This window comes from Lathyrus oleraceus, chromosome 1 (genome assembly GCF_024323335.1).
Source record: "Lathyrus oleraceus cultivar Zhongwan6 chromosome 1, CAAS_Psat_ZW6_1.0, whole genome shotgun sequence".
In the NCBI taxonomy this organism is placed as follows: Eukaryota; Viridiplantae; Streptophyta; class Magnoliopsida; order Fabales; family Fabaceae; genus Lathyrus; species Lathyrus oleraceus.
In genome coordinates this window covers 360720274-360792362 of record NC_066579.1, presented here as the reverse complement: position 1 = coordinate 360792362, position 72089 = coordinate 360720274, and the positions used below count along the sequence as shown (strand labels likewise).

General features: G+C 41.0%; 2 protein-coding genes across 3 annotated transcripts; one reads left to right on the top strand and one right to left on the bottom strand.

Annotated features, from left to right (window-relative positions):
- Window positions 1-51477: 51477 nt before the first annotated feature.
- Window positions 51478-52390, top strand: LOC127115755 (uncharacterized). Its single transcript, XM_051047220.1, has one exon. It carries the CDS (start codon window positions 51580-51582, stop codon window positions 52183-52185), a length of 606 nt encoding a protein of 201 aa, XP_050903177.1. The 5' UTR covers window positions 51478-51579; the 3' UTR covers window positions 52186-52390.
- A 488-nt stretch (window positions 52391-52878) lies between these two features.
- On the bottom strand, window positions 52879-57503 carry LOC127136527 (translation machinery-associated protein 22). Of its 2 annotated transcripts, none has more exons than XM_051063074.1 (7): window positions 57195-57503; window positions 56961-57050; window positions 55861-55913; window positions 55673-55754; window positions 54738-54805; window positions 54570-54653; window positions 52879-53180 (listed from the first exon to the last, which is right to left on the bottom strand). In XM_051063074.1, exons 1-7 carry the CDS (start codon window positions 57340-57342, stop codon window positions 53124-53126), a joined length of 582 nt encoding a protein of 193 aa, XP_050919031.1. In that variant the 5' UTR covers window positions 57343-57503; the 3' UTR covers window positions 52879-53123. The 2 variants fall into 2 exon arrangements, with proteins under 2 accessions (XP_050919031.1, XP_050919034.1); XM_051063077.1 differs by having other exon boundaries at window positions 55861-55910; window positions 57195-57492.
- Between the last annotated feature and the right edge of the window lie 14586 nt (window positions 57504-72089).

The window sequence follows — 72089 nt, the reverse complement described above, 5'->3', positions numbered from 1 at the left end:
ATTTTGACATCAAAACTTTAAACATGCATAACTTCGCGTATAGTTCACCAATTCACTCGAATTTTACATCAGCATCATCACCACTAAAAGCTCTACACAAATATCACAAAGAAAATGAGAATTAAAGAGGTCGAATTCTGACCTTCTTGATGAACAGCCAGTGGAATCGTGCTCTACAATGCTTAGCAATGCTTCAATTCTCTTCTACAATGCTTGATGATGAATTTGATGAGGAATTAGAAGCTCCAGCATGCACGAACTCAGTTCAATTTCCAAACTCCATGGATGCTTCAAGCTCTGCGTGCAGTTCAATATGGCACCAATTGCTTCGAATTCACGTCCAAACTTTCTCAACAATACCTCATGATCATGAATCTAACAATAGAACATGCTTTTGTGTGAAGAATTTGCAGAAAATTTTGAGAGAAAATTTTTTGGGATTCTTGGATCTAGATCTGAAATTGTAGCTTCTGATGAAAAACAGTTATGATTAAGTATATTCATGCCATGTAATGATATGCTTGGAAAGTACATGTTATGAGGATCAAAATGCAAAAAGAACCACTCATTTTGGAGCTTTGGTTTGAAAGTTATGCTCATTTGAACTTTTGAACACACTTTACCATGATTGAACCATATCTCCTCAACCACACATGAGAAATCCATGATCTTGGACTTTTTGGAAATGGGAGAGAAAGATCTTCAACTTTCATGTTGGACAAAATTTCATTTGAAGCTTTCCTGGTGATGTAATCTTGAGTGGAAGTTGGTCCAAAACCTTTCCATTTTTGGAAAGTTCAAATTACAGGTCACTTTCTATTTTTGGAAAGTCTTGACCTGACTTCAAATTCTTCAATGTTGATGTTTGAAATGTCATATGAGACTTGTTTGAACATGAATGGAGCATCTCTAACCACTTCCCACCTCCAAATCCACAGTTGACTTTTATGGTTGACAGCTGACTTGAACATACACTGATGATTCTGAGCCTCAACCACTTGATGAAATGGCACCAAATGAAACCCTAGCTTATACAAGCTCAATAAAATCATATGATGATCTCCATCTCATTAAAGACCTCATCTCCTTGAAAAACTCTGACTGGTAGAATGCAACTGATTAGGGTTGACCAGAGGTCAAAACCCTAATCCCAAGGAATCTGATCAGGAATAATGAACCATGATGATGATGATGTACCATTTCAACCAAGATAATACTCAACCTCCTTGAGGAACCAAGAAACCCTAATTGAAGCACAAACCTCAGATGATTAGTGATCAATTCATGAGGCCCTCAAGCTTGCATCTCTTAACCTCTCCATCTTCTAAGAAAGACCTAGAAGGATGACTTGTCTATTTTCTCATGATATGCAACATGCAAATGCCTAATGTCCTAAACAATGAAATGCAATATGATAAGCTAGTCCCAAGAGAGGAGGGCAAATTTTGACAGATTCACGGTGGATTGAATCTGTCGACATGAACAGCCTCGGCTTTCAGATGATCAGGGTGAAGAGTGATTGAATACTAAGAACAGACGAACAATTTGCGCTCTGATGGGAAATAATTAACAATGCCTGTCAGAATCGGCAAAGAAGCAATCTCAAAAGAAGAATCCGTCTGGTACGGAGAAAGTCGGCCTGAATACCGAACAGAAATTTGACCTGGATACCAAAATAAATGGTAACCCAGGGATAACCATGGCCTGAACGCCGCTCATCAGTCTTAATACTAAGCATCGGAATACGAGAGTATTAATGTCGGTCTGATCACCGAGAGATTGGCCTGAATGCCCGAAAAACTGGCCTGAATGCCATTTTAGTCTGGATGCCACTTCGGTCTGGATACCACTTCGACCGGCCTGAACGCCGCAAGCTGCATCGATCTGAACTTCGGAAGCTTCTTCGATTTGAAAATCGGAAACTGGTCTGAGTGCCACAAGTGCTTCGATCTGAACGCCGGAAACTTCTTCGATCTGAAAATCGGAACTTGGTCTGAATACCCACCTCGGCCTGAACACCGGAAAACTGGCCTGAGTGCCCCAATGGTCTGTATACCCGAAAAACTCTTCATGCCTGTCAGCATCGGCAGAAATAAGGGACAATGATACATGAGGCGGCATGCGTGCCACCGACCCATGCTGGGGATAACAAGCCATGAGTATGCTATCCTCTATTCGACCCTAGCAAACGAACAATTCACGCTCAGCTGGGGATTTTTCTCTTTTCACTTTTTTTTTTGCTTTTCTTGGACCCCAAAAATTCTCTTGATTGATTTTTTTTCATGATTATTTCCATCTCCGCCCGACAGAAACTCCTCCTCCAATACCGCACTACTGAGGGATATTATAGGTCTGACATCATGATGCCAAACTCCTCAGAGTAACCTCTTCGCCCTCTGGCGAAACCACCTCTCAAACAGTAACCACGGCTTGAGACTAGCTTATGCTTGCAATGCTGATGCATGATTTTTTTTAGCGCAATGCTCCATAATTATAGAAATGCTACGCAATTAGCTATGCAATATGCTATGCTTATCTACATGATGAATGCATAAAAAAGTATCCCCCTCAAGGGATTCTTCTGGGGAGCTCGAGGCACTCTGTTGAGGAACTCGACAACACTCCATTCTCCACCCTGCTGGGGAATAACGCTGCTACTGGGGAAAGGACCACCCTTACCAGGGATGACCTCCACTGAACCCGATCCACTTGGGGACTTCGTTGGGGAAGAAACCACCACCGCACTCTGCGGGGAAAATAATAGTCTCTGACTTGCTGAGGGATGAGCCAGCAACGGACACTTCCGCTGGGGAAATAGCAACCTTCAGGTCTGGCTTCTGAGGAAATATCGATCTAAAACCTGTTGGGAAATAGGCGTCCCGACCCTGCTTGGGGAAACAAGGAAAGTCTGGCACAGAACACCCGTCGACTCGTCGAACCCTGGTATTCCACATCTAAACCCAGTACCCGCTTTCCACTTTTGAGAGCTCCCAGACTCGTCTGGACTTTCCTGATTCATCACCTTGTATTCTTGACTTCTCCGTACTCCACATAGATCGCGCTCCCTGGATTCATACAAACTTCCCAGTCCTCAAACTTTGAAGAGTCTTCTTGATTAATATTCAGGATCATCGCACGTCTTTCGCCGTCTTTCCACCATTCCTCGGTCCCTGATTGGACTCCGTGGGGATCCTTTTGTCAAAAAGGCTTCTCATCACACCTGCAAGTGAGTGAAAATATCTAACAGCACCTGCAATAGAGATCGTTAGATAAAAACATGCCCCAGGTATGCCAAAATTTCAACACCTGAGTCATTCAACCTTCCAAATAAGATTTCAAGTTTTCAATCTTATAAACATGCATTGGAAGGGATCTCCCTGTTTCTAAATGCAAAGATTCTTTATCAAAATGAACGGATGTTTTTGCAATCAAATCGGTAATGAAAACAAAAAAACAACATTATTTGACTGAATATGCATTTTATTGATTGAAAAGGTGTGGCTCAAACTGAGCAATACAAAGGAAGCAATTCCTGAAAAGAGGTAATTACGCACAAAAGGAAAAATATATCCTAATGGCAATGTGAATCCGTGATCTCATCGAGTTCCAACTCGATTACACCCCATATGTCCTCAGACTCTCCGTGCTTTCTGCCTTCTGAACAAGACGTTTCCGACTGCTCCCTACCGGGGATTATCCATGTCATATCCAAAGTACAAACGATCATGCTAGACGCAGTTGTTCGTTTCAATCCCTCTTTTGCCTGGACCGCCCTTTCGGGTTTTCAGTCCACCGGGATACCCTTTTTTGCCCAAGCCGCCCTTGTGGGGTTTTCGACTTGCCGGGTGTACAGTTTTTTCTCTTTTCTTTTTATCCCTAATTTTTGCCCGAACCTTTTCCATTTTTTTTCAGTTCGCCGGGATGCCCATTTTTGCCTGGACTATTTTATTCTTTTCGTCCAGCGGGTCTCTTCTACGAAGTATTTTTTAACTGCGTCCGCATTCACAGGGGATGGAAAATCTTCGCCATCCATGGTCGTTAACAACAAGGCTCCGCCAGAGAAAACTTTCTTGACCACGAATGGACCTTCATAATTGGGTGTCCATTTGCCCCTACGATCGCTTTGAGGAGGAAGGATCCTTTTCAGCACCAGATCTTCTACGTGATACACACGAGGTCGCACCTTTCGGTCGAAAGCACGTTTCATCCGCTGCTGGTACAACTGCCCATGACAGATGGCCGCCAGCCTCTTTTCCTCAATCAGGATCAACTCCTCATACCGAGTCCTTACCCATTCAGCCTCTTGCAATTTCACATCCATCAGGACTCTCAACGAAGGAATCTGAACCTCAACCGGTAACACTGCTTCCATCCCATACACGAGTGAGAAAGGCGTTACCCCAGTAGATGTACGCACCGAGGTTCGGTACCCATGCAATGCAAATGGCAACATCTCATGCCAATCTTTATATGTCACGACCATTTTCTGCACAATCTTCTTTATATTCTTATTAGCCGCCTCAACCACCCCATTCATCTTCGGACGATAAGGAGAAGAATTGTGATGCTCAATCTTGAACTCCCGGCACAGTTCTGCCATCATCTTATTGTTCAAATTAGAACCATTATCAGTAATGATTCTCTCGGGAACCCCATATCTGCAAATGATGTCTCTCTTCAGAAATCTGGCAACGACCTGTTTCGTCACATTTGCGTTAGAGGCTGCTTCCACCCACTTGGTGAAGTAATCAATAGCCACTAATATAAACTGATGCCCATTCGAAGCCGTAGGCTCAATCTTCCCAATCATATCGATGCCCCACATAGCAAACGGCCACGGAGATGACATCAAGCTCAACGGATTTGGAGGCACGTGCACCTTGTCAGCATAAATCTGGCATTTATGACACTTTCGCACGAAATTGAAACATTGGGCCTCCATTGTCATCCAATAATAACCTGCCTTCAGCAGCTTCTTCACCATTGCATTTCCACTGGCATGGGTACCGAACGACCCCTCGTGAACCTCTTTCATCAATTGGCTTGCTTCTTTGTCATCAACACATCTGAGCAAGACCCAATCGAAATTACGCTTGTACAAAATCCCATCCTTATTCAAGTAGAACACCATGGCCAACCTCCGCAGAGTCTTTCGGTCCTTCTTGGATGTTCCCTCAGGATACTCTTGGGTTTCCAAATAGCGCTTGATATCGTAATACCACGGCTTCTCATCGTCAGGCGCTTTGTCAACAGCAAACACATAAGCCGGTCTATCCAGACGTCCCACCTCAACACTGGGGAACTGATTCCACCAATGTACCTTAATCAAGGCAGCCAAAGTAGCCAAAGCATCTGCTAAAGGATTCTCTTCTCTAGGCACATGATGCAATACCACCTTGGTGAAAAACGTCAACAATCTCCTCGTATAATCCCGGTATGGAATTAAATGAGATTGATGTGTATACCACTTTCCGTTAACCTGATTCACAACCAAAGCTGAATCTCCATATATGACAAGGTTCTTGATCCTCAAATCAATCGCCTCTTCAATCCCCAAGATACAAGCTTCGTATTCAGCCACATTGTTGGTGCACTCAAATGTTAGCCGGGCAGCAAAAGGAATGTGGGATCCTTTCGGCGTAACCAAAACAGCACCAACTCCGCTACCATTTACGTTAACGGCCCTATCAAACATCAAAATCCATTCGGATTCAGGGTCAGGCCCCACCTCCGGGATTGGTTCCTCACAATCTTTCGATTTGAGAAACATGATGTCCTCATCAGGGAATTCAAACTTCATTGGTTGATAATCCTCAATGGGTTGCTAGGCGAGGTAATCAGACAATACACTCCCCTTGATTGCTTTCTGAGAGGTATACTGGATATCATATTCAGTCAAAATCATTTGCCACCTCGCAACCCGTCCGATCAATGCTGGCTTCTCAAAAACATACTTGATTGGATCCATCTTGGAAATCAACAAAGTGGTATGAACCAGCATATACTGCCTCAGTCGGCGAGCAGCCTAGACCAAAGCACAACAAGTTTTCTCGAGCAGTGAATATCTCATTTCACAGTCGGTAAACTTTTTGCTAAGGTAGTATATGGCATGCTCTTTTCGACCAGACTCGTCATGCTGCCCCAGTACGCACCCCATAGACCCCTCGAGGACTGTCAAGTATAGAATTAACGGTTGTCCCTCCACATGAGGCATCAGAATTGGAGACTCCTGCAAATACTCTTTTATCTTTTCAAATGCCGCTTGGCAATCATTATTCCACCTGACCGTTTGATCTTTTCTCAATAACTTGAATATTGGCTCACACGTGGCTGTTAGATGAGATATGAACCGTGAAATGTAGTTCAATCTACCTAAGAAACCACGAACCTCTTTCTCCGTTCTCGGTTCAGACATTTCTTGTATTGCTTTTACTTTAGCAGGATCAACCTCGATTCCTCTTTCGCTTACTATAAACCCCAGCAATTTACTAGACCGCACTCCGAAAGTGCACTTGTTCGGATTCAACCTCAGTTTGAACTGTTTCAGTCGGTCAAACAACTTGGCCAGATCTACCAAATGCCCCTCCTCTGTCTGGGACTTAGCTATCATGTCATCAACATAGCATTCAATTTCATGATGAATCATATCATGAAACAAAGTCACCATGGCTCTCTGATAAGTAGCACCGGCGTTCTTGAGACCAAATGGCATCACCTTATAGCAGAAAGTGCCCCACGGTGTGATGAACGTTGTTTTCTCCATATCATCTGGCGACATTTTGATCTGATTATAGCCAGAAAAGCCATCCATGAAGGAAAACACCGAGAACTGAGTTGTATTATCTACCAACACATCAATGTGAGGTAGCGGGAAATCATCCTTCGGGCTAACTCTATTCAGATCCCGGTAGTCCACACACATTCTCACCTTCCCATCCTTCTTCGGCACCGGCACAATGTTTGTGACCCAAGGCGGATAATTAGTGACAGCGAGGAACCCAGCATCCAACTGCTTCTGATCCTCCTCTTTAATTTTCATTGCCATCTCAGGTCGAGTTCTGCGCAACTTCTGCTTCACTGGAGGACAATCTGCTCTCAATGGTAGCTTGTGCACCACAATATCAGTATCCAACCCTGGCATATCTTGATAAGACCAGGCAAAGATATCAACATATTCTTTCAATAATGCTACCATTCTGCTCTTGACACTCGCCTCCAAAGCAGCCCCGATTTTCACTTCTTTTCTGACCTCGTCGGTACCCAGATTCACAACCTCAACTTGCTCCTCGTGCGGCTGAATCACCTTCTCCTCTTATTTCAACAACCTGGCTAATTCCTCTGGCAGTTCACAATCTTCTTCACCTTCTTCTTCGGCATGATAGACCGGATTGTCGAAGTCATATGAGGGTGTAACAGGATTGTTATCAATGAGATCCGGCGAATGATCGCATCTGCACGAATGTTGATTCATGCATTGCTTTAGAACCGAAGCGAAACAATTTGAAAAAGAAAATGAAAACATGGCCATTTTTATTTTGTTTTAAACTGCAAAATAAATGAAAAACAGGGAACACCGCTTTTAATTGAAAAACATCCATTTATTTATAATGCAAATTTTGCAAAATGAAACATGAGGTGGCCCTTACGATGAACCATTACGTTTCGGGCAAAACGTAAGGCTTCCATGCAGACAAAATTGAAAAACAGAAAATATTACTCTTCAAGTAGAGTGACAGTGATGATCTTTTCAGCCTTCCAGTTCTGGACTTCCCTCCCTGGTACGCACGGCTTTATCCATTGATCAATCTCACAGTCACTGTCAACTTCTTCACCCACCATACAGATGTGATCTGGATCCAGCATTCCAGCACTGGTGAACGTGAATGACGGGTGACGTCCTCTGCCCTGTCCAGACAAGCCTCGGCCCTTATTTTTCTTTTCTTTTTCTCCTTCCCCACTTCTCAAAGCATTATGGGCAAACAACCTTCCACTGCGAGTGAAACCACTAGGTTCGGCATTATCCACCTTTGAAACGGTGGTTTCACCTGCAGTTTGATCCTCCAACTTCTCCCCATTACAATATACTTCCCCACTATAATGCCACGGAACGGCGTCATCTTTGTCATAAGGAATTGGCCCAGGTACCGTGATAGTAACTAGAGCCGCATCGGCCAGCATTGACAAATCAACCGGGTCAAAATAGATGGTTATAGTGGAGACATCTTCCTTCACCAAATCAACCTTCTCAAATCTGAGGCTTCCCTCATCCATCAGCCTCTGGACAGCCTCCCTCAACAATACACACCCATCAGGAGCAATAATGCACGCAACACAACAGTTATCACAACCCGGAAAGACCCCATTCTTCAACAGTTGTCTTTTGATCTCAGCCAACGGAGTCTTCAACTGATCCACATTCAACAGCCCGATTCTTCTACCATCTTCAGAAATTGCATTCACCCCCATTTGACCATGCGCTGGCATGGGATTAGCATTAACATTTGGAGATGGTGCAAAGTTGATAGCTTTAGAATCCACCAAGTCCTGGACCACATGCTTAAAAGCTTTACAATTTTCCACATTGTGTCCAGGAGCACCTGAGTGGAATTCGCACTTGGCGTTCTCATCAAAACTGGTCGGCCTCTGATCAGGTCTCAACGGTGCCAACGTCCTCAGCTGGACCAACCCCAAGTCTTTCAGCTTCTTCAACAAGAATGAATAGGTCACAGGTGGTCTATCGAATTGATGATCATTCATTCGTCCTCTTACCTGGTACCCGGCCCTCTGCGGTCTCTGTTGAAATGGCTGACGTTGTTGTTGTGGTTGTTGATGTTGTTGTTGTGCAGGCTGATTATCAGCAGGAATGGTTACCGCAGCAGTGTGCTGGTAGTAACGATCCCGGCTCTGCCCCCTCTGAGCATATACAGCGCTGGTGTCACCCTCCTTCTTCCTCTGACCATTACCAAAGGGCTTCTTCGATCCAGACGACGAAGCGTTACCCTGTATCTTCCCCAGCTTCAACCAACTTTCAATTCTTTCTCCGGCCACCACTATATCAGCAAAGTTGGTAACCGGCCATCTAACCATTCTTTCAGCAAAGTTCCCCTGCAGGGTACCCATAAACAGATCTGACATTTCTCGGTCTACTAACAGTGGTTGAACTCTGGCAGCCAGCTCCCTCCACCTCTGTGCATATTCCTTAAACCCCTCATTAGACTTCTGAGACATACCCTACAGCTGGGTACGACTAGGAGCCATATCAGCATTAAATTGGTATTGCTTAAAGAATGCATCACCAAGATCCTGCCAGCTCTTGATGTCAGACGACCTCAGCTTGGTGTACCATTCCAAAGATCCCCCAGACAGACTGTCCTGGAAGAAGTATATCCAAAGCTTTTGGTCCATGGTATAAGCAGAAATATTACGGACGAAGGCCTGGAGATGGGTTTCCGGGCAAGAACTCCCATTGTATTTGTCAAACGCAGGCGCTTTGAACTTTTGCGGGATCACAATCCCCTCAACCAGCCCCATGTTAGACATATTAACAACCCCCGGAGTAGCATGGCTTTCAAGAGCCCTGATTTTCTCCGCCAGCACCTAAATCTCTTTGTTTGGCGGTTGGACACCGTACTGCCCAAACTGTTCATTAAGCACGGAGAATTGATCTTCCTCTCTATCCTCCTCTGCCCCGAAGAAAGGAGGAAACAGGCTATCCTTCAAATGGTTTCCTATCGGGCCCGGTCCACCGCCTGTGGCAACACCAAAACCACCAGCATTATTAGTCACTACACCAACAGTTGCCCTCTTTCCGAGATCTCCTCCATCCCTGGAACCACCAAGGCCATGGTTGAAGACACCCTCCAAGTTGACACCACTGTTAGCCGCTGAAGCCCGCTCGAGCTTCTCCACTTTATCAGCAAGTGCTTTTTGCCCCACGGCAAACCCTTGCATAACATTAATCAATTCATTCATTTTCTCCTTCAGCTCAAGAAAATCTGTGTTGGGTAGATCCATCAGCCTGGGTGTGTTGCGTCTGGTAAAGTATCTGTGTGGACGGGTTGTGTGCAAGGGAATGATTCTACGCACACGAGCAATGATTCCCGAAACAATCAAGCACGTTTAGAAACTGACACCTGCAAAATAGAAGACAAGTTATTATGATTATGCATGAATGCAAGGTCTATCCATATGAGGAACACTCTGTCTTTCGATCCTGGCTTCATCGAGACAGATAATAATCCGGCGGCAACATTCTGACATTCATCGAATGATTTTGACATACAGTGCAGAGGATTATGATTCAGCAAAGGTATCACCCAACCATGTGTGTGTTGTGAGTGTGCACAGAAAAGCAAATAACGCTTGAAGATCAATCACTGAAATGAAAATAACCACTGCATATCAAAAGTGCCCCATATGTGCGAGGGTCATACATCAAGTCTGATACAAATCAAATACAATTCTCCAGAAACAGAAAGAAAATACAAACAAGTGAATTCCGTCAACAGGCCTGACGGTAATCCAACACAAATGATAACAAAAGGCTACACTGAAGAAGGCCCCACAGACGGCTCTGCATCATCAACCATCTTGGTAAACTTCACGGCGAACCTAAGCTCAGTGTTCTCCTGCTGCAATCTCCCTATCTCCTTCCGGTGAATCTTCATCTGTCTGAAGTAATGATCCCTCTTAGCAAGATAGTGATCTCTCTCAGCAATAATCTTCACGTTCTCTTCTTCCTTAATCTTTAGCTTTGCTTCCCACTCGGCGATAAGGACTCTGACTCTGGCATCTCTCTGATCCCTCACAAGGATTTGTCTCCTCTTCTCATCTTCAATGACTCCTAAAGCTCTAGCTAGCTTCTCCTTGGTAAGGTCATGCTCCTTTGTGGATGACTCCAAAGCTTGGCTAACCTTGCCATAATAAGCGGTGTCTATCTCAAAGCGCTTCACCTCCATGGCATGTCTCTTATCCTGGTCTTCCATTCTCCCTTTGATCTCCTGATTAGCTATCTGAATTTTAGCAACACTCATCTCCAACTCAGTCTTCTCTGCTTGCAGCTGATCTCTGGCTTTCTTCATCTCAAGGAACTCTTCCATGCTGACAGAAGAACGTGGCCCCTCAATCAAAGGACACCAAGGATCACCTCCAGGAAATGGTAGATGTGTGAGCTCAATCCTCTTCCTAAGCCAATCATCAAATGGAGGAAAAGACTTGCTGTCAACCTTGCCAAAAGGAACCTTGCCCTTTCTCTGAATGTCACGCCACTCATCAGACACTTGCCTCAACTTTGTCTGATTGCCCTCAATTGGGAAGTATAAAGACTCCTGAATCTCTCGTCCAAGAGGAGGACCCTCCACAGCAAATCCCATCTGTCTCCTAAGAAGTACCGGGTTGTAATTAATGCAACCTTGAACTCCTATAAGAGGTACATTGGGAAAACTCCCACAACTGTAAATGAAATCTCGTCCAGCCATACCATTGTGAGTCCAAGCTATGTCCTTGGCTCGCAAACCCATCAGCCTGACTGACCACTTGACAGTAGGGTCAAGAAAGATAAAAGCTCCTCTGGAAGGCAAATACCCCATGAACCATTTGTACAACAGCTGAGCACAACATCTGATCATTCCCCCACGCCGCTTCTCGTTCCGATTATGGACCGAGTAATAAACATCCCCAACCAAAGTAGGAATGGGATTCCTCTGCATAAACAACCTGATAACATTAATGTCCACAAATTTCTTCTGATTAGGGAACAAGATGATTCCATAGACACCCACAGCAATCAAAGCACAAACGGTCTTCCAATTACCCACAACAGCATGCTCCTTGGCTTTAACCTCTAAGAAACTCAGATGAAAACCGGGCAACTTTCCCTTCTCCTTTAAACCCCCCTTAATCATCTCCGGGCTCAAATAAAGAGCATGAGAGATCTCAACAACATCAGGCTCCCCCTTAGTGGCATAGAATGGAATCTGATCTCTGATCTGAATACCCAGGATGCTGGCATAGTCCTCCATCACGGGTCCCAACAAGTAATCCGGGAAAACGAAGCACCTCAAGCCCGAGTCATAGAACTGGAGAAGAGTATGGATGGCACTCTTATCTGTATCAGTAAGCCTGAAAACCAACTTCAGAATACCCCCATAAGTCTCACGGAATAACCCCACATGGTTAGGTGTAATCAATGCTATCATATCTCTCAGCACACCCATCTTTGGGTCAAAGAAGCTGTAGACGAAGTCATCTTTCAAGCCGGTCCTCATGTCTGGAACAAAGAAGTCTCTCAACCAGGATCTCAATCAAAAATGTCCCCTGCATATGGATAAACATGAGTTAGATGCACATAAATGCAAAATGTGAATGATGTTGATGTATGAATGCAATGCACTGTACCATCCTCCAAGTCATCTGAACATCCACTGCACTGGGCTACGACCTCTGAACTAATCACAACCATCTGAAGGAATACGTAACCACAAATCCCACTCAGGGTTCCGAAGTAAACGGAACTGAAGGATATACCACCATCATCACCAGAGATCCTCTGAACAGATAACTACAAGACCCTCTGAACCAGCCCAGGGAATCCTGAAATAAACGGATCCCCACTGATAAATACCATGGACAGAATTCCAGCGTCTCGGAAATAAATGTCCATAAATCCGACTTATAAATATAACCCCACTGTCACCAATAAAGAGTCACCATCAGAACACGCCCCTGTAAGAGTCAACCCTCCCCTCACAGGTGAATTCTAATCAGGTCATCCTAAGGCGGATAATGGTCTCGACAATCGGGCAAAGATACTCAACGGGTTTGCCCTTTCGGGTGTGCCGTTGCAGCTCTCATAAGATCGTCTAAACCAAAGATCCGGGAATGAACGGTCACCGAAGTCAACAGCTCAGATGAAGTGACTCAACCAAAGTGGATACTCCACAAAGGAAGAGATTCCTCAAAAGAACCTCGTCCGGCTTGTGGTATGTCACGTCGCCAAAAAAATGTTGACCTAACATGAGAGGCAACATGAGACCACGTTAATCCTAGGTGTATACTCAGGCCTGGGTTTTAGCCCCACTCAGAACACCCACCCCAAATCAGAGGAACCACCTGTACAAAAGACAGCACAATGATAGTATGATGAATGCAAACATTTATGCAAATATATACACAACATAATAATCATAAAGGCAATAAATAGAGCAATAAAAGCAACCAAAACTATCCTAAAGAGCGCTAGGAATGACTCGCTTAGGGAAGATGGACCAGTCAGAGGTCAACTTCGTATGTCCCCAGCAGAGTCGCCAGCTGTCGCATCCGCGAAAAAGAATCGGCGGGAAAAACAAAACAAACAGAGCCGCCACCGTACGTTATTTATCCCAAAAGAGGGAAAGGAAACGCTCAAAGTAAACTTGGAAAAGACATGGTCTCGCGACCGGAGAGAGATGGGATCGGGAGTCGGTTATGCGAAGGGAAGGTATTAGCACCCCTACGCATTCGTCGTACTCGACGGGATCCACGCTCAAGAGAATAGGAGAAAGGTTGCTAAACACTACTCAAAAGAATGCACACACACTGGAATAAAACACAGATGGAAGAAAAGGGGAACGGGCTTGCTAGGATATCGCCTCTTATGCCTACGTATCTCATCTGGAATGAGAATCAGAGCTACCGTAGTTCGGCTAACGCACGCCAAACAAAACCCACACAGGAAACCAACTACCAATCGTTGGACTTATGTCAGACTCCAAACCAACAAACCCACACAGGAAACCAACTGCCAATCGCTGGACTTATGTCAGACTCCAAACCAACAAACACACACAGGAAACCAACTGCCAATCGTTGGACTTATGTCAGACTCCAACACACACAAAGGGGTTGAAAAAGAAAAAGGGCGCCCGGAGAGATCAGCTCATCTCCTGCCTACGTACCTCATCTGGTATGAGGATCAGGGCGACGTAGTTCCCCTTAACAGGGAAAGACCCTCTAACCTAACCAGAGACTAGGAAGTGACAAACTAGAAGGGGGTCTGACTCGAGCCTGATAGTTATCATGTAATCCACAATGGTCCTAGGTTGAGGTTTCTATCTAACTTGCACAGGGAGCAAGCTATCCTAAACAGCACAGTCAAGCAAATACAAGCATAATAAAGCAAGCACACACACTATAAGCAAACAATTGGCTCATACAAGGCTAGGCTTTAGTCAAGGGGTCATGTCAACCTCGACAAACAAGCCACTGCAAAAGGGTATGATTAGCTCTTAACCCTAACATTGAGAGTTAGGGTGAAGCAGATGAAATGGGAAGTGAGGGTAAGACCTCACAGCTCTTATCCCTGGCCTGGGAGAGCATGAACCAAATAGAAAGTGTGGGAGTTCAGAATGTAGGAACTCTTCTCCACAGATGACTGACTCAACCTGATCTTGGGTTATTATCCACAATGCATCAACACAATGGTGTGAGCAAGGTGAATGACACAACTGAATAGCAGGGGATGGATTGCACATCCCTTTTATCTGCCAATTGCCTCCTAAAGAGGTCTTTACCTGCTTGGCACAAAAATTAAACATTTACAAGCATTGCCTCTTAAGGAGGGCTTCAGACAGGTGCCTGCCCATATAACAGGACAGGTCTTCCAGACTACATGAAGTCAAGAGATTCTACCTCAGTGGTAAGCAAACCACAAGCTAGCCAAGCAAAGTTCAAAAGAACTCAAAGCAACTTATGTACCTGTAAAAACATCTAAACTAATCAGTTCAACTGTACAGACAAACAATCAACAGGCAATAACAAACAGATAGACAATGTTCACAATGTGCAAGCCACAAGGCAAACTCAAATGAATGAGCCACTCCAATCATGGCAATGTGCCTTTGAACCTGAAATCCACAATCCAAACAGTGAGTCCAAACCACTAGGTCAAAGCCTAGGGTCAAAAAGGGTCAAACATTCAAAACAGAACATGAAATTTAACATGAATCATCTTCATTCAATCAGGAACACATCTCAAAAAGTCCCACATCAAAATCATTAATCATATTCATTTCATGAACAAAACATGGCAAGGTATGCAAATGGTGACCACATTGAGACATCAGAAGAAACAAATGCACATCAAATCAAAAATGACTCAAATAATCTTGGAAAAAATCATGAGTACACAATACATATAACATGGTCATCATACAAAAAATCAGAGGCATTGGACATCATTAGGCATGGCAATCACTTTGATCAATCAAGACAAGCACATGTGTGACACAAATTGTCACACCAAGTTAGCATAAGCATAAAACAGAGATGAATCATGGTAAAAATCTCAAACCAAAGCCAAAACATCACTCAACATGTCTAGAAATCACACACAAAACTTCAAAAGCATTGGATCATTTTTGAGCATTTTATGATGAATGGAATAAGGCAAGGTCAAACATACATACATGCGCAATCACCCTAGGACAAAATATTTTCCAGCCAAGCACAATTTGCATTTTAATGATCATAAATAAGTAGACAGAATGAGGATCATGATGCAAAAAATTGGAGTTCATTTAGCGCATTTTTCAATTTTGAATGATTTTTTGAAGTTGATAGAAAAATTTGAAATCAAAAATGAGCCAAGCATGGAAAATGGGAGGGAAAAGAAATAATAGCATTGCAATTTGAAAAAACACACTCAACCGGATTCAAACCATGCGCGTTTTTGAATTACCCAGCGCGCCACATTCAAAACGACAGTGTTTCAATACAAAACCCTAAGCCTGGCGCGCTCTTTGAATTTCGTAGCTAATTCTAATTTCGTAGCTAAAACCTAGCCAATTCGTAGCAAAACTGGGAACAGCAAGGTTGAAGATGAAGATCAAGAAGATCTTCATCTGGCTTTTCCAGATTTTCACAACATGTCCAGAAATTAACAAGACCAACACCAAACGATTCCTCATCACACATACATTCAAGATCCAACAACATTTCATGCAAAAACTTCATAACAAGTCCAGATCGAAGGAATTAAATTTTGACATCAAAACTTTAAACATGCATAACTTCGCGTATAGTTCACCAATTCACTCGAATTTTACATCAGCATCATCACCACTAAAAGCTCTACACAAATATCACAAAGAAAATGAGAATTAAAGAGGTCAAATTTTGACCTTCTTGATGAACAGCCAGTGGAATCGTGCTCTACAATGCTTAGCAATGCTTCAATTCTCTTCTACAATGCTTGATGATGAATTTGATGAGGAATTAGAAGCTCCAGCATGCACGAACTCAGTTCAATTTCCAAACTCCATGGATGCTTCAAGCTCTGCGTACAGTTCAATATGGCACCAATTACTTCGAATTCACGTCCAAACTTGCTCAACAATACCTCATGATCATGAATCTAACAATAGAACATGCTTTTGTGTGAAGAATTTGCAGAAAATTTTGAGAGAAAATTTTTTGGGATTCTTGGATCTAGATCTGAAATTGTAGCTTCTGATGAAAAACAGTTATGATTAAGTATATATACTTCCTACTAATCATGTTTAAAACCAACTTAAGCCTAATGCAAATGTGATTAGTAAGTTGGAAGGTGTTTATGCAAAAATGATATTTCCACTTCATGCACCCCATGCCACGTGAACAGTACTCTTCCAAGGCCCAAAATCCCTTAAAATGAGTCCATGCACACTTTAGGATAGGTTTTGTATGCATGCAATCATCCAAAATGGTTTTAGCAATCTTTCTTCACAAATCTTCATGAGTGAACCAATGATCATGCAATGAGATTTCATGCCATGTAATGATATTCTTGGAAAGTACATGTTATGAGGATCAAAATTCAAAAAGAACCACTCATTTTGGAGCTTTGGTTTGAAAGTTATGCTCATTTGAACTTTTGAACACACTTTACCATGATTGAACCATATCTCCTCAACCACACATGAGAAATCCATGATCTTTGACTTTTTCGAAATGGGAGAGAAAGATCTTCAACTTTCATGTTGGACAAAATTTCATTTGAAGCTTTCCTGGTGATGTAATCTTGAATAGAAGTTGGTCCAAAACCTTTCCATTTTTGGAAAGTTCAAATTACAAGTCACTTTCTATTTTTGGAAAGTCTTGACCTGACTTCAAATTCTTCAATGTTGATGTTTGAAATGTCATATGAGACTTGTTTGAACATGAATGGAGCATCTCTAACCACTTCCCACCTCCAAATCCACAATTGACTTTGCAGTTGACTTTTATGGTTGACAGATGACTTGAACATACACTGATGATTCTGAGCCTCAACCACTTGATGAAATGGCACCAAATGAAACCCTAGCTTATACAAGCTCAATAAAATCATATGATGATCTCCATCTCATTAAAGACCTCATCTCCTTGAAAAACCCTGACTGGTAGAATGCAACTGATTAGGGTTGACCAGAGGTCAAAACCCTAATCCCAAGGAATCTGATCAGGAATAATGAACCATGATGATGATGATGTACCATTTCAACCAAGATAATACTCAACCTCCTTGAGGAACCAAGAAACCCTAATTGAAGCACAAACCTCAGATGATTAGTGATCAATTCATGAGGCCCTCAAGCTTGCATCTCTTAACCTCTCCATCTTCTGAGAAAGACCTAGGAGGATGACTTGCCTATTTTCTCATGATATGCAACATGCAAATGCCTAATGTCCTAAACAATGAAATGCAATATGCTAAGCTAGTCCCAAGAGAGGAGGGCAAATTTTGAGGTGTTACACATTAATATTGTCGGAATACTTGCGTTGAATGTTGACTACTTTAGAAAAAATGGTTAAGTTTGAAAGTAAATGCTTCAATTATTTTGACTAAGTCGAAATCAGTGACTTAAATAGAAAATGAAAATAAGTAAGCATGGATTAAATGAAAAAGAACTTTATTTGCATAAATAAGAAATTGGTAGGCAATTGTATTTTCTTCAGAGACTCGTTCCTCGCTTGTGTATGGGTACTTTAAATGTACATTGAAGTTTACAATTATTTTTTCCACCCTTGAATCCTAAGACTAGAATCCCTATTTATAACACTATGAAACTAGCTGTCTTCAAACGTTTAACTGCCTTCCGTCCGACACCTCACCTCTGCGTGCTCTGCCAGCCTTTGATTGATCTCATGTGTCTTTGTTGTTTTGGATAAGACCAAAAGACAGTTATTTGGTTTGAATTTTGAATGTGCTTTATTCGAACCTCCTTTGACATGTCAAATTGAGGAATAAACAAATCTTTGAAAATTTTGCTAAGCATCAGACCCCATCTTTCGATGTCGAATGTTGAAGTTTTGCTCAAAAGGTATCTAGTCGAAAGGCATGTTACCTTGCCTTGTGTTTGTGCAGAAAGTCTTAGCTAATTCCTTTTTCGAATTTATATATTAGAATTTTATGGATAACAGTGGCCTACTTTCTTTATGTGTGTGTTGATATTATGGGACTTTGATATCTTTAGTTGTATATGTGCGACATTTGTGACAAAACCCCTTAGCCTTTGTGACGGATCTTTGTTTCTGTCATACCCCAAAATTTGCCCGTTAATCTTTCAAGACATTCTTCAAGGCACTCCAACTCATTGTTCAAGACATTGATCTTAAAGGAACAAAGACCCAGCTCACAGGTGGCCAAATCCAGAAAATGACTCAAACTGGCATGCTCGCTAGGCGAGCAAATTCTTCGCCTAGCGAACTCTTCGCTGCACCACTCGCCTAGCGAAGCTTGCGAATACCAGAAATTTTGGGCTTCATTCTGAGCCCATCAGGTCACAAAAACTATTATAAATACCAAGACCTCATTCAGAAAAAAAGGGGAGGACGAAAAAAACAGAGGAGAAAAGGAGAAACACAAACACGCATAGAGAACAAACCCTGGAGGCTAATCAAAAGAATTCAGAGCAACCCTAAAGGAAACCCTGAAGGAAACTCACCTGCACAACGGTTACCTCCGCCCACTCGATCCGGTACAAACCCTAAGAGTGATCTGCCAATTCACTGGTGCAATTCAATCGCAAACAGGTTTGCACCATCACTACCGTTTTATACTTCCAATTTGTAATCTCTAAATACATGATGCATTATGATTGAATTTTGGATATGTAGTTAGATTTTGCATGTGGATTTAAGTATGCATGAATATCCTGAATGTTTAACCGTGTAATTTCTGTAATGGATGCCATAGGGTTCGGAGTTCCGGAAATCATACTGTTATCAAACTCAAAACCCGCAGCCATTCGCTAGCACCTCGCTCAGCGAACATGTAGCGAGTGTTCGCTAAGCCTTCGCTAGGCGAGGCAGTAGAGAACATGACAGTCGCTGATGTTTCCGTTCTGTTCTGTGCTTATCTGACATGTTTTATTATAACCGTGTATTATTGTCCTGACATTCTTACTACTGTGATTCTTTTATTTCGTACAACTCTCGATTGCACCCCTGTTTTGGTATTCTAACCCGTTTGTTGACTTTTTGTGAGGGTTCACATACTCCCGAAGAAGGTAGCTTGCTAGGTATTCCACTTTATTTGTGGGATACCCTTGTGGAGTTCTATTCTAATTATCTAACTGATTACAAATGTTGCCTTTGAGTACATGTGATCTTGGTCCTCTCTTTGTTGCCTTACGGTGTTACGGTCATGTCCCACGAACGGGGGGATACACTTAGCAAAGACCCTTCGATTAAATCATCACGTCCCTATAAGATAAATCATAGTCCCTCGGATGTTGCCTTCGAATATATGATTTTGTCCCTCGATGGCCCGTCGTTGTAGCCTACGGTTAAATGATGATCGTCCCTTCGAATGCTAAGGTATCCTTACAAATGTTGCCTTCAATGACCAATCGATGACCCTACGATGTCCCTTTACATCCAAAGGATAAGACTACTTACTTCTCAATAGTAAGGACAGTTTTACCCTCATAAGGATAGGAAATGCCCATAAAGACCCTGGGTAGGTATAACTCTTAAATGCTTACTCACAACTTAAAATACCTTTCACACCTTACACTTTGCAAAACATCTATTAGAAAATCACCACTTGGTATACATTTGCACTAGAATCATTGCCAAGTTATATTTTTCTAAACAGCTTTCAACATTAAACGAGATAAAACACTTTGTATGCATTCGTACAAGAATCATTACAAAGTTAAACTCTCTTTTCAAACATTTTCTAAACAGTTCTCAAACACTTTATCAAACAAGAAAAACATAAGTGATTAAGCAATTAAGAGCCCATGGATAACCATGGATACAAAGGGTGCTAACACCTTCCCTTTGTATAATGTACCTCCCGAACCCAAAAATCTAATCAAGGTCTTTCCTGTTCTTTTCCACCTTTCCTTATTGGATAAAAGAAAAGTCGGTGGCGACTCTTGCTATCCGCGACATTTGCTTTCCAAAGCAAAAGCACCCAAAGTCAGTTCACCGTATGACAGAACTGGCGACTCTGCTGGGGACCCTTAAAAAGAGAGGTTACCTTAAAAAACAAGATCACTTATTTGAATTGTCTGATTTACTTTTAAGGGATTGCTTGGGTATTTTATGCTTGAGTGAAAGATCCTACACCCGAATCTAGTGTACCTTAGGTAAGTAGCAAGAGATCATCGCGACTATCCGGCGTATACTGGAATGGTTAAAATGATGGCTACGGTTAATGTGACACTTTGGATGTCCTGATGTTCCTCATGTTTACTTGAGGAAAAATTTGGCGTCCGCATGGTGTCATCAAAGCGTTAACCAGACCTTTAGAACCCTAATTGACTCATCCTAGCCATTAGAAAGTAGTGAGATAACTGACTTCGGTTCCGACTGGGGTTGGTTGAGACTCGATACTACACTCTTTGAGATTGGACTTTAGGGAAGCTTTGGTCAACCACTTGGTGTTGCACTGAAGTGGACTTAAGGAAAGGTCAATGATTTGAGATCCTTCTAGAACCCGGTTACTATTCTAGGACAGGTGGAACCAACCAAACTTCAGTGGGGAGGGTACTTACCTATGGAACTCATGCAAGCCTTAAAACCTAGGAATAATTGTTGTGCGACTTGTTTGTGCTTGTTACTTGTTTAACATCATAACATCATAACATCATAACATCATGGCATTATACTAACCATTTCAAGGACTTAGGGATTTAACTTTGCTCTGTTTTGTAAGGCTATGGCTCCCAGGAAGACCATCCAGATCAATTTTGTAGCAATCTCTCCTCAACTCAAGAATTTAGTGTCAGAACTGCCCGATCATGCTCAGTTCATCAAGAAATATGGTTCTCTCCTCAATTTAGTTACTACCGGTTTCAAAGAAGATATGATGAGAGTTCTATTCCAGTTCTTCGATCCTAAACATCATTGCTTCACCTTCCCAGATTATCAGTTGGTACCCACATTAGAAGAATTCTCCAGGCTGCTTGGGATACCTTTCCTTGATCAAACACCTTTCAGTGGTTTAGAAAAGATTCCGAAGTCTGAAGAAGTTGCCGCGGCTTTACACATGACAAAGTCCGACATTGAAACCAATTGGGTAACAAGAAGTGGAATTAAGGGTCTACTTGCCAAATTTCTGATAAATAAGGCCCGAGAGTTCTTAAAAATTATGAATGTCCATGCTGTCGCAACCTGAAAAATACAGTGTGCGAAAAAACAACCGGCGAAAGAAAAAGACAGAAGAGTCGCCACCGTGCGTTATTCATCCCAAAGGAGGGAAAGGAAACGCTCGAAGTAAACCTGAAAAAGGAAAGGACAAGACGGGGCCTCGCAACCAAATCTTGGGTTCGGGAGTCGGTCATGCGAAGGGAAGGTATTAGCACCCCTACGCATCCGTAGTACTCTACGGGATCCACTTTTGTGGTTCTTGTCTAAAGGGTGTGGGTTTACCTAATGTGTTTATTTACTAAAAAAAAAGGGTTAAATGAAAATGACTCGCACGGATGTCGCATCCACTGCATACGTATGTCATCTGAATATGAGAATCAGAGTCTTCGTAGCTCGGCTGACCTATAGGTTGGGGGGATGTGTGCTCGCTAAGACATCGCGTCTTATGCCTACGTATCTCATCTGGAATGAGAATCAGAGCAAGCCGTAGTTCGGCTAACTACGGGGTTATGGAGTGGGTTTTGGACGAACAATGTTACTACGCAATCTACCGGATGCTCGACCTTTGGAGACTTACTCGCCTGTAGTAGAAGGAGATAACATGTTGCTTTGGGTTTTAGGGTTTGTTCGCGTTGTAGGAACGCGCATGCAAAAAGGAAGTCCTAGGCGAAGGAACAGTGCTACCTTAATTGGCATGCAAACGGGAGATTATCTGAAGCCTCATGTCCCATGGGGAAGCGATCACACCACACAAAACATGTATCTTAAAGTAAAATGCCACCAAGGGGCTCAAACATTGCCTCCTAACGAGGTCTTCCAGCTAAGAAAGCGATACAGTACGAGAAAGGGAAAAAATTACCACACGGATAAAGATCCGAAGTTACAGCAATTAAAGGATTAGCAACCCTGAGATCTCTCCAACTAGACCATCAAAGAAAATCAGTCAATACGAGTAGTAATCAGAATAAACCTCCGCATGGTATCCCTGCAAGAGTATGTGAGTCCTCACAAAAAACTCGACAAAAAGGTTAGACAAACAAGATGAAATCCAGGGAAAACAATGCCATGGCAACACAAGACAGGTTAGAACAAACAGAACAAAGAAACAACGAAAACTGTCGCATTCGCTACTGCATCGCCTAGCGAAAGCTTAGCGAAGCTTCGCTGCGTGCTCGCCTAGCGAAGCGGCTAGCGAGCGCCTGCGGGTTTTGAATTTCCCATCGATAACAATACGATTTTAAGGAGTCCAAACCCTATGGCATTCCTTTCGGAAACGAAATTATTAAACATTCAAGACACTATTCACATATTCATACGCAAGCATAAACCCGTGTGCAAAACCTGGTGTTACTTCATGCATTCATAGTATTCAAATTCAACGCATAGAGTAATAGGAACAAAGGCATACCTGATGAGAGAGGCCGATCGAACGGCGCGGCTGGATTTGCAAAGCTCTGTTAGGGTTTGCGTGAGGCGGAGGCAAAAGAGTGTGTGAATCGGAGTGAACTTCTCAGAGCTGCCTGAAGATTGCTGCAGAGTAGTTCCTAGGTCTCCTTCTCTCAAGGCCTTTCTTCGGTGAAACTCCAAGTGTTTTGTCCTCTACTGCAACTCTTATATTTATAGACTGATTTCGTGGGTAGTGGGCTCAAATGAGGGCAACTCAAGCCCAAAATCTTTCTGATATTTTCTGAAGTGCGCGCCCTTCGCCTAGCGAAGGACCTGCTCGCCTAGCGAGCATGACAGTACTTTTCGCTAGGCGAAGCATCTGCTTGCCTAGCGAGCATAACAGCTCGGCAGCAGATTCTTGCTTCTTCCAGCCTGGCGATTTGCACGGTGAATAGGCCCCATCTGGCCCTGTTGGTAGTACCTCAAGTCTTTTCCTTGTGTTGATTGATCGTCTAAGTAGAACCCACAAAGTGTCCTGGATGATGTCCGAGCTTCTTGGAGCTAGTTCCGATTGACATGATGCAATGTGGTATGAAATGCTAAATGACCTGAAAAGTGAATGCATAAATGAGGAGGGCAAATTTTGGGGTGTTACAGCTGACCCTATTCAATCAACTGGAGACCCGGAAAGAAGATGGCAGCGGCTTTCGTATTTTCGAGGTATCAAGGGATTGAATATAATAAAAGCCCAAAAATTTGCACTGAAGTGAAGCGAAGTAACAATGCCTGTTAGAATCGGCAAAGAGGTGGTCTTGAAAGAAGAATCCGTCTGGTACGGTGAAAGTCCGTCTGAATACCGACAAGGAATGTTAAACTGGATACCAAAATAAATGGTAACACAGAAATAACCATGGCCTGAATGCCACTCATCAGTCTGAATACTGGAAAGGACTTCGATCTGAACATCGGAAAACTGGCCTGAACGCCACTTCGGTCTGGATACCGGAACACTGGCCTGAATGCCACTTCGGTCTGGATACCGGAACACTGGCCTGAATGCCACTTCGGTCTGGATACCAGAAAACTGGCCTGAACGCCACTTCGGTCTCGATACCGGAAAACTGGCCTGAACGCCACTTCGGTCTGGATACCGGAACACTGGTCTGAATGTCACTTCAGTCTGGATACCGGAAAACTGGCCTGAACGCCACTTCGGTCTGGATACCGGAAAACTGGCCTGAACGCCACTTCGGTCTGGATACCGGAAAACTTCATGCCCGTCAGCATCGGCAGAAATAGGGAAGGATAATAGAGGCGGTGCATGGGCCAATGACACTTGCTGGGGATAACCAAGGCGAGTCATGAACAATCTTCAGTCTGAGTACTGGAAACAACTTCTAGCTTATCACTTGGGATACTGAGAATGTTTTATGCTTACATGCGTATGTTTGAATTTTTCAATGGCGTAACGCTCCATGAAAATGGAAATGCTACGCGATTTGGGAGAATGCAATGCAATATGATTCTACATGCAGGGATGCGAAATGCTGGGTAGAATGCCAAGCTGAGGCAAGGGGATCTGCTGGGGAAATGATCACCATCCTCTGGGCTCTAGCAAGGCTGCTGGAGATGCACAGCGCAAAGAAATGTGTGGGGAAATGACCCGCCCCACGGTGTTCTAGCAATGATGAAATGCAGAGATTCTGACTGGGGAGAACGGCACTGACAACCTGCTGTTGGGGAAGCGATGGTGGTTCTGGAAACCATAATCTACGAGAGATGACTCAGCATGGGAAGCAAACACCGATACGGTACCAAGGTTCTACTTCAAGGAAAGAAACCATGGGTCTGGCATTGGGATTATCGACCTAGCCTCGAACTCTAAGGAGCAGCCACTTCTGCTAGGAAGATACAGTCTAGCGCTGTCAACTCCGTTGGGGATATACAATCTGGCACTGTCAACTCTATTGGGGAGTGTATGTCCTGAAACAAACGCTTGGGGAAGTACAGTGGTGAGAACCTGCTGGGGATTAAAGAATCCAACACTCTGATCAGCTCTGCAGGGATAAGATACCTGATTCGTCTGTTGGCGACTTCACTGGGGAAGATATTCACGATCATCTGCAGGGGATTTTAAGGAGATGCCCCGAGGGTATCTGTTCTAAATAGACGATCCAAAGCACTCAAAATTTACAGCAATTTTAAATGTTTATTAAGCATGTACCTGTAAAGCCCTTATGTGTCATGATGCAATGTTTATCAAAAATTCGGACGCCATTTTTGCAAACAAAACAGTAAAATGAAAGTGAAAACAGAGGTATACTGAATAACATGATTTTATTGATTGACTGGCCTCTAAATAGGCATTTACATCAGGAAGCAATCCCTGGAAAGAGGTAATCGCACAAAAGATAAAAACAGAAATTAATCTAATGGCAATGTGAAATGGATTTCTATTGGATTCCAATTCTGCTATGACTTGCCCGTCTTCAAGATCCTCCAGATGATCAGCCTTCTGAAAAGGTGATTGGACTGTTTCCTACCTTTCGAAAATTTCCAGTCATCGACATGAGATGAAATTCAGAACTAACTCAGAACGCAGTCATTCGCTTAACCCCTAATTTTTGCCTGGATCGCCCTTTTCCGGTTTTCAATCCACCGGGATACCCATTTTTGCCTAAGTTGCCTTTCAGGTTTTCAACTTACCGGGTGTACAATCTTTTTTATTTTTTTTAAATCCCTAATTTTTGCCCGAGCCTTTTCATTTTCTTGGTTCGTCGGGATGCCCATTTTTGCCTGGACTATTCTTTTTACTGTCCAGCGGGTCTATTTTATGCGAAGTATTTTTTAACTGCGTCTGAGTTCACATGGGAAGTGAAGTTTTCACCATCCATAGTTGCAAGCATTAAGGCCCCACCATCAAAAACCTTGGTGACAATATACGGTCCCTCATAGTTAGGAGTCCACTTGCCCCTGTGATCTGTCTGAGGAGGAAGGATCATTTTCAACACTAAATCTCCGACTTGGAAACAACGAGGACGCACTTTCTGATCAAAGGCTCTCTTCATACGACTCTGATACAACTGCCCATGACAAATGGCTGCCATTCGCTTCTCTTCGATAAGACTCAACTCATTGAACCTTGTCTGAATCCATTCGGCTTCGTCTAACTTGACATCCAACAGGACTCTTAGAGAAGGAATCTCCACTTCAACAGGTAGGATTGCTTCCATACCATACACCAGGGAGTAATGGGTTGCCCCAATCGACGTACGTACTGAAGTACGGTACCCATGCAAGGCGAAGGGTAGCATCTCATGCCAATCTTTGTACGTAACGACCATCTTCTGCACAATCTTCTTTATGTTCTTATTTGCCGCCTCAACAGCGCCGTTCATCTTAGGGCGGTAAGGGGAAGAATTGTGATGCTGAATGTTGAAGTTCTGACACAACTCCTTCATCATTTTGTTTTTGAGACTAGAACCATTATCAGTAATTATTCTTTCGGGAATCCCATAGCGACAAATGATTTCTTTCTTGATGAAACGGGCAACCACATGTCTGGTGACATTCGCGAACGACGCTGCTTCGACCCACTTGGTGAAATAGTCGATGGCAACAAGGATGAAGCGATGCCCATTGGAAGCAGTCGGCTCAATTTTTCCAATCATGTCAATGCCCCACATAGCAAACGGCCACGGCGAAGTCATCACATTCAGAGGATTTGGCGGCACATGCACCTTATCAGCATAAATCTGGCATTTATGACACTTCCGAGAATATTTGAAGCAATCTGATTCCATGGTCATCCAATAATAACCCGCTCTCAACAATTTCTTAGCCATTGCATGTCCGCCGATATGGGTACCGAAGGAACCTTCATGAACTTCCTGCATTAACATGTCCGCTTTGTGTCTGTCCACGCATCTGAGCAAAACCATGTCGAAGTTCCTCTTATACAGCACATCGTCTTTGTTCAAGAAGAAGCTACCTGCCAATCTTCTCAAAGTCTTTCTGTCGTTGTTGGATGCCTCTGCAGAGTACTCTTGATTCTTCAGAAAGCACTTGATATCGTGATACCAAGGCTTGTCGTCGACTACCAGTTCAGCAGCAAACACATACGCGGCCCTGTCAAGGCGCATCACATCGATCCTGGGAGCATGGTTCCAACGAATTACCTTGATCATGGAGGATAGAGTAGCAAGTGTGTCTGCCATCTGGTTCTCATCACGAGGTATATGATACAATTTTACTGTTGTGAAGAAAGTCAACAGTCTTCTCGTGTAGTCTCTGTAGGGGACCAGAGTGGGCTGGAGAGTATTCCAATCACCATTCACTTGATTGATCACCAGAGCTGAATCTCCGAAGATGTCCAGAATCTTGATTCTCAGATCAATGGCTTGCTCAATACCCAAAATACAGGCCTCGTACTCAGCTTCATTATTTATGCACACAAAAGTCAAACGAGCGGTGAAAGGTATGTGGGCACCTTTCGGAGTTGTAATGACAGCACCAATTCCACTTCCTCTGGTGTTGACAGCCCCATCAAACAACAAAGTCCACTTTTCGTTTGGATCAGGTCCCTCCTCAACAACTGGCTCTTCACAGTCTTTCATCTTGAGGAACATGATGTCTTCATCTGGAAAATCAAACTTTATCGGCTCATAATCATCAATCGGCTGCTGAGCAAGATAGTCTGACAGAATACTCCCTTTGATGGCTTTCTGGGATGTATACTGGATATCGTACTCTGTCAGTACCATTTGCCAACGAGCAACCCTTCCGGTGAGAGCTGGCTTCTCGAATATGTATTTCACTGGATCCATCTTAGAAATCAACAAGGTAGTATGGTTCAACATATACTGCCTTAGTCGGCGAGCAGCCCAGGCCAAAGCACAGCAAGTTTTCTCAAGCTGCGAATATTTGATTTCACAGTCGGTAAACTTTTTGCTAAGGTAGTATATGGCATGCTCTTTTCGACCAGACTCGTCATGCTGTCCCAATACACACCCCATCGAGTTCTCAGTCACTGACAGGTACATTATCAGAGGTCTCCCAGGAACTGGAGGTATAAGGATTGGAGGTTTCTGTAGATACTCTTTTATCTTCTCGAAAGCCCTTTGACAATCTTCATTCCACCTGATAGCCTGATCTTTCCTCAACAATTTGAAAATTGGCTCACACGTGATTGTTAGGTGAGAGATGAACCTTGCAATGTAGTTCAACCTCCCTAAGAAACTACGGACTTGCTTCTCTGTTCTTGGCTCAGGCATTTCCTGTATCGCTTTTACTTTGTCAGGATCCACCTCAATCCCTTTTCCGCTAACAATAAAACCCAGCAATTTTCCCGATCTCACCCCGAAAGTGCACTTGTTCGAATTAAGTCTCAGTTTGAATTTCCTTAACCGTTCAAACAATTTCTGCAGATTCACCAAATGTTCTTCTTCTGTTTGAGATTTGGCAATCATATCGTCCACATAAACCTTGATTTCATGATGAATCATATCATGGAACAGAGTCACCATAGCTCGTTGATATGTTGCTCCGGTATTTTTCAGACCAAACGGCATCACCTTGTAGCAGAAGGTGCCCCATGGGGTTATGAAAGTTGTCTTTTCCATGTCCTCTGGTGCCATCTTGATTTGGTTATAGCCAGAAAAGCCATCCATGAAGGAGAATACCGAGAACTGAGCTGTATTATCCACCAAAACATCGATGTGAGGTAATGGGAAATCATCTTTAGGGCTAGCTCTGTTCAGATCCCGGTAGTCGACACACATCCGTACCTTTCCATCCTTCTTAGGTACTGGGACGATGTTTGCAACCCATGGCGGATAATTGGTGACTGCTAGAAACCTTGCATCCAACTGCTTTTGCACTTCTTCCTTTATCTTGACATCCATCTCTGGTCTTGTTCTTCTGAGCTTCTGCTTGACCGGAGGACAACCTTCTTTGAGAGGTAAGCGGTGTACCACGATGTCTGTGTCCAGCCCGGGCATGTCCTGATAAGACCAAGCGAAAATGTCAACATACTCTTGCAGCAATTCAATCAACCCCTTCTTCACATTGTCTTCCAAAGCAGCCCCTATCTTGATTTCTCTCCTGGCGTCCTCGGTGCCGAGATTAATCACTTCAACAGACTCTTGATGCGGTTGAATGACCCTTTCCTCTTGTTTTAATAACCTGGTAAGTTCTTCAGGGAGTTCACAGTCTTCATCACCCTCTTCTTCAGCTTGAAAGATTGGATTTTCAAAGTTGAAACGAGCCATAGCAGAACCGTTATCAATAGGATCCGGTGATGTGCATCTGCATGAGTGATGGTATGTGCTTAGGAGTGTGAACAAGAAAAAAGTGGAAACTAAACAAAACATTGCCATTTTTTATTTTGAAAAACTGCAAAAATAGAAAGACAGGGAACGAAATATTTGAATGCAAAAATACGTCCTTTATTTATGATAAAAATGCAAGTGTCACATAGATGAGCCCTACAATGAGTCATTACGCCCTGGGCGGAACGTAAGACTTGGATATGCATGAATAAACAAAGAAAATTACTCTTCAAGAAGAGTGACTTGGATAATCTCTTCAGAAGACCAATTGTTGATGACTTCACCCGGGATCCTCGGACGCACCCAGTTGTCAATGTCGCAATCACTATCCCCATCTTCATTGTTGACCGCAGAGACCTCACTGGGAATCACAAAATTAACAGGAACAACATCTGCGAATTCATCAGTAGCATCTTCAAACACTTCTTCCTCAACCCCTTCCACAGACTCTTGGACAGACAAATCTTCAACCTGGAGGATACCTTTGTCGAGCAAGGCCTGGATACCCTGTTGTAGCTTCAAACAACCTCCACTCTGAGTGGCACAATCCAAACAACCCTTCCCACAACCGGGGAAAACATCGGCCTTCAGCAAGCATCCTTTGATATCCAACAATGGAGTCTTCAACTTCGACACATCCTTAATGGACTTGGCTTTTCCCTCTATCATGTTAACGTTCGCACCACCGTGTTGGGGCATGGGATTGTTAACGACATTCGGAGCCGATGCAAGGTCGATGGCCTTTGAATCTATGAGGTCCTGAACTACGTGCTTAAAAGCTTTGCAATTCTCAATATTGTGGCCAGGTGCCCCAGAGTGGAAGCTACACCTAGTGTTGGCGTTGTAACCCACCGGAAGTCTACCAACAGGAGGAGCCAGAGTGCGCAGTTGCACAAGTTGTAGTTGTTGAAGACTAGAAAGCAACTGAGCGTACGACATTGGAAGGGTGTCTAAACGCCGGTCCATCATCCTTTGCCTCTGTTGATAAGCGGGTCTGTTACCCGGTTGCTGCTGCTGTTGATACTGAGCTGGTTGACGTTGTGGTTGTTGTTGTTGTAGTGGTGCTGCAGCTGGAATGGTCACAGCCGCAACATACGGTTGCTGATGATAATTCTGAAAGTTATTCCTCCGGTTATCCCTGTTCTGATAAGAAGATATGGCATTTGCATCCCCTTCTCTCCTCTTCTGTCCCTGAATGAACGGCTTCTTCACCCCTGATGAGGATCCACCTCCACTCTGGCTCTTATAGGTCTTCAGGTAATTCTCCACCCTTTCTCCAGTAGAGACCACATCAGCAAAGTTGGAAGTATTGCAACCTACCAGACGCTCCAAGTAAGGTCCGGGCAGAGTGTTCATGAACATGTTGGCCATTTCCTTTTCCAACATCGGAGGCTGAACACGGGAAGCTGTCTCCCTCCAGCGTTGAGCGTACTCCCTGAAGCACTCATTGCTTTTAAGAGATAGATTCTGAAGTTGAGTTCTGTCCGGAGCCATGTCTGCATTATACTGATACTGCTTTACGAAAGCCTCCGCCAAATCCCTCCAGCAGCGGATATGGGCTCTGTCCAGCCTCATATACCATTCCAAGGATGCCCCAGCTAGGCTATCCTGGAAGAAGTACATAAGTAGCTTCTCGTCATCAGAGTATGCAACCATTTTACGGAAATAGGCTTGCACGTGAGTTTTGGGGCAAGAGCTACCATTGTATTTGTCAAAGACTGGGACTTTGAATTTTGGTGGCACTCTCACACCTAGGACCAGCCCCAAGTCAGCAACATCTACTCCCAGAGGATTCTGTCCTTCCACAGCTTTCAGCCTCTCCTCTAATCTTCTAAACATGGGGTCCATGCCATGGCCCATGCCAAAGTCTTCCTGAAGTAAGGGGAACTGATCATCCTGACCATCCTGAATGGGTTGTTGATCTAGGTTGACATGCGGGATCGGGATGGGCCCCGGTCCATTGGGACCATTAGCCTCTCCAGCAGGAGGATCAGCCAACGTCTCCGGTTGAGTAATAGGGGGATCCCTCTGCACCAACAATCTAAGCTCCTGCTGTCCTTGAGCCACCCCTTGAACCAAATCCATGAATTGATTCATGCAAATCTTCATCTCGGCGAGCTCTGCTTGTAGGCTCTCCATCGCTCTCTGTTGATTCCTTCGGGTACCGTATCGGTGAATGCCTGAGTTAGCTATCCTGCTAGTGGGACACCAAACAATATGAGAACACTGCAGCGGTACCTGTTATGCAAGATATGACAATGAATATGTAAATGCAATGACATGTTTATCAAATCCAAAAGGTATTCTACCCCCTTGATTCCAGTATCACATCAGGAGAATAGTGCAAGAAGACTGAGTCATGGATAAACTTCTGAGATCAAGATGCAACAAAGGGAAACCAACATACAAATGAGTTCCAGGAAAGGGGCCTTAGCCGAAAGTGCATCAAAAGAGGATCCCCACAACAAGCCTGTGGATTATCACTACACAGCAACAAAACAAAAAGTAAAGGGAGGAACATAAACCAGGAATCAGCCTCCTGTATACAACCCATAAGGACTGCTCCTCACTTCATCCAGTAATGCCACCGTATCGGGATGATCTGGAGATTCTGTCAAATGCCGGATAAGCAGATTCCTCTTGTGAATGATCCCATCCAATTCGTTGATGTGCTCTCTGTAGTAATTCCCATCATCTTCTCCGAATACCTCTTCAAGTCTGGATTTCTTCAAACCTGCCACAACCTTGAGTTCTTCAATCTGTCCTCGAGCCTCATTGAGTTGATCTGTGATGTAGCCATTAGTAGAACGGGCGCACAGAAGCTCATTGTTCTTCCCCTTCAGCAAAGTCGTCAATTTCTCTATCTGACCAGTCAGTTCGGCTACTGTCTCCTCCTCCTTTGCCTTCCGAGAAGTTGAAAATGCATCCCATTGCTCCTGCCAAGGTCGGTACTGGATTTCTCAACACGAAGAGGCGTATTGCATCCATGTCCACAAATTTGGCAACATTAGGGAACAAAACAATCCCATACACACAAAGAGCCAACACAGCATTGAAACCCCTCTGGTTACCGTCTTCCAGCTTCTTCTTTGCTTCTCCCAGTAGGAAACTCAGATGAAAACCACTAACTTCTCCCTTCTGACACATATTAGCCTTCCAGACTGATTCCTCCAAATATGTGGTTGAAGCAACCATGCTGAGATCGGGCAGCAACTCAGAACTGTAGAACAGTAACTGTGACCTGATAGGAACTCTGAGAAAACTGGCAATCTCCTCTAGAGTAGGGACCAAAATATAATCCGGGAAAGTGAAACATCTCAGTGGAGGGTCATAGAACTGTAGCAGTGTGAATAGGGCGTCATGTTGATCTTTGGAAAGAACCGTGACGAAACTTAGAATCAGACCGTAATCCTCTCGGAATCCTTCTAGAGAACCAGGATCCATTAACTTCATCAACTGTTGAATGGGCTCCAGACAGACCAACGGAAACTTGTGGGCGACAAGCCTCTTTCTGCCAATATCCATCTTAAGAGAACCAAAAAAACTCTGACTGGAATCAAGAAGAAGATGTAACCCCCTTGAAATGGATAAACATGAATGCAAATGATGTGATGATGTGAATGCAATGCAGTGGCATGTCAATCAGGATTGCTGTATCTGCTTGAACATCTGTCGGATTACACTGTCTGAAGAGAAAACCACTGAGGAATATAATACAAGATCAAAGCTCTGCTCCAGAAAACCGGGTTGGTTGGAGGTTAAGGTTTCCTGAATTTAGCCCGCCCCTCACTGGTAGGTTCTAAGAACAGAAGTTCGTCAACTTCAGCCCTTCAGTCGCGAATAATACGTTTACCACTGAAGGTTTGGCATTATTACGGGATAAAAGACCTCCACTGACTCCCCTCAACAGAACATCCTAAAGCAAGTTCCCAGTCTCGGGGTCCTCAGATTGATCAGCGAGAATGCGCCCACCAGAGCTAACATAATCACGTCTCGGAGGAAAGGCCTCGACTGAGTTCTCGGGAAATGGTCACCAGAGTCGACGATTTCTAAAGGAACATCATATCGTTACGGAACATCCGTAGGACATAATATATCCAAAAGAAACCTCGTCTGGGTGTGGTTCTTCACGAACGACTTAACATAGCAACATGCCACGCAAGCCTCATGATTATCCACTCTAAAACCTGTGTGTACACTCAAGCCTGGGTAATGGGCTTATCTCTCGTAGAACATCCCATCCCAACAAACAAACAACAGCTCCAACAGATACAGCAGATGAATGTAAGCAAGTAAGTAAATAAATGTACAAAAGCATGAACACCCAATGAACAAGAAATCACAAAAGCTAGGAGGGACTCGCTTAGGGAAGATGGACCAGCAAGAGGTCAACTTCTTAGTTCCCCAGTGGAGTCGCCAGCTGTCGCAACCTGAAAAATACAGTGTGCGAAAAAACAACCGGCGAAAGAAAAAGACAGAAGAGTCGCCACCGTGCGTTATTCATCCCAAAGGAGGGAAAGGAAACGCTCGAAGTAAACCTAAAAAAGAAAAGGACAAGACGGGGCCTCGCAACCAAATCTTGGGTTCGGGAGTCGGTCATGCGAAGGGAAGGTATTAGCACCCTTACGCATCCGTAGTACTCTACGGGATCCACTTTTGTGGTTCTTGTCTAAAGGGTGTGGGTTTACCTAATGTGTTTATTTACTAAAAAAAAGGGTTAAATGAAAATGACTCGCGCGGATGTCGCATCCACTGCATACGTATCTCATCTGAATATGAGAATCAGAGTCTTCGTAGCTCGGCTGACCTATAGGTTGGGGGGATGTGTGCTCGCTAAGACATCGCGTCTTATGCCTACGTATCTCATCTGGAATGAGAATCAGAGCAAGCCGTAGTTCGGCTAACTACGGGGTTATGGAGTGGGTTTTGGACGAACAATGTTACTACGCAATCTACCGGATGCTCGACCTTTGGAGACTTACTCGCCTGTAGTAGAAGGAGATAACATGTTGCTTTGGGTTTTAGGGTTTGCTCGCGTTGTAGGAACGCGCATGCAAAAAGGAAGTCCTAGGAGAAGGAACAGTGCTACCTTAATTGGCATGCAAACGGGAGATTATCTGAAGCCTCGTGTTCCATGGGGAAGCGATCACACCACACAAAACATGTATCTTAAAGTAAAATGCCACCAAGGGGCTCAAACATTGCCTCCTAACGAGGTCTTCCAGCTAAGAAAGCGATACAGTACGAGAAAGGGAAAAAATTACCACACGGACAAAGATCCGAAGTTACAGCAATTAAAGGATTAGCAACCCTGAGATCTCTCCAACTAGACCATCAAAGAAAATCAGTCAATACGAGTAGTAATCAGAATAAACCTCCGCATGGTATCCCTGCAAGAGTATGTGAGTTCTCACAAAAAACTCGACAAAAAGGTTAGACAAACAAGATGAAATCCAGGGAAAACAATGCCATGGCAACACAAGACAAGTTAGAACAAACAGAACAAAGAAACAACGAAAACTGTCGCATTCGCTACTGCATCGCCTAGCGAAAGCTTAGCGAAGCTTCGCTGCGTGCTCGCCTAGCGAAGCGGCTAGCGAGCGCCTGCGGGTTTTGAATTTCCCATCGATAACAGTATGATTTTAAGGAGTCCAAACCCTATGGCATTCCTTTCGGAAACGAAATTATTAAACATTCAAGACACTATTCACATATTCATACGCAAGCATAAACCCGTGTGCAAAACCTGGTGTTACTTCATGCATTCATAGTATTCAAATTCAACGCATATAGTAATAGGAACAAAGGCATACCTGATGAGAGAGGCCGATCGAATGGCACGGCTGGATTTGCAAAGCTCTGTTAGGGTTTGCGTGAGGCGGAGGCAAAAGAGTGTGTGAATCGGAGTGAACTTCTCAGAGCTGCCTGAGGATCGCTGCAGAGTAGTTCCTAGGTCTCCTTCTCTCAAGGCCTTTCTTCGGTGAAACTCCAAGTGTTTTATCCTCTACTGCAACTCTTATATTTATAGACTGATTTCGTGGGTAGTGGGCTCAAATGAGGGCAACTCAAGCCCAAAATCTTTCTGATATTTTCTGAAGTGCGCGCCCTTCGCCTAGCGAAGGACCTGCTCGCCTAGCGAGCATGACAGTACTTTTCGCTAGGCGAAGCATCTGCTCGCCTAGCGAGCATGACAGCTCGGCAGCAGATTCTTGCTTCTTCCAGCCTGGCGATTTACACGGTGAATAGGCCCCATCTGGCCCTGTTGGTAGTACCTCAAGTTTTTTCCTTGTGTTGACTGATCGTCTAAGTAGAACCCACAAAGTGTCCTGGATGATGTCCGAGCTTCTTGGAGCTAGTTCCGATTGACATGATGCAATGTGGTATGAAATGCTAAATGACCTGAAAAGTGAATGCATAAATGAGGAGGGCAAATTTTAGGGTGTTACACATGCTTTCGAAGATGTTCTAGCATTACTAATCTATGGTTTGGTGTTATTTCCTAATCCAGACCAATTCATAGATATGAATGCTATTAAGATATTTCTCACTCATAACCCTGTGCCTACCTTGCTTGGAGACATTTTGCATTCCCTTCACGCCCGTACTGTGAAAAGGCAAGGGACTCTCATGTGCTGCGTACCTTTATTATCTAGGTGGTTTATTTCGCACCTTCCTCAATCAGTCTTGAAGAATGAGCAAAATTTGAAATGGTCTCAAAGGATAATGTCGCTTTCCCATTCAGACATCCGTTGGTGTCCTCATCTCAAAGAAAACGTTATCATCATTGACCGTTGTGGAGAATTCTCTAACGTACCACTCCTGGGGATGAGGGGAGGTATTACTTATAATCCTGCTTTAGCCCTACGTCAGTTCGGTCGTGCTCGAAGAGATGGTCCACATGAAATAATTATCCAAGGCACTGTGTTTGACTATGACAACGATCCCTAAGGTCTCCGTCAAAGATTTGTACGAGCTTGGGGCATGGTGAAAAGAAGTACCGTAGGACAGAAAAACTCTATTCCTATGGAACCTTATCTCAGATGGGTACGCGCCAGAGCTCGTGAGCTTACCATGCCATATCTTGCAGTCGGACCGCTGATTGTTGAACCAGGAGTTGAAGGAGGTACTCCTCAGATCATTCCTTATCCAGATATGCCTACCAATGTTGAAGAATTGAAGAGATCCTGGATCCAGTTGAGAGAGGAAAGGGATACTTTTGAAACCCAGTTCTGTGCTGAAAGGAAGAAAGTGTTAGAACTTACCAGCCAGCTTAATGAGGAACGAAGACTCAATGCATATCTTCGCCCAAAAAGAAGTCGTCCCTGGGAGACTTGAGCTTTCATTGTATTTTATTATTTTGTTGTAATAAACGTTGATTAATAAAAGTTCTTTTCTTGGTGGTTTACGCAAAGTTAATTCCAAAAGTCCTTGAAAACATTTCATACATTGCATAGCATAGCATAACATTGCATAACAGGTATTCTAAAAGATCAATGTTCTCACGGTCTTCCCTCTAAACAAACAGATGGCTCTCGAACAAACTGTCAAAGATCTCCAGGCTCATAATGCTCAATTCCAGGAGATGATCCTGAACTTATCCAAGGGGAAGAAGGAGCTGAAGGCTCTCTTGCTCAAGAAGAAGAAAGACAAGAAAGCTGTGAGTTACATTAACCCGGGAAGAAGGCTTAAAGGACAGGCCGCAGGAGTCAAGATTAGAATTCCGAAGGATCACGAAGAGGAGACGGAAAATGATTCGGAAGAGGAAAATGTTGATCCCTTCAACCCTGAGGACGACAATGAAGACTATGAAAATGAACAGTACTCTCCAAAAGATGATAAGTATAAGTTGCTGGAAGAACGTATGCTAGCTATGGAGGGTCAAAAGGCGCCCGGTCTGGATTTCGAAAGCTTAGGTCTGGTCTCTGATGTGGTCATTCCCCGCAAATTCAAGGTCCCCACTTTCACTAAGTATGATGGTGCGTCTTGTCCTCAGATGCATCTGAGAGCTTATGTGAGAAAGATTCAGTCGTATACCACTGATAGGAAGCTATGGATCCATTTCTTCCAAGAGAGTCTGTCTGGCACACAGTTGGAGTGGTATTATCAGCTCGAGAGCTCTAACATCCACACCTGGACTGATTTAGCGACAGCTTTCTACAAGCATTACCAGTATAATTCTGAATTAGCGCCTACTCGGCTACAGTTGCAGAATATGACTATGGGCTCTAAAGAAAGCTTCAAAGAATATGCTCAAAAATGGAGAGATTTGGCTGGCAGAGTCAAACCCCCTATGACTGATCGAGAATTAGTGGACATGTTCATGGGTACACTGACTGGCCCATTCTACAGCCATCTACTGGGAAGTTCTTCATCGGGTTTCACTGAACTTATATTGACAGGTGAACGCGTTGAAAGCGGCATTCGAAGTGGAAAGATACAGGCGGCTACCTCTGCAAGCACCAAAAAGCCCTATCAGGGGAGGAGCGAATCAAATGCTGTGTACGGTGAAAGGGGCCATAACAAGAAAAACCGTGACCATACCATTAGAGTAGTTACGATTGCAGCACCGCCATCTCAAAACCTCCAGCACAGACAAGACAGGCCAAGAAGGCAGTTTACCAAGATCAATATGACTTTAGCACAAGCACTACAGGGTATGCTAAAGGCAAATTTAATTACCCTCAGAGGCCCTCCTGCAAATCTCAACACTACTTCTCCTCGTTATAATCCCAATGCCAGGTGTGCATATCACTCCGATTGCCCCGGGCATGATACAAACGATTGCTGGTTGTTGAAGAATAAGATTCAGGATATGATCGACGCTAGAGAAGTTGAATTTGATCCTCCGGAGACTCCCAATGTCATCACTGCACCTATGCCTAATCATGACAAGACTGTTAATGTTGTGGATGATAATTCCCACATTACTAATGTGGCCGACTTAGCATCTCCCCTCCTGATCATCAAGAGGAATTTATTGCAAGCTGGTTTATTTCCAGGTTGTGCTGAAAATTACGATCTCTGTATACTCCGACCCAATGATTGCCTGAAATTGAGGAACGGTATTCAACGGCTGATGGACGATCATACAATTCTCTTTGAAAAGATTCCTAAGGTGGAAAACCCTATTGAAGAAATATCTGTGATTGCCAGATCCGAAGTTCCAGTGAAGATTACCGCTACTAGAGTGCCTGTGAAGATTACTGCTGAGCCCAAGGTAGCTCCCTTAATTATTACTGCACCTGGCCCAGTACCGTATTCCTCAAGCAAAGCCATTCCGTGGAATTATGGAGGGAATGTTTACATCCATGGCATAAAGCAAGTTGATAATTCTGCTAATCCTAATGACATTGTTGGGACCAGTAGAATTACTCGAAGTGGAAGGATCTTCTCTCCAGAGATCTCACCTCCCGCCCCTGAAACTCAAGGAAAAGAACCAGTAATCAATCCTTCTCAGTCAAGGACACCAGTCGAAGTTACTACCGAAGATGTTGCCAAACAGGAAATGGAAGAAATGCTGAAAATCATCTGCAAGAATGATTTTGATGTGGTAGAACAGTTGGGGCATACTCCATCTAAAATTTCGATGTTATCCTTGTTGTTATCTTCTGAGTCTCATGCCAATGCATTGATAAAATTCTTGAAGACCGCTCATGTACCTCAGGAGACATCTGTCGATCAGTTCGAAAATTATGTTGCTAACTTGGCTGTTGACAATGGCCTAGGCTTTTCCGATGCTGACCTGACACCAGCAGGAAAGAATCACAATAAAGCTCTGTATATCTCCATTGAGTGTAAGGGGATCACCTTATCTCATGTGTTGATCGATAATGGCTCTTCTCTGAATGTGCTACCGAAAGCTGTGCTCGATAAACTGGACTGTAAAAGCATTGAACTGAAACCTAGTGACGTTGTGGTGCGTGCTTACGATGGTGCGAAGAGTGTTGTCCATGGTGAAGTGGTTCTCCCTATCAAGATAGGACCTCAAGTCTTCAACACTACCTTTCACGTAATGAACATTCGCCCTGCCTATTCCTGCTTGTTGGGACGCCCTTGGATTCATGGGGCAAGTGCTGTAGCTTCGTCTCTCCATCAAAAGCTGAGGTATCCAATAGAGGGTAAGATTGTCACTGTGTGTGGAGAAGAAGAGTATATTGTCAGTAGTGTGCATACCTTCAGATACGTCGAGATGGATGGTGAATTCTTTGAGACTCCTTCTCAGTCATTTGAAGTGGTTCCTCCGCCCAGGACTGTCCTTAAGCCAACTCTCATTGTGCCCAAGGTTATTCGTGCTCCTCCTGCTATGATTTCTCTGAAAGATGCTCAAGCCATGATTGAAGAGGGTGGTCATACTGGCTGGGGTCAACTGATCGATGTACCGTACAAGTCTGATAAGTCTGGTCTGGGGTTTAACTCTGAAAAGATAGTCAAAGATCAGATTAATGTTGTAGAAGATGCTGATAGCGATTGTGACTTGGATAGCTGGATTTTCCCAACAATCGGTGACGGACTCAATAATTGGAAGGCTGAAGACACTATCTCGATTTCCTTTAGTCAGGAGTAATTGTTATTGCCTATTTTAGGGTTGCAAATTTTAATATTTTACAATTGAACTTCTTAAAGCATTGTGTCTATGCCCGGGGCACAAATAGCTAATTTGTTAAGGGTTTTGTCATTTTCATAAGCATATCCACATTCAATAAATCAATGGACTTTTTGCATTCAAATATTGTGCTCTTTATCTTTCCTGTCATATTTTAAACAAGCTATGCTTTCTTACACACACTCACGTAACAAATTGCAGATCCATATCCACTCTGGATCCTGTTGATAATAATTCTGCTACTGTTCATTATGACTTTGAAAATCCGATCTACCAAGCCGAGGATGGAAGCGAGGAAGATTGTGAAGTACCTGGAGAGCTTGCCAGACTATTACTGCAAGAAGAAAAGACTATACAGCCGCATGAGGAATCAATTGAAATTGTAAATCTGGGTACTGAAGTAGACAAGAAAGAAGTCAGAATAGGAGCAGACTTGGAAAACAGTGTCAAAGAAAGATTGATTCAGATGTTACATGACTATATAGAGATTTTTGCTTGGTCTTATGAAGACATGCCAGGATTGGATACTGATATAGTAGTGCATCGTTTGCCAATGAAGGAAGATTGTCGTCCTGTTAAGCAAAAGGTTCGTCGCATGCGCCCTGAAATGTCCGAGAAAATCAAAGCCGAAGTTATGAAACAATTCAATGCCGGTTTTCTAGCTGTTACTTCTTATCCTCAATGGGTTGCTAATGTGGTACCGGTGCCGAAGAAAGATGGTAAGGTGCGAATGTGTGTAGATTACAGAGATTTGAATAAAGCAACTCCCAAAGATGACTTTCCACTTCCGCACATTGATGTTCTGGTAGATAACACCGCTCAACACAAGGTATTCTCATTCATGGATGGATTCTCGGGTTATAACCAGATTAAGATGGCACCCGAAGACATGGAGAAAACTACGTTTGTGACGCAATGGGGCACTTTCTGTTACAAAGTAATGCCATTCGGTTTAAAGAATGCAGGGGCAACATACCAGCGTGCTATGGTGGTTTTGTTCCATGATATGATCCATCATGAAATAGAGGTATATGTGGATGACATGATAGCCAGATCTCATACTGAAGAAGAACATCTCGATCATTTATACAAACTGTTTGAGAGGTTGAGGAGGTACAAGTTGAGATTGAACCCGAACAAATGCACCTTTGGAGTAAGATCCGGTAAACTCTTGGGCTTTATTGTCAGTGGTAAAGGAATTGAGGTTGATCCGGCTAAGGTGAGAGCTATTCAAGAAATGCCAGTTCCCCGTACAGATAAAGAAGTCAGAGGTTTCTTGGGACGCTTGAATTACATTGCCCGATTTATCTCCCATTTAACTGCTACCTGCAAACCCATCTTCAAATTACTGAGGAAAAATCAAGAGATGATATGGAATGATGAATGTCAAGAAGCTTTTGACAAAATCAAGAAGTATCTCCAAGAACCTTCAATTCTGATGCCACCAGTTGAAGGAAGACCTCTAATCATGTATTTGACCGTGTTAGAAAATTCAATGGGGTGTGTGTTGGGGCAGCATGACGAGTCTGGTCGAAAAGAGCATGCCATATACTACCTTAGCAAAAAGTTTACCGACTGTGAAACAAGATACTCATTGCTCGAGAAAACTTGTTGTGCTTTGGCTTGGGTTGCTCGCCGACTAAGACAGTATATGTTTAATCATACCACTTTATTGATTTCTAAGATGGATCCTATCAAATATATATTTGAGAAAACTGCCCTCTCCGGAAGAATAGCAAGATGGCAGATGATTTTAATAGAGTATGATATCCAATATACTACTCAGAAAGCCATCAAAGGAAGCGTGTTAGCTGATCATTTGGCTCATCAAGCAGTTGATGATTACCAATCTATGAATTTTGAGTTCCCAGATGAGGATGGCATGCTTGTTACTGATTATGAAGAACCTGGGCCAGATGAAGGACCCGAACTGGGATCCCGATGGACTATGGTTTTTGACGGATCTTCTAATGCGTTGGGCAATGGTGTTGGTGTTGTAATTATTTCTCCCAGGGGTTGCCACACGCCTTTCACTGCTAGACTATGTTTTGACTGTACCAACAATATGGCTGAATATGAAGCATGTATTTTGGGACTCAAGGCTGCTATAGACCTGAAAATCAAGTTTTTGAGTCTGTACGGAGACTCATCCTTAGTAATCAGTCAGATCAAAGGAGAATGGGACACTAAACATCCGAATCTCATCCCTTATCGAGAGAGGGTGTTGACATTAATCCCATACTTTGAGGAGATTACATTCGAACATATTCCACGAGAAGAGAATCAGTTGGCAGACGCTTTAGCTACCATGTCATCTATGTTCAGAGTCAGATGGGACAATGAAGCTCCCATGATCACCATTGCACGATTAGATGAACCAGCATATTGTTATGAACTGAATACTGATGAAGTAGAAGAGAAACCTTGGTTCCACGAAGTAAAAAGATATTTAGAAACTCAGGAATACCCTGAAGGGGCATCCATCAATGACAGAAAATTTCTGAGAAAGTTCTCCGCTAAATTCTTTTTGAGCAATGGAGTATTATACAAACGTAATCATGATTCGACTTTGCTTCGCTGTGTGAATAAAAGGGAAGCAGAAAGGATTATGGAAGACATACATAACGGTATTTTTGGGACTCATTCTAGTGGACATACGATGGCCAAGAAGATTCTGAGATCAGGGTATTATTGGTCTACCATGGAAGCTGATTGCCACCATCACTCCAAAACTTGTCACAAGTGCCAGATCTATGCGGACAAAGTACATGTACCCCCTGCTCCATTGAACGTGTTGACAGCCCCTTGGCCCTTTGCAATGTGGGGCATTGATATGATTGGAGAGATTAAACCTACTGCTTCTAATGGACATCGTTTCATCCTTGTTGCTATTGATTACTTTACAAAGTGGGTAGAGGCAGCCTCATTTGCTTCTGTCACCAAGAATGTGGTGGCACGATTCATCAAGAATAATCTCATTTATCGATACGGCATCCCTGAAAGAGTTATCACTGACAATGGCACTAATTTGAACAACAAGATGATTACTGAACTCTGCACGCAGTTCAAAATAAAACACCATAACTCTTCTCCGTACCGGCCAAAGATGAATGGCGCCGTAGAAGCTGCCAATAAGAATATTAAGAAGATCATACAAAAGATGACAGTAACATACAAAGACTAGCATGAGATGTTACCCTTTGCTCTTCATGGTTATCGCACTTCAGTACGCACTTCGACAGGGGCAACTCCTTTCTCTTTAGTCTACGGAATGGAAGCCGTTTTACCAGTGGAAGTTCAGATTCCTTCTCTAAGAATTATGAAAGATGCAGGCTTAGATGAAGTTGAATGGATTCAGACTCGACTCGATCAGATAAATTTGATTGATGAAAAGAGACTTGCGGTTGTTTGTCATGGGCAGATATATCAGAAGCGCATGACCCAGGCATTTAATAAAAAAGTCAAGAGACAGGTGTATCAAATTGGCGACTTGGTGATAAAGCGTATCATTCTACCACAAGGTGATCCCAGAGGCAAATGGACTCCCACATACGAAGGACCATTTGTAGTTAAGAAGGTATTCTCTGGTGGAGCCATGATACTTGCTACAATGGATGGCGAAGACTTCCCACATCCCGTGAACGCAGACATAGTCAAAAAAATACTACGCATAAAAAAGACCCGCTAGGTCAACGTATCTAGGCAAAAGTAAGGGCATCCCGGCGAACCAAAAGGGTTCGGGCAAAAATTAGGGATAAACATATAAAAATGTACACCCGGCAAGTCGAAAACCTGAAAAGGCGGCTTGGGCAAAAAAGGGTATCCTGGTGGACTGAAAACCTGAAAAGGCGGTCCAGGTAAAAATTAGGGATTAAAGCGTATGACTATGTCCCGTTCTCAGTCAACTTCACCCAAGCCAAAGGGACTGAACAAGCCAATCACTTCTATCCGACAGTAGGAGATGAGATGCTTGAAGACATAATGACAGTAGCAGAATTAAAATCAATAGGACTTTTTCTTCATAGCTTTTTCTTTGTTTTCTCGACAATTTCCTCTTACTAGGATTTCTGTCTCTTTGTACTCAAATTGCCTGTTTATAGGCCCTCTTTCAAAATCAATACAATTTTGTTCCCAAAAAGATACTTTTGTTTTACTTTCTCTGTTTTGTTTGCGTAAACGTCCATTGATTTAATTTGAATTAATATATGCATTTGAATATGATCGATGTTTACCAAAAATACATGCATAAAATAGAAATAGTGATTACTAAAAGACTTCAGGATCGAGGAGAAGGTCTAACCATGCTTTCCAATGAATCCGTTGCTAATTCTATTCCCCAGCAAAGCCAGTTATTCCCTAGAAGAAATTGGCATTACTAGACAGACTGGTCATCTCTTCCATCCCCAGCCAGGCTTCTGGTGAATATTTCTACCATCAGACAGAAATCAAATACCCCCAGCTAAGAGAGATTCATCAATACAAAGGTCTCCAACCGGAATCTCGGGACTTATTTTCCCCTGGCAGAACTTCTCAGACACATAATTCATTCATTACATCATTTCACAGCATACGCATGCATACAATGTTCGCAAGCATCAAACATCTCATGCATCATGACATGGCATGAAGTTAACTTTATTTTTCAGGTTAATTATCCTCCTGATACAGTCAAAATAAAGATCCGTTCAGACGGGTACTCTTATTGATTACATTCAAGGTTCGGATACGTCTTTCAGATATAATCCATATGAACATTCATTCTGACAAGCATCCTGATATCCTCCTAATGATGGCATCCTTAAGCCCATCCCGGACGTTTATTGCAAATACAACGTATACAAATATTATCAGATACAGCCTAACGTATGGTTCATTCTGATTCAGCCCAACATATGATTTCTTCAACTATTCCAATACGGTCTGGCGTACGACCCATTTGGATGTTCATCCCCTCAGATATTACCTAGCGTACGGTACATTCCGAGGCGTAGTCTAGCGTACGACTACTTTCTTCAGATACAGCCTAACGTACGGCTCATTCTGCAACTCAGATACGATCTAGCGTACGATCCATTCTGATTCTACCTTCATCAGATACAGCCTAACGTACGGCTCATTCTGCAACTCAGATACGATCTAGCGTACGATCCATTCTGATTCTACCTTCGTCAGATACAGCCTAACGTACGGCTCATTCTGCAACTCAGATACGATCTGGAGTACGATCCATTCTGATCTTCATTCCTCAGATACTACCTAGCGTACGGTACATTCTGAGGTGTAGTCTAGCGTACAACTACTTTCTTCAGATACAGCCTAACGTACGACTCATTCTGCAACTCAGATACGATCTAGCGTACGATCCATTCTGACCTTCATTCATCAGATACAGCCTAACGTACGGCTCATTCTGCAACTCAGATACGATCTAGCGTACGATCCATTCTGATTCTACCTTTGTCAGATACAGCCTAACGTACGGCTCATTCTGCAACTCAGATACGATCTAACGTACGATCCATTCTGATTTTTTATCCCTAGTGAAGTTGACAGCTCAATGGATGACTCACTATACGGTCTAGCGTACGACCCGGTGTGGCACCCATGTCTTCAGATGCGGTCTGATGTACGACACACTCTGAAGCTCTCATCATCAAACTTTCTGGATGGCATCCCTAAGCCCATCTCCGCCAAGACCATCTCAATTAACAAGTGCAAATTTTCGGGCATTCTAAGTGTTCAATAATCTTCCACCTCCAGATCACGAATGGCGTACATACCATTCTAACTCTCTCGGTCTAAGAATATTGAACAGGGGCAGCTGTCATACCCCAAAATTTACCCGTTAATCTTTCAAGACATTCTTCAAGGCACTCCAACTCATTGTTCAAGACATTGATCTTAAAGGAACAAAGACCCAGCTCACAGGTGGCCAAATCCAGAAAATGACTCAAACTGGCATGCTCGCTAGGCGAGCAAATTCTTCGCCTAGCGAACTCTTCGCTGCACCACTCGCCTAGTGAAGCTTGCGAATACCATAAATTTTGGGCTTCATTCTGAGCCCATCAGGTCACAAAAACTATTATAAATACCAAGACCTCATTCAGAAAAAAAGGGGAGGACGAAAAAAACAGAGGAGAAAAGGAGAAACACAAACACGCACAGAGAACAAACCCTGGAGGCTAATCAAAAGAATTCAGAGCAACCCTAAAGGAAACCCTGAAGGAAACTCACCTGCACAACGGTTACCTCCGCCCACTCGATCCGGTACAAACCCTAAGAGTGATCTGCCAATTCACTGGTGCAATTCAATCGTAAACAGGTTTGCACCATCACTACCGTTTTATACTTCCAATTTGTAATCTCTAAATACATGATGCATTATGATTGAATTTTGGATATGTAGTTAGATTTTGCATGTGGATTTAAGTATGCATGAATATCCTGAATGTTTAACCGTGTAATTTCTGTAATGGATGTCATAGGGTTTGGAGTTCCGGAAATCGTACTGTTATCAAACTCAAAACCCGCAGCCATTCGCTAGCACCTCGCTCAGCGAACATGTAGCGAGTGTTCGCTAAGCCTTCGCTAGGCGAGGCAGTAGCGAACATGACAGACGTTGATGTTGCCGTTCTGTTCTGTGCTTATCTGACATGTTTTATTATAACCGTGTATTATTGGCCTGACATTCTTACTACTGTGATTCTTTTATTTGGTACAACTCTCGATTGCACCCCCGTTTTGGTATTCTAACCCGTTTGTTGACTTTTTGTGAGGATTCACATACTCCCGAAGAAGGTAGCTTGCTAGGTATTCCACTTTATTTGTGGGATACCCTTGTGGAGTTCTATTCTAATTATCTAACTGATTACAAATGTTGCCTTTGAGTACATGTGATCTTGGTCCTCTCTTTGTTGCCTTACGGTGTTACGGTCATGTCCCGCGAACGGGGGGATACACTTAGCAAAGACCCTTCGATTAAATCATCATGTCCCTATAAGATAAATCATAGTCCCTCGGATGTTGCCTTCGAATATATGATTTTGTCCCTCGATGGCCCGTCGTTGTAGCCTACGGTTAAATGATGATCGTCCCTTCGAATGCTAAGGTATCCTTACAAATGTTGCCTTCAATGACCAATCAATGACCCTACGATGTCCCTTTACATCCAAAGGATAAGACTACTTACTTCTCAATAGTAAGGACAGTTTTACCCTCATAAGGATAGGAAATGCCCATAAAGACCCTGGGTAGGTATAACTCTTAAATGCTTACTCACAACTTAAAATACCTTTCACACCTCACACTTTGCAAAACATCTATTAGAAAATCACCACTTGGTATACATTCGCACTAGAATCATTGCCAAGTTATATTTTTCTAAACAGCTTTCAAAATTAAACGAGATAAAACACTTTGTATGCATTCGTACAAGAATCATTACAAAGTTAAACTCTCTTTTCAAACATTTTCTAAACAGTTCTCAAACACTTTTTCAAACAAGAAAAACATAAGTGATTAAGCAATTAAGAGCCCATGGATAACCATGGATACAAAGGGTGCTAACACCTTCCCTTTGTATAATGTACCTCCCGAACCCAAAAATCTAATCAAGGTCTTTCCTGTTCTTTTCCACCTTTCCTTATTGGATAAAAGAAAAGTCGGTGGCGACTCTTGCTATCCGCGACATTTGCTTTCCAAAGCAAAAGCACCCAAAGTCACTTCACCGTATGACAGTTTCCTTAGTGGATTACCATATATATATATATATATATATATATATATATATATATATATATATATATATATATTCTTCTTTTTTCTCTTACACTTGTGTATTCAATGAATAAGAAAACTTTATAATTCATGTCCTGCAATGTGTATTTCAGTTTTGTTACTTACCATTATTTTTACCTATTTATATGATATTGTTATTGGTCTCGAGTTTGTTTCTATGGGATACAGCTTTCCCTCCGAGATTGTGCTCGAAGTTTTATTGGACGTATCTAGGGATTATGCCCAGCTAAGGGTTGATACCCCTTCCTTTCCCCTAGATTAAAATCGGGTTTAAGGTCGATGCATTTTGAACTCATTGTTGCCTCTATAGTGGCTAGCTATCAAAAGATGGTGAGTCGTTACTTGTTACTTTGTGGCATGCTTTCTTTTTGTGTGCGCTGGTATTGTGGGGCTTCGATTTCTTTAGTCCTACGTATGTGATGTTTGTGACAATACCTTTAAGCCTTTATGATGGGCCTTTGATTACTTTGGTCGTACGCCAACAGGTTTTGTGACAACATCACTGACTCATCGTTACCTTTTATAATCACAAGGAAATATAGAGTTTAGTGAAATTTTATTTATTTTCTGATGGGCTAACTGTGTACATCATAAAGTGCATCATAACTTTACATATTGGCTGAATTAAAAATAACCAAGTGGAATAATGATTGCTTACTGACCATCGGGGACATGATGGCTGGCTTTGACTTCACCTAGATTAGTTACTTGCACATATCCGGTCGGGATGATCCGCCTTACTTACTTGGGGATGAATAGTCATGTCTCTCAACTTCCTAATTAGGGAAGATATGTTAATCTTCATAGATTTTCCTTCACCTTTTTGGTCTTGTCGTAGTGATTTGTATATCCTTTTTTCCCATATTGCTTGGTGCGTATCATCACCGGCTCATCATGGAATTTGGGGAACTTCAACTTAAGGGTTATCAAGGACGCCACTGCGTCTAATATTGTCTTAAAGGGTCTTTCTAGGATGAAATTGTAGACGTTTTTAAGGGAATGACCAGGAATTAAGAGTCACTCGTTCTGACATCTTGTACCTCTCCTAAGGTGACCATCAGTTCAATGTACCCCCAAGGACAAGTTACTATATTGTTGAAGTCTTATAGGTCAGATCTATCATAAGGCCATTATTTATTTATTCAACCACAAATTTTCAAAAAGGTTCAAGTACATGATATCACAAGAATTCCCTTCATCAATAAGCACCTAGGAGACGTTGAAATTATAAATCGTGGTTGTTATCACCAAAGGAAAAACATTGTTTAGGATCCACCCTACTTTCTCACTGTCACTGAATCTGGAGATTGGCTTACCCGACATCCCTGTTAAAGTTATTCCCTCCTTTTTTAACGGTATTTAGCTCGGAGATCTTCCTCTTCATCATCCCTTTAGAGGGGTTCCTTTCTCTTAGGACACCACCAATGATTGAAGCAATTTACTGGCGCTTTATTTTATGGATTTCTTCTTCATCGGTGTTGGTATCTTTTCCTTTGGATTTGGAAGCAGCTTTGATGGATTTCTCCCTCCCGAGAGAATGCTTCTTTTTTAGTGAACCTTCCTCGACCCCTCTTATTATCTCTGGTGTATTCAGTCATACGCCTTTTATTTATCAGTGCTTTTATTTCATATCTCAGCTGGATGCAGTCATTCATGTTATGGCCATGACTCTTATAGAAACGACAGTACTTGGACTTATCTGTCCAGGAAGATTCCTTGACTAGGTATAAATTCCTGACCCTGACCTCCTTGAACTTGGTTTTTATGCATTCCTTCCAAATTTAATCCCTCAAAGTCTTCAGGGGAGTGTACGCATTGAACCTAGATTGGGTGTCATGTTCTCCATCTTCTTTGTGAAAACCTCTATTTTTCTCAGGTGCCTGATTGAGTCCAGGATTTCCTGCTCTTCAACCATGAGTTTTTCTTCATAATTGATGTAAGGTTGTACCCTAATAAAAAAATCTTTTAAGATATAGACCTCTTTGAGTCCTAGCTTCTCTTGGAACATGCAGTCTTGCCTTAACCCCTTCTCGAAGATCCAACATTTCAGTCTGTCATATGTGTCTCCCACGACTATTGCCAATTTGGTAAAGTGGACAATTCCCCCCTTTGGAATTGAGGGGAGAAGTCTTGTATCTTTAGTGGTTATGGCGACTCAGTGATCTCGGAATTTCTCCCTACGACGTTGGTACTCTGATGGAAGCCGACTTAGGAATGACAATTTTATTTCTTTAGGAGGTTGCCTTCCGCATAGTGCTATTATTCATATTTATGTGTTGTAGGGTTATCTTCAATTATAAACAACCTCTCATCCAGGAATTGTAAATTATGATGTTACACTTGATTGTATACATTAGTAGCTCCTTGGATCCTGAGGTTAGATTGTAACATCTGAAGACCAGGGAGAGTTTCCTATCTAGGAATCACGGGGAGTGATGGAGGTTTATGTGAAGGTTCGCCTTGATGAAATTGTTGTGTCGATTCCAAAAACTGGAGATCTTGTAATACTACTTAACCGACTCTCATATGAACATGATCTTGCTATAAAGGATTAGATAGAGATGCTATCAAGACTTGGTCGTCTTTTGCTTAAGAAAAATGATGTGGATCCTTAAATATTTCAGTGGCAGCGGCTTGTCGTTGGACAGCAGAGTGAGTGGCTTTGGATGCCACCATGGTTGATAAATCTAAAGAAGAATTTGTTAGGAAGGAAGTTGAGAATTAAAGAAGAAGAACAAGAAAAAGAGAGCTAAAATTTTAAGGGAGGAAATCTAGATCTTTGGATCGGATGAGATATGAACATGCAAATACATGGAAATCTGACTTTGTTTTCCATAAACTGTGAAAGCTCATCAATGGAAGAAAAGTGTCACGTAGTCTAGATTTCTCGGTTAAAAATTATGAATATCTGCCATAGATTGAGACTTATAGATTTCAAGTAAGCGATGCATGCCTTAAGATTGAGAACAGGTCGGTCGATATCGGAATATGTTCAGCTTGTGAGGGATTTATTGAGTAAGGATGGGGTTCCTGTAAAACCAGAATTGTTCGATGAACGATGAAATAGTGCTTGATACAATAAATTTGAGTTTCCAGTACAGTGGAGAAAGGGTTGACCTGCAATGTTAGTACTCCAACCCTTAAGTGTGTAAGAAAATACAAAGTGATGTGAAAGTGAAAATGAATTTGAATACCTGAGAAATAGTACGTCTTTCCTCTTAAATAATGGAAATGATTCTCAACAGAAAGTATAGAGTGAGACGTGGAGCACAGTCACCTGCCAGATTGATCTAAATGGTCAACACAACTCTCGAATGCATAATTACCTGCTCCAATACATTATAAATTTGCCTTTTTTTACATACGTTTATGCTTTCTCTTTTCGGTTAAACCTTTCCTCTTGAGTCTTGTGGTCGGAATTTGTATTATATTAAATCACAAAGATGTTTTAATATTTATTTGAGGAATAAACTATTTTACATGCAATCTTTAGATAGAATAAATGAAAATGCAATACTTATTAAATTTTTACAAATATTTTGGAATCAATCAACAAAAATGAAACTACCGATTCCTTTCACTTTAGATCATTATTTTTTATTAAAAACACATGCACTCATGGAACACCTGACGTTGAAATTTAATATTTAGATTAAAAAAGAAACAACTGGTAATAAAAGAAGTAAACGTCAACTTCATTTTAATTATAAACTGTTCACTTTTTTATATAAAGACGCACATTTCACAATAGCTACCAAAACAGCAGCACCATTAATTTGCATGCTCTAACAACTCTCAGTTACAGAGAAAAACATTTTTTTCCTTCTATTCTGCTTTTGAAGAAAAGAAGTTACTTTTCATATCAGTATGAGTGAAGCAGATTCAGTTTCAGCATATGATATGATTGCAAGTTGGCTTATAAGTCCCTCCTGCATATTCCTATTCTTAAACCTTGTCATCGGCACCATTGCTATTACCTCTCGTTTCGCCGCTCAAAGAAAAAATCTACCCGACTCGTCGCAACAACTAGTCCCTCCCACGTCGTCGTTTTTTGAACGAGTGACGTCGTTTGGACTAGGTTGCTGTAAATTCAAACCACCAGCAACATTGGTGGAAAGTCAGATCGAGGTTGTTCAAAATCAAGACATGAACCAACTCGACCAGACTGTATTGGACCAGACCAAATCGATTGACACGGATGTTTGTGAAACAGAAATGAATGAAGGTAGGGATAACTTGATTGGGAATCCGCTACCAAGAGCTCCGTCGCTCTTGGAACGGCTTATGTCGGGGAATTTTGGCCGGTTGAAGTCTGTAAAGGTGGAGGAGGAGAAGAAAGTTGGATCAGAAATGGAAGAGGAGGAAGTGGATGCAAAGGCTGATGATTTTATCAAAAGGTTTAAGCAGCAACTTAGGATGGAAAGGCTTGATTCCATTTTACGTTACAGGGATATACTTCATAGACGATCATGAGAATTATATAACATAATTAAGAAATTAGTTGGCCTAGTTTGTTGTTTATAAAAATGGTGGTATATGGCGTTTTGTTATGCAGGTTGATAAAGCTTATGTGCTAGGTTTTTTTTAGATGTTGATTAGTTTTAATTGGAAATGATAATCATTCATATATACTATATGATTAATTGCTTTGGATTAGTGAAAAATAATTTTAGTTGCTTTATGTTATAGTCAATACCAAAAAATTGTAAATATACAGGTGAATTGATGAGTTCACCAGAAAAGATAAATTAACGGAACTAATGGCTTACAAGTCGAAGCATCAAGACCAGGAGTAATTTTGAGATGATGATCTTATCGAAAGTTTTATAAAATTGTGGACAAAACATACTGAAAATAATTATTAGTTTTGTCCGGAGTATCGGTAATGCTGAAAGTAACATGGGACGTTAGAGTCAGCCATTTAAATGGAGCAAACAATTCTAAAAGATGTTGATGGGTCCAATGTTTAAAACAAATTATTCTTATTCTCATCAGCCTGCTAATCGATTTCTCATGGGATACCCTCACTCTAGTTTCTTCTAATATCTTTATAAGTGAAAGAGCTTAATAATTCTGGTAAATACCATGTTATTCTAAACATACAGATTAATATTAGACAAGGTTGTTAAAAAAGTGTAGGTTAAAGTTGGCAATTTGCAAGCAGAATTGAAGTAAATAAACCTTTTTCATCCTATTGTATCTATTCGCACACAATTGATTGAACAGTGTAAATGAAAATATACGTTGTATTATGCCCTGATACTTGTTATAGGGAGAGAGAAAAGGAGGGCTTCAATGGCTAAAGTAGTTTTTAAACATTAAATACCAAATCTATCAGCCATTCCCTTCAAAATACAGAATTATAGCTGATTCTAACCACCAGTTCAGAGTCTTTTAATAAATACTCAAAATCAAGCAGCTGGAACCTTCTTCCCATCTTCTATAAAGAAAATTGCTCTTTCCGGAACCTGCAGAAACAAGATAGATTTTAAAATCATATAAGAATTAGCTAGGTTAGGGATAAAGAGAACTATTTGTATTTAGGGTTAAATATGATTTTCGTTCCTAAAAAATAAGGACTTCCAAGTTTAGCCCTTTTCAATGTTTTTTTGTCTTCAAATTTTTTTTTGGGCATAGTTTTAGTTCATGCTAAAAATAGTTTTGCATAATTATCCTTAAACTCTTACATTTTTAATGATTTATCACATATGTTTCGAACATTATTAAAACTTGAATTTTTTAACATAAAAAATTCAAGATATTAAGGTAACAACAATCTAGACAATAGAAACCAAATTTTGAACTAATTTCTTGCAGAGGAACTATTTATAATGTTCCAAACATGCCCTCAAAAAATAGTTAAATAATACATGTTGACATCATAGCATGGACTAAAACTATGAAGAAAATATTGTAGAGACTAAAAAACAACAATAATTAAGAACTAAACTTAGGCCCCAACATCGTAAGAGCAAAAGACATATTTAACCCTTTGGTGTATAAAGAAAAGAACTATTGACATGATATGCATGGTATAAATAAAGCAGGGAGATTATGATAGAAACTAGAAATTTAGGTAAGTAACTGTTTGCTATTGAATTGGAAAATGCTGGGCTGAAAGCTCTTACAATGGTGAAAACAGAGACAGGAAAAGAAAACCAGAGTTTAATGAACTTCTAATCCAGATAGAAATCTCCTAACCCAGATAGAAGTCTCTCCTACACACAAACCACTTTTCTGAATACCTCTCAACTTCCCCTCCCTCTCTCTTACTACAGAAACTCCTTTGCTAACAGAATATTGCCACGTTCTCCTATTTCCCTATTCAGCCTCTCTATTGGGCTAAGGCCCAAATCTAGTATCCTATCAGATTACGAAACAGATTAAACCATGGAAGATTTTGTAAAACATGCTCACCACCAACTCTTTCGGTCATAGATCCATATTTTCCTAGGCTCACTAGTATGGATTATACTAACTTGTTTATGCATGAGCAAAGGATGTGTTTCCACTGGGTTTCATAACCATAAAAACAAATCCAGCATAATAAAATTTACCAATTGGATCCTTTCAGAAATTATATCCTAGGTTGATGAAATGTTCAATAAATCACATAGGCTGGTGTCAAAGACAGATTGCTATTTTAAACAACACATTTTCCTAAGCTGATATTAACCTAAATAAAACAGCCACCAGTATCTCTTCCACATATGAACAAGCAAATTAGAACAGAAATTATACTACTAAAAATGATAAAGCTTCATTTTTTATATATCATTGTTCAACGTTTACCACTACCATGGATACATATTAAGTTAAATTATAATGTCGGACAATAGACAATAAAAACCACTCACATCAGGCCATGTATCTGTAATGAACTCCACAATGTCATAAGATATATCCCCTTGAACATCAATTTGTTCTTTCTCAGTTGGGCCCTGACACCAATCAAAAAATAGTATAAAACATTATATCCAACTACTAAGCAACTATACAGGTCCATTATGGATAAGCCAATAAACCTTGACAACAGAAGCTCCTGTAGCAAACTTTTTCCCGAGTTTCTTTGAAGCATCACTGAGCTTGACACCTGAAATGAAATAAGTGTTTGAGCTAAATACCAACAGCAGATGTGTAATGATAAGTCAAGGCCTTGTTTGAATTAATTAAAATCTATGAACAAAGGTACTCCAAAATTAAAGCCACCCGGTACCCATTGGGTACTCATGGATACATATCTCGTACATTCCAAAAAAAAAAAATCAACTAGAAAGAAATAACTGAGTATCAAATTTGGGAAAATGAGGGTAGCATCTGGGCATGGGTTTTATTTGGATATATGTACAAAGTTGCAAACCTGTACCTGCAGCCGAATAGATTCTAAGAATGTTTGGTAAAAAATATGAAAAATTGTTTTCCCCATTCCTTATGTCAAATTACCCTATTTTTTGCTTTGTATGTATCCCCTCCCCAAACTTCAGATTCAAGTGACAGAGTAGCAATTCAGTACTGATTCTAGTTTTTTATTTCGGTAATTCAAGTTCTTTATCCTCTAAAATCTAGGTCTTCTGAGGTATACATATATAGTTTCATGTTACCTTAAAGTTCCCTAGATTTTTTGAAAACCATGTACTCCACCATACTAGACCTTGGCAACATAGATAAAAAGATATGGAATAAATAGAAATGGAATGAGATTAGTTGCCGATTTGGGGTAGAACTTCATAGAATCTATTTCACTCCATTCCATATAATACCTAGATCATCTCTCCTCCCAAAAAAAAAACAATTTGTAAGTATGGGCTGAGATACTTTTTGCTAATAATCTCGTACCATTCCATTTCTTTTCAAAACTGAAAAAAAGAAACATTATTTCTTTAAATCGTCTTCAGTTTCAATCCATTCTACATATCATCGCTAGATATCCAAACAAAACAGAAGGAAAAATACAACTTACCAAAAAGTTCCAAGCCCTTAACAGTGGTGATAGATTTTCGTTTGTTACGTACGACCTTCTCAATTATAACCTCTTGCTTGTCCTGAAAAGAAAAAACCACATCTGATAGTATCAATCAAATGATTGTAATTGTCATCATGAACATATAACATCAAATGAAAATTGCATTTAAGAATTCCAAAACATGCCTTCTTCTTTATCTTCCCACCTGGAAGGCGTTTAACCTCTTCTGGCTTCCCTGCTAAAATAACAACATAGGGAATCAAATAATAATCACCAATTGCCAAGCAATAGGTTATTAAAAATAAAATAAAAAAGAGAAACAACATTCAGCTCACAACCACAAAAAATATTCAGAAATTTCATTGGAAAATCAATTTGGGACAGCAAAATCTGACAATTTCTCAAATGGCAACACAGTTCAATAAGTGGCTAATGGGTATATCAAGATTGAATACTTCATGAACCATCAAAGTTGAACACTATTACCATAACTCCAGGTATTCCAATTACTTGCAGAGTAGCCAATAGCGGCACTATCCCACTATAGCAAAGCGGAGGCCGACCATTATGGGAAGAGCCTCAGCAGTGCAGAAAACCATAGCGGCCCTATAGACCGGGATAGCAGAGCGGTTCCTGGCCCGGAGCGGTTTTTGGCCTGCTATCCTTTTCCCCTCTAAAACACCGAAATTAAAATTACCCCTTAAATTTACAATGTTTTAAGGGTATTTTGAGTTTTTCAATCAAATTTGAGTTGAGACTCAAACTTAACCTTCCTTCCTTCCTTCCTTCAGAGTTGTTTATGCACTTTAAGAGTTATGTGTGCTTTGATCTATGAATATTTTATGAGTTGAGTTATTTGTTTAATTTTTCATTAAATAAATGTTTTTAATTATTGTATGTAATTTGTCCAAAAAAATGATCAAATAAAGCGGTCATTCCGCTCTACGCTATCCCACTTTTTGGCCGGCCGCTCCACGCCACTATCTCGGAATGACTACTCTGAATGACTACTCTGAATGACTACTAGTAGATCTGAAAACTTGGAAAATCAAGGTTAATCACATTTAAATTTGTGGTTAATAAAGTCCAGTACATAGCTAATAAGCTGCAACACAAAACCTGATATATTTATCAACTAAATCAAACACTTAATTAACCAAGTGATTGAAATTGATTATTTTAAAAGCTATCTAGTTATTTTCCGTTGTCTCAAATTGATGTTCAATAACATTTTTTATTGAAAAAAAATACAGAAAAATTATAAAATAAATAAATAAAAACAAACCTGAAGAAGCAGCACCAGCACTAGAAGCAGAAGATATACCAGTAGCTTGTAGCTTATCAGCAACTTTATCAGCTTCCTTCTCATTTGCCTCTGCACAAAAACAACAACAATAGCAACAATAACAATTATGATGAAGATAATAAAATAGAATAAATAAATGACATTAAAATATTGAAAAAAATCGAAATTAAATTGGGAATGATGAGTTGGTTTGATTATGAGAGAAATAGATACCGTTAAGAAGATTAGGGTATAAATCGGGTACGTTTTGGATCAACCAGGGTTTGCATTTATTGAAATCGGATCCGAATTCGCAATACTCAGGGGGTAAACTGCAAACCTGGCAGTATAATACCCGAACCGGTTGGGGTTTTTCTGCCATTGTTGTGCAGTAATGCTAACTTCAGTTTTTCTCTCGCGGATTCTTCACTTGTGTAGGTTTTTTTTAACGAAGAATAAAAACGATTCTTTTTCGAAACGCAGGTTTAGAAAAGAGACGGTGTATTTAGAAGATGGTAGATTTTGAGAAATTTGTTAATCATGTCCGTACGGCGTCGTTTTAGCTTGACCACTTTCTCCAAATTAGTTTATTGCCATAATTTTTTTTTTTAATAATTCATTAAAATAAAATAAAATTAAGTAAAATTAGTATGGTCAAAAAGGTTATCCAAGTCCGGAGAAAGCTTTAAAATCAATTATGGTCTCTCAAAATCAATTTTAATATTTTGAAATAACTTAATGTCATCGTATATTTTCTTGTTTGTAATTGATTTTTGATGAAGTTGCAATTTCTAGCTTTCTTGAAATCAATTCTCCTCACAATAGATTTATTTTCCATCAACTTCTCTCTTTTATTTTTGAATTGAACAACATTAATAACTCTCATCACCTACTTTATAACTATCGTCAATTTATCAATTTCTAATTAATTTTTTTTTAATGAAAGACGATTAAGGGCTAAGGCCCAAACAAAACAAAAAAAACTACATCAACGTCAATTTTAGAAAAGAAGTTCTCTTACTATCAAAATCTAACATATGCTTAATAAAACTCGGGATCTCCTCTAAAAAAGACAAGTCCTCTCTACTCTCAACATCTGGCTTTGCCAGCACATCTGTACATAAATTTGCTTCCCTATACGAATGCCCCACTCTGACTTCCTCGTGCATTTCCATTGGCTGATAAATTTGTTTGATCAAAGTGTATCCACATGTAGTCGAGGGGCCTCCAGACTCTAACACTTTGACAATGACCAAAGAATCCACATTCAATTCTATGTTAGTCATACCTAATCTCTTGGTCATAGTTATGCCTTAAAACGCCTCAAAGTTTCACTCAAAACGAACTCCACTTCTCAATATTATATCAGAAACCACCTTTGCACTCACCATACATGTTTCGAATGATACCACCACACCCCGAGTCTTTGTTAGCATTAGTCGTTCCATCAATATTAAGTTTTACTTATCACTCTTCTAAGGGCTCCCCGTCCACCCAAATAACGGTCTTCTCGCCACCCTTAACCACATCGTTACTTTCCATCTCCTCCACATACTCATAAACTCTCTTTTCACATACAGTCCTAGTTCTGGCGATCTATGAAATTGCACATCATGTTCCTTCTTATTATGTTAAAACCAAAGACTGTGACATCCTACTGTCTAAAAATTACTCCAGTTACTAGTTTCCTTTAGGTTTACCTCAATCCAATCATGAAGCTCCATGGAGAAAAACTCGTTCCTAATACTTTCCAGAATCTCATTCCTTCAAAGCTATAAAGCTTTAGGAAAATCCCTAAAAACATGCATGGTATCTTCTTTCACACTTCCACAAAGCCTACATTCCACCCCACTCAAACATTTCAAGCTCTTATGGAAATTGGTGAGCAACATATCATGACTAAGAAGCCACATGAAACACCTCAATTTATCCTGCACTTTCAGTCGCCGTATTTTTCTCCACAACCCTTCAGTGTTATTCCTCATTTCTAACCAAACTACCAAACATGTATTTCACTGAGTAAAAACCTTTTCCAGCTCCTGCCTACATAAATTCGTTTTTCCCATGCTAAATTCTTGGAGGCAGAATCGCTTTGATTTTCTGCAGGATTATCTCTAAAATCAAAGCTTGTAATTCTCTCTCATCCCATCTCTAGCTTTATTCATGAGGTTATGATGATAGTAATAAAATAGAATAAATAAATCACATAAAATATAGAAAATTCAAAATGGATAAATTAGGAATAATGAATTGGTTGATTATGAGAGAAATTGGTATCGTTAAGAAGACCATGGTATAAATCGGGTATGTTTTGAATCAACCAGGATTTGCATTTATCGAAATCGGATCCGAATTCGCAATACTCCAGAGGTAAACTACGAACCTGGTAGTTTACGGGAAACAAGTTCCCTTACTATCGAAATCTAACATATGCTTAATAAAGCTCAAGATCTCCTCTAGAAAATATAAATTCCTCTATATTCTCAACATTCGCCTTTGCTAGCGCATTTGCACATAAATTCGCTTCCATATACGAATGCATCACTCTTACTTCCTCATGCATTTCTATTGGCTGATAAGTTTGTTTGATCAAAGTGTATCCACATGTAGTCGAGAGGCCTCCAGACTCTAACATTTTGACAATATCCAAAGAATCCACATTCAATTCTACATTAGTCATACCTAATTTCTTGGTCAAAGTTAGGCCTTAAAAACGCCTCAAAGTTTCACTCCAAACAGACTTCACTTCTCAATATTCTTTCAGAAGCCACCTTTGTACTCACCATACATGTTTTGAATGATACCACCACACCCCGAGTCCTTGCTAACATCAGGCGCTCCATTAGTATTAAGTTTTACCCAACTCTCTTCTAGGGGCTCCCCCCACCCGCCCACCCAAATAACAGTCTTCTCGCCACCCTTAACCACATCGTTATTTTCCATCACCTCCTCATACCCATTAACTCTCTTTTTCACATACAATCCTAGTTTTTGTGGTCTATGGAATTGCGTATCATGATCCTCCTTATTACGCCAAAACCAAAGAATATGACATCCTATTGGCCAAAAATTGCTCTGGTTACTACTTTTCTTTAGGTTTAGCCTAATCTAATCATGAATCTCCATATAGAAAAAGCCGCTCTTAATACTTTCCAGAATCTTATTCCTCCAAAGTTGTAAAGCTTTAGGATAATCCCTAAAAACATGCATGGTATCTTCCTTCAAACTTCCACAAAGCCTACATTCCGCCCCACCCAAACTTTTCAAGCTCTTATCGAAATTGGTGAGTAACCTATCATGACCAAGAAGCCACATGAAACACCTCAATTTATCATGCACTTCCAACCGCCATATTTTACTCCACATCCCTTCCGTGTTAAATTCCTTGTTTCTAACCAAACTGACATACATGCATTTCACTGGGTAAGAACCTTTTTCAGCTCCTGCCCATATAAATTATTCTTTCCCATACTAAATTCTTTGAGGCATAATCGCTTTGATTTTCTACAAGATTATCTCCGGAATCCAAGCTTGTAATTTTCTCCAGTTTCATTCTCTATCTTTATTCACGAGGTTCATCACCTTAACATTCTCTAACTCGATAGGTATCACAGGAACTAAATTGTTGATAACGACCTCTGGTTCGACCCAACACTCTTCCCACGCGTCAATAGTATCTATATCCCCAATGCTCCAACTACCATGCTTTTTAACTTTATCTCTTAGTCTAATAATATCCTTTCATAACTTTGAATTTTTGCTTTTGCACTCATACTCATTCATATTAGTCGTGTGATATTTTCTCTTCAAAACATTACACCAAAGCTTGTATTCCTCATTATGTAATTTCCAAACTAGTTTCATGAAGTATGCTTTATTCATTCGATCAAGTTTACGAAAGCCTAGACCTCATGCGTCTTTGTGCTTGGTGACCATATCCCAATTGATCGCATGGTGCTTCCTCTTCTTATTAGTATCTCACCAAATAAATATTTTCTAGATTATGTGAATTTCATCAATGCATGCTTTAGGTAGGATATTAGTCATCATAGGGTAGATTGAGAGAGTCACCAAAATGCTCTTCGCCAAAGTAACTCTACATGCAAAAGAAAGTTGGTTAGTTTTCGAGGTAGCCAATTTCGATTTTAGTTGTTCCGTTAGGTATTGGTAGTCTCTTCTCTTAAGGCTTTTTCCTCTTAACGAAACTCCAAGGTATTTTCCCATGTTCGTCGTCTCACAGAATTCAGATATTTGCATGATCTTTGCCTTCGTAATACGATGGACATTATTAGAAAACATTACACACGTCTTTTCTGTATTCACTTCATATCCTGACATGTCACTTAACTGACAAAGTGTATCTATAACACAATCCATTTGGCTCTTCATAGCTTTACCAATAACAGAACATCCGTAAACATCAAATGCGAGATCAAAGGTCCCTCCTTCCCCATGCAAAACGCTTTCCACCTTTTTTTCGTTGACAGATTCCGTCATGAGGTGGGAAAGCTTTTCCATGCACAACACGAAAATATAAGCTAAAATGGGATCTCCTTTACGGATCCCACATTGAGGTTGAAAAAACTTGCTTCTAGATCTGCTCCACTTAACATTCGTCTATACACCTGTCACTGCATGCATAATAACATTTATGATACTATTTGGTAATTAAATCTTCTTAACCTGACTTTGTCGTAGGATTTGGAAAGATCTACTTTGACAACAAAGTATCCTCTTCGACTTCGCATTATATGCAGGTTATGCATTACTTCCATGACAATAATAATATTCTCATGAATACTTCTTCCGGAGACAAAACCTGTGTGATAGGGAGAAACTAGTTTCGGATGCACTCCTTGAATCAATTCACTACTACCTTACTCACTACTTTATACATAACGTTGCATAATGATATCAGGCAAAATTGATTTGCCATTTGAGGATGTTCCTCTTTAGGAATCGAGTAAATATCAGTCTAGCTAATATTCATTAGTTCACTAGGATTTCTCCATATTCTCCTCACGAACTTGTAAACTGTATTTCCTACCGTACTCCATGATTTTTGATAAAACTCGACTAGGGAACCCATTCGGTCCTAGAGCTTTCCAAAGATACATTGAAAACATTGCCCTTTTAATTTCATCATCCCCTACAAGCTCATTTAACCTTTGCAAATCATCTATAGTAAGACCCGGGTAAGTGTTGTTAGTCTGGCTCCACATACACCATTTGTCACTAATTTTGAAAAGCTTTTGATAATAGCCGTTTACCATTGAAATTCTGGTATCAGATATGAGATGTCGAAGGTAATGTCACGACACTAATATCTGAGTAATGCAAACAGGATAAAGATAAAGAATAGTAATGCAAGAGACACAAGCAATTGTTAACCCAGTTCGGTCCAACTCACCTACATCTGGGGGCTACCAAGCCAGGAAGGAAATCCACTAAATAGAATCAGTTCAAAGACTCTCCGTACACTTCAACAAGTTACAGTCTTTCTCACCTAATCTCTACTCGTGCGACTTCTACCTAAGCACTCTTAGATATGAGAACCCACTCACTCCCCCTCAATCACACCTGTGATTTTAAACAACAACTACTCTGAAAAGAAGACACTTTTCAATTACACACACTTGATCTTCAATCAAGTAGACACACACTTGATCTTCAACCAAGTAGACACACACTTGATCTTCAACCAAGTAGATACACACTTGATCTTGCTTAACAGCTTCAATCAAGTAGACACACACTCATGCTTAAAAGCTTAGAGTGACAAATTACAACTCACAAATTAGAACAATTCAATCATCTATGGATGAATTGAATGGCTTACAAGTCTCACAACTAAACAAGACACAAACCCTTATATTCTCTCAATATTTCGCCCAGTATTGGTTGTGTAACAAATCAGGTTTTCCATGTCCTATTTATAGAAGCATTCAGCTGGGCTTGGACATCTTGAAAACCCTAAAACTATTTTTCAATTAAATCTTCTCATGACAGTTGGTTAGATCTCCTTGGAAAATAATTAAATCAGGTTGTAATTAATGATTGAATGCGCATGCAAATCAGATCTTCAATCATACATAGATTGCCATTAAATGCGCAATCACAAACCACATAACATTCTCCCTGAATGTTTTGTGTACAGGATGTCATGACATCGGGTCTGACATCCTGGAACAATCCTGCATAATTCTATTTATAATTTCCAGCAAGTACATAATATCATATGCCATGACATTGTGTATGACATCCTGAAACAATCCTGCATAATTATGTTTTTAAGCTCCAGCAGGTACATAGATATCTTAAGTTAAGACATCACATGAAACATCTTGTGAACACTCTTTGTTTTACCAAAAAAAAATTGTTGCCAACACTTAGAACCAACAAACTCCCCCTTTGGCAAATTTTGGCTAAAACATATATCTGTCCTTTTTGTTCACAAGAAAAACTATCAGCAGTTAAACAACAGTTTAATCAGCAGCAGAAGCAAACAGAATTACTAGTTATAGAAGCAACTAGTAAAACACACAAATGCACAAACATAATTACTAGTTATAGAAGCAACTAGTAAAACACACAAATGCACAAGGGTACTCTTCTCCCCCTAAATTTGTGCAACACAAATAACTCCTTTAATAATAACAACACCTGTAACCACAACACCTGTAACAGTCAGAATCACCCTCTGACATCTGCTTCAACATCACCTGTGCACCACAACATCAGCTGCACAGAACATGAGACATCTCCCCCAACATCACAGAACTGAACAACATTTTGTTTTACACATCTCCTTCAACAGTAGATGTTCATCTGTTCAGCTACACCAGCACATACATCTCCACACAGCTCCATATATTTAACTGCTCCATATAAACAATTCTCCCCCTTTTTAGTCAAAATTGACCAAAGGTGACCAATTAGACAAAATAAATGTCAATTAGCCTAGCAGAGAATGTCACAACAGATGTTATAACATATAAAATGTTAAAACATAAATGTTAGGAGATACAAACCATAATTATACACAGCTGTAATAGTTGAGATAGTTAAAAATTCATGGAACTCATTAAGAGCCCAAATATTACAAAAAGGCATCAGTAAGGACTGCCACAAATTACACACTTTTAAAAAAAAACAAATTCTTCAGCATCCAAAGTAGTCAAAACAGCAGGGGGACCAGTCTTTATAACAGCACACATAACAGCTAAACCAACCCAATCTTCCTCACAGCACACAATCTTCATACCAGGGGAACCTTCACACCTCAGTCTGAGGAAGTAACTTCTTCTTCTAAACACCTTGCTAAAATCCTTGCTATTTTCGTTAGAAATATCCTCTGGGATATTAACCACAAACTCCTTTGATTGCTATAGATTCTCATGAATACAAATCCCCAATTTTCCTCTTAAGCATTCAAATTGATTTGCATCCAAAGCTTTTGTGAATATGTCAGCTAATTTCTCTTCAGTAGAAACATGCTCCAGTGTTATGATCTTCTCTTCCACAAGTTCTCTAATAAAGTGATGACGAATATCAATGTGCTTTGTCCTGCTGTGCCGAATAGGATTTTTGGAAATATTTATAGCACTCAGGTTGTCACAGTATAATGTCATGACTTCTTGTGTGACATTGTATTCAGACAACATTTGTTTCATCCAGACCAGTTGAGAACAACTACTCCCAGCTGCTGTGTATTCAGCTTCAGCAGTGGATAGAGATACACAGTTCTGTTTCTTGCTAAACCATGATATCAGATTGTTCCCTAAGAAGAAACATCCTCCTGATGTGCTCTTCCTATCATCAGCACTTCCAGCCCAGTCAACATCACAGTAACCAGTCAGCATAGATCTAGATCCATGAGTATATAACATCCCATAGTCACTGGTGCCATTGACATACTTCAGTATTCTCTTCACTTGGTTTATGTGACTGACTTTTGGTTCAGCTTGATATCTAGCACAAACACCAACAACAAATGCAATGTCAGGTCTGCTTGCTGTGAGATATAGCAGACTACCTATCATGCTTCTGTATAGACTTTGATCTACACTAACACCATTTTCATCTTTGGAGATTTTCACATGTGTAGGAGCAGGTGTCCTTTTATGGCTTGCAGTCTCCATGCCAAACTTCTTAACAATGTTCTTGGCATACTTGCTTTGAGATAGAAAGATAGAGTCTTCCATCTGCTTGACTTGTAGCCCAAGAAAGTAGGTCAGTTCTCCAACAAGGCTCATCTCAAACTCAGACTGCATTTGTCTAACAAAATGTTCAACCATCTGATCCGCCATCCCACCAAACACAATCTCATCTACATATATTTGTGCCACCATGAGCTTCCCTCCTTCATTCTTCACAAATAGAGTTTTGTCAATACCTTCTTTCCTGTATCCATTGTTTGTGAGGAACACTGTGAGTCTCTCATACCAAGCCCTGGGAGCTTGCTTCAACCCATAGAGGGCTTTCTTCAATCTGTATACATGTTGTGGAAGATTTGGATCTGTGAATCCTTTAGGCTGTTCAACATATACTTCCTCATTTAAGTAGCCATTCAAGAAGGCACTTTTTACATCCATTTGGAACAGTTTGAATTTCAGAATACATGCCACTCCAAGCAATAATCTAATGGACTCAAGGCGAGCTACAGGAGAAAATGTTTCATCAAAGTCCACTCCTTCAACTTGAGTATATCCTTGTGCTACTAATCTTGCTTTGTTTTTAGTAACAACCCCTTGTTCATCAAATTTATTCTTATATACCCACTTTGTACCTATGACATTTACTCCTTCAGGTCTAGGGACCAGTTCCCATACTTCATTCCTCTTGAATTGCCCTAACTCCTCCTGCATGACATTAATCCAGAACTCATCAGTCAAGGCTTCCTTGACATTCCTAGGTTCAATCTTTGACACAAAACAGCCATGTGAGATCACTTCCTTTGCTCTAGTAGTGACCCTTTTATTTGGATCTCCTATAATGAGATCTTTGGGATGATCCTTCTGAATTCTAATAGAGGGTCCCTTGTTGATTTTGTCATCTTCAGGTTCAGCTTGGGGAGATTCACTTTCCTTATTTTTTGTATGAGAAGTCAGCTGGGGAATCATTCAGAGATGTCTCGACATCGTCTGTGACATCAGTCTGTTGGTCATCAACCACAACATTAATAGATTCCATCAATACATTAGTTCTGGAATTAAAGACTTCGTAAGCTCTGCTGTTTGTTGAATAGCCCATAAATATTCCCTCATCACTTTTGGGATCCATCTTCCTTCTTTGTTTACGATCAACCAAGATATAGCATTTACTACCAAATACATGGAAGTATTTGATTGTAGGTCTTCTTCCTTTCCAGACTTCATATAGGGTTGTAGGAGTCCCTTTCTTCAATGTCACTCTGTTGTGAACATAGCAGGCTGTGTTCATGGCTTCATCCCAAAAATGGTAGGACAATTTCTTAGCATGAATCATAGCTCTGGCTGATTCTTGAAGAGTTCTATTTTTTCTTTCCACCACACCATTTTGCTGGGGAGTAATGGGAGATGAGAACTCATGATGAATTCCTTCTGAAGCACAAAATTCAGCAAATTTACTATTCTCAAATTCCTTCCCATGATCACTTCTAATTTTGATAATAGGACTTTCCTTTTCTCTTTGAAGTTTTAGACAAAGCTCCTTGAAGACTTCAAAAACATCAGATTTTTCTCTTATAAAATTGATCCAGGTGTATCTGGAGAAGTCATCCACCACCATATATGCATACTTCTTCCCACCAAGACTTTCTACTTGCATGGGTCCCATCAAATCCATATGGAGGAGTTCCAAGACTTTGGTAGTGGTGTCATGTCTGAGCTTCTGGTGTGACATCCTTGTCTGTTTCCCAATCTGATATTCTCCACAGATTTTTCCTTCATCAATCTTCAAGTTGGGAATTCCTCTAACAGCTTCAACAGATATGATCATCTTCATACCTTTAAGATGCAGATGGCCCAATCTTTGATGCCATATCTTCACTTCTTCCTCTTTGGCCAAGGTACACATTGAAGAGTAATCGGTTTCTTGAGAACTCCACATGTAGCAGTTGTCTTTAGACCTAACTCCTTTCATGATCACTTCATTTTCCTTGTTAGTAATCAGACATTCAGTTCTAGTGAAGTTTACATTCATACCTTGATCACATAGTTGACTGATGCTTATTAGATTAGCAGTTAATCCCTTAACAAGTAGGACATTGTCAAGGTTAGGAACTCCAGGGCAATCCAACTTACCAATTCCCTTGATTTCACCCTTTTCTCCATCACCATAGGTAACATAACTTGTGGCATGAGGATGAAGGTCAGTTAGCAGGTTTTTGTTTCCAGTCATGTGTCTGGAACAACCACTGTCAAAATACCAATCTTCTTTGGCTGAAACTCTGAAGGAAGTGTGAGCTATTAGACTTGTAACATTTGTCTTAGGAACCCATTGCTTCTTGTTGACATGCCTATGATGTTTGGGTCTTGGTTGATATTGGGTCTGATGATGAACAGGGTTAGGATAACCATATAGCTTATAGCAGAAGGGCTTCAGGTGGCCAAATTTTCCACAGTAATGACATCTCCACCTTTGATGTTTCCCTTTCTGCTGTCTTCCCCTCTGATGTTGTGACATAAGATATGACATCTCAGGTTTGCTCTTAATATGGATGCACTTAGGTTTGGATTTTGGTTTGCAACCAGTGTAACTGCACTCAACCTTAGATTCATTGAATCCAATTCCAGATTTGTCTCCTGTTATTTGACCAGTCTGGAGAATCTTGTCTAAGATGTCAGATCCATTGTTAAGCATTCTTACATACTTGGTCATCTCATCTAGTTTGGAATTCAAGAGTACAACTTCAGTCTTCAACTTGGAGATGGTTTCCACATATTCTCCCTTTTCATTTTCCAGCTGAGCTATCACTTTCTTCTGGTTTTCAACTTGTCTGCACACTTCTGCACTTTTGTGACACAACTCTTTGTAGGTAGTGGCCAGCTCTTCAAAGGTTACTTCATCATCACTTGACTCTTCATCAGAACCCCATCTTCTTGTCAATGCATCCACATGATTTGCAACTTCTTCTGTTTCACATCCATCAGACCAAGAGGCAGCAAGACTCCTCTTTTGTTTCTTGAGGTAGGTCCCACATTCAGTTTTAATATGACCATACTGTAGCACCTCAAATTTGCACCTATCATTGTACATACATTCTCATATTAGGTCATAACATAACATGGTCCACTGCATAGCATTGCATTGTCCTATTTGCCTCAAGTGCAAGCCAATCAAGAGATTTAGGTCAAACTGGTCAGGAGATCAGTCAGTCAAGCAAGCAAGTGCATTTCTCAAGGAGCCAAGGCCTTAGGGTTGGTCCAACATGTTCACATAACTTGGGGATCCATTTGAAGTGTTTTTCTCAAGGATTGGATGTTCAGAAGTCATCAGTCAATGCACAGTTTGCCAGAAACCCTAAAAAGTCAAACTTGGTCAACTGTGATTGATTTTATGGTTTTGATGATGGGATTTGGTTTGAGAGAGCTTATTCATGTCCAAATGGGCCTCATATATCATGTCAAACACCATCATGGAAGAATTTGAAGCCAGATCAGAAATTTCCAAAAATAGAAACTGGACCTGTAATTGAAACCTGCCAAAAATGGAAAGTCTTGATCCTCAAACTTACATCATGACACAAGCTTCAAATGAATTTTTGCCCAACATGAAAGTTGAAGATCTTGTTCTCCCATTTCCAAAAAGTCCAAGAACACTTAATTCCCATGTATGGTTGGCAAGTTATGATCAAATCATTTTCAGAAATTTTTGAACTTCAAAAGGCCATATCTCTCAAACCATTTGGCCAAATTTGGTGGGGTTTTTTTCCAACAAGTCACATTTGACCTCCTCTTTCCAAAAATGTAACCATCACTCACCAAAACATCATGGATCAAAATGGCATTTTTTGACTTACTTGAATTAATTTCAAGTGAAGTGAGATTTTGACCTTTTAAAATAACCATTTGTAATCACTTTGGCCATTCAAATATGTTCAGAAATCATATTTTGGTCATGTTACAAAGTCATTTTCGTGCAGTACACACAGCCATTCCTAACTTGCTTGAAAATTGGCCAAAAGTACATTTTTCACCAACTCCATCCCACCTTTTCATGGACTGTGATTTGTACCCTTAAACAGAGTATTTAAACATCATTTTTCTGCTAAATGAAACCCTAGCAGCCACCATTTGAAGACAGAAAAATCCTCTCTCCCAAAAACCTCATTTCTGAACTGTTGAGCTTTTCTCCAAAAAAATCCAAAAGCATTCGAGCCCTGGTCCTTGCATCATCATATATCATCATTCAGGAAGCAGTTTTGGAGCATCATTCTTGACTGTAGGCCAAGGAACCACAGTTGCATTAACAGCCACCCTTCCATGGCAGAGTTGGTGTCGAGCGAAAACAAGCATCTTTGAGCTAAACCATCTTCATCATTCATCATCTGGAGGGTCATAGGACATCTGTTTTAGCAAGGCATCACAAAATAACCACTGCTGCATTCATTTCTTCAGAATCAAGTAAAAATTCGATTCTCTTTTTTCTCTAATCCATGCTATACACTTTATAGATCTCCTTGCCCTGATCACACTGAGCTTTGAATGATTGAAAATGGTTGGTTATTTTGAAAGTTATGTTGGATTGAAGTTTGATGTGTGAATTTGTTTTGGCTTGGTTCATCCTTGTTAGTTCGTATTAGGGTAAATCGATCTTGGATTATTGACGAGCATTAAGAGATGAACACAGTGGTATGTGGATTGTTGATTTTGGTTACAACTTTTTCTTGTTGAAAATCTGGAAATTTTTGATGTTGAATGTGTTAGAACCCTAATTGCATCGTGTTTGATCCATGAAGCCGTGCCTTGCATGTTTTCTGTTGTTTTTTGGCCATGTAACGAATCAGCGTGTGACACGCAGGCCATCCGGAACGCTGCGTTCCATTTAAGTTCCAGAAAATTACAAAAACTGCCATCCAGCGTGCCCTTGTCTCATTGAATAATGTTGTTTTTTTGTTTTTTATTTCATTTTTGATCTCCAACTTGTAAAAATCATATCTCATCCATTTTAATTCCAAATCTCATGGGAATTTTTGCATTGTGTTCATCATGATTTCCACTTTTTTATCATAATTTTTCCAGAATTTTGTGATCATTGGTTTTTGTTTGGCATTAGGATTAGTGACATGTATGCATATTTTGTACATTCTACCAAAACCTTTGTGAAATGGTCATGATTTATCTTTTGGACTTGAAATTTTTTGTGCTCAAACCAGACTCACTCATGTTTATTTTGATGTAAAGATCATGAATTTATCTTATGTGGTTTGAGGGTTGTGAATTTTTGAAGTAGGGTGTGACAATTTGTGTCACACCAATGATGTCTAACTTCATGATTTTTGTATCCATGCTTCTTGACCTCCAAATGAATTGATTTTTTGCATGATTGAGCTCTTATATGTCTAGTTGGCATGTGATTTTTTGTGGAATTATTTGAGGCATTTCCTAATTGTTTGAGATTTTCTCCCCTGTTTGACCAAAATGTTGACCTCATGTGATGCATGTTGCCATTTCAATTGTGAAATTCTCATACTTTATTATATGGACATGAAATTTTACATGAGATAACTAGACATCCTCATCTTTGCCATGGTTTTAGTCCCATTCATTTATCATACACCATCTCTGATTTATGATTTTTCTAAGTTGATGCATGTTTGGTTGACTTCTTTGAGTATGTTCAAAATTGCTTTGACTTTCTGATTTTCATTGACTGCCTTCCACTTGTCCAAATGAGATGAAATTTGACATGCTTACCATGATATGTGTTAGGATTGATCATGATTTATTTGGTGATTTTTGGAAATGTTTGAGTTGACTTTTGATGCAAGTCTTTCTGTTTACTCCTATGAGCTCTCATTTGCCATGCTTTGACTTCTTTTGCTTATGAAATGATGATGATGCATGATATGAACATGAACCCAATTGGGATTGTTTCTTGATTGATTAAACATGATTTGGAATGCTTGCCCTTTGCTGTTTTGACTTTTTCATTCTCTTTTGACCCTAGGCTTGCCCTAGTGGTCCTGTTACTTACATTTGAGCTCATGTTTTCAGGTTGACCAACAAATGACCAATGAGACCAATTCTTTTTGATTGAACTTGCTTGAATATCATTGTTTAACTTGTTTGTTTTGTAGGTGGCTTGGCTCACATGCCTTAAGCCTTGTGCCTTGCACATCCATTTGCCTCTAATTAACTGTTGATGTCTGTTTCTTTTTGCTTTGTTTGAAGTTGTATACTAATGTCTGCTTGACTATTTCAGGTGCTTTTAGTTGCTCAGTTCCTCGTGAACTTTTGCTTTGCTTTGCTTATATAAGCAATTTGCATTGAGGTATATTTCTAATCTTCATGTAGTCTGGAAGACCTGGCCTGTTACTTGGCCAGGCAACTGTCTGAAGTCCTCCTTAAGAGGCAATGTTTGTGTATGTTTAAATCTTGTCCCTGTACATATCCAAAGTCCTCCTAAGTGAAGAGGCAATTGGCAGAACCCAAGGGATAAGCAACCTATCCCCTGCTATTCTGTGTGTCATCTGCTTTGCTCACACCACTGTGTTGATGCATTGCAGATACAAACCCAAGATCTTGTACAATTGTACAGTTGAGTCAGTATCAAATGTGTAGAAGGGTTCCCACTTTCTGAACCCACACATTCTTGTCTTAAGCTCTCCCATGCCAGGGATAAGAGCTGTGAAGTCTCATCTTCACTCACCCTTCATCTGCTTCACCTTGGCTCTCAATGTCAAGGTTAAGAGCAACATCTACCCAGTTCCAGAGGTTTGTTTGTTGAGGTTGATATGACCCCTCGACTAAAACCTAACCCTTGTGTGAGCCCTTGTTTGTATATAGTGTGTGCTACCTGTGCTTGTATGTTTGTTTGACTTGCTTCCTGTGCAAGTTAGGTTTAGTTTAGACTTGCTTCCTGTGCAAGTTAGGTTTTGCTTGGCTTGCTCCCTGTGCAAGTTAAATGTGTGTGTGGCTTGCTTCC

Bases quoted from the DNA above. Each gene is read 5' to 3' on its own strand.
- LOC127115755 (XM_051047220.1), top strand. From the start codon at position 51,580: ATGAGTGAAGCAGATTCAGTTTCAGCATATGATATGATTGCAAGTTGG.
- LOC127136527 (XM_051063074.1), bottom strand. From the start codon at position 57,342: ATGGCAGAAAAACCCCAACCGGTTCGGGTATTATACTGCCAGGTTTGC. The intron at 57,051-57,194 runs GTATCTATTTCT...GTTTTTGTGCAG, and splicing joins ATACCCTAATCTTCTTAACG to AGGCAAATGAGAAGGAAGCT. The intron at 54,806-55,672 runs GTAAGTTGTATT...ATTTCATTTCAG, and splicing joins TAAGGGCTTGGAACTTTTTG to GTGTCAAGCTCAGTGATGCT.